We start from the raw sequence: 60,948 nt of genomic DNA, 5'->3' as shown, positions 1-60,948 counted from the left end.
ACTCGTAACATAATCAATATATTTTTTCTTTCTATAACGACAACGGTTAAAGAAAAGTGCGGTGAACAAAAATAGATTATGTGTTCGTTTGCGACATAAGCATAAGCATGTGATATTATTACTTCTAGTTTTAATTTTAGCATCTATATTTATAGTATTCTTATGTTTAGTCTCCGATAAATCCTGTCTACTCCAGTATTAATGTCATTTTCTTTAATTTTTTGATTTTTATTTAACAGAAAGGGGTTTGCAATAAGAATGCAGACAAGTTTTGCTATTCTTATTTTTTATTACTTGAACTTTTATGATCCTGATAAATCTTTCAGTCACCTTATTTATTATCGCCGTTACAAGTCTCATAACCCGAATTCGTTATACTTCCCTCACTTCGATCGGTTCATTAACTTCTGCGCAGTTATTATTTGAGTGACAAGTCACATGATACATTTACCTGTAAAAGTTGTTTACCTTCCTGTTTACATTCTTGTTGGACGGAGTATTAACAAAACAGATATAAACTCATTTTATTCTTTTGACTGAGGAATTTAAAAGTAGGTATGCTGTTTATTGATGAGTATAATTTTCAAATGAAAATGATCAAATATCATTATTATATTACTGATCCGTTATGCTAAAACAAGTCGTTTCAAGTTCTTAATCAGGGGAGATAATATCAACACAGAAAATTGAGGTACAAATGTCGACAGTTCCACAGACTTTTATTTCACATGGATACGTCTATCACTCATCTCATTTGTTAATTACTTTTGAATCAGTTAAAGGTGAAAATGTTTACTTCCTATTGAACGTCTCCCCAGTCAACAGACTAACAGTGGGCCAACGTTGGCAAATGGTCGGCCCGTTGGTCGACCGTTGGTGTTGGCTTCACAACATTGGCCCAACGTTGGCAAATTGTCGGTCCGTTGGCCGCAAGTTTATGTTGGCTGCACAACATTGGCCCAACGTTGGCAACTTGTCGGTACATTGGTCGCACGTTGGTGTTGGCTGCACAACATTGGCCCAACGTTGGTCTTTTGTTGTAAATTCATATTATTATCTCATGTTGGTTATTAATTATCGGGCAACTGTTGGCATTATGTTAGTAGCAACATAGGGCCGATATGAAATTTTGTTAATAGAATTGATTATATAATATTTTACGCTTTATTTCTCTTGGGAGGCGGATAATTTCGATTGCAGCAGTTAATGATATACCGAAAGTGTTTATCAACTGAAATTACATTTACAACTCTATGTTGGGCCAATGCTGGGCCAACGCTGATCATATATTATACTCTATATATAAGTCAGGTAAAATTTATACTGGAATATCATTACTGTAATAAAAAAATGTATATCGTAAACATAGATTACCTGGTTAAACATTAAAATTTATTGCAATTATTATTTATAATAACTTTATTCATTAAACTTTGTGAAACATAATAATAGCAATTATATATATGCAGAGTGATATTTGATACAGCCAGTCTGTTAATCAAGCCCATTCTGATAAGGTTGACCATATGTTCGACAAATTTCAAAGATAGTTGCTATGGTAATTAAGTTTATAGGAAATCTGAATGTAATGGGATGGTCACTTTTGTGATTATTTCCTGTTGTGTATTTGTAAGAAAGCAGTGATACGAAGAAAAGAAAAAGAGAAAATAATGTCATCTGAGATTCAAAGAGAAAGAAAGTAACATGTAAGTTGTAACTTTAAAAAATCTTATATGTATATACGATTCAGAATGACAAATACAATTATGATTTTTTAATCTGAAGGATGTTGTTTAAAATCAAAATATATATTAATTTCTATCATGTTATAATGCTGATCTTAATGTTTATACGTTTCGGGCGAAATATTTTGTAGATTTTAAATCATTTCAATCCTGTTAATTATCATGAAATATTTGCCACTGAGCATTAGTATCTTCAAACAAATTGTAAATTACCAATATTTTAATATTTTTTTCTAAAATCTATAACGACAAAATGTATGATCAATGTATGAAGTTAATGGAATAAAATTGTCTTGAGATGTACCTTATTCAGTATTGTTTCAAAAATGTCGTACATGCATAATGATTTCTACTTCATTAAAATATAAATGAATTTGTTAGTTTTATTGTTTTATTGTGAAACCTGATCATATACACACTTGCATGTGTAACAGTGTTTTATATATCAAAATATATAACTGCTCATTAATACACATCTAAATTATTCTTTATATATCATATATATTACGAATATATAAAGTATGATACCGAATTCTGAAATAATAACAATAAGGGTTTGATATACCCACAAATCCTTCTATTACTAATGAATTACTGACCATTAGACAAATAACCAATATTAAAAAAAAAAAAATGGTTATTTAAGATTTTATTTTTTATTAAATAGTGTTTAAAATATTTAGAATATACATTAATTTATATAACATATCTAGAAGGGAGATTACGCACGCATGCATTAGGCAAATACACAATTCAAGTTTACTTATAACTTTATTACAGAGTCGGTCAGAAAATAAACATAGCTGTAAACAGTCTTCGGATAAGGAGATAGATGATGCAGCTAAAGATTGGCTGCGCTTAAGCCTTGACAGAGAAGGTGGCAAGAAACAAAGAAGGGAAAACAGAATAACATATATAAATAATAATGACACTGTTGAAGTTCAAATTGAGGAGGACACTCCTCGTGGTGACGACCAATAATATCAAATTTAAAATAAATAAAGCTTCATCTTCTGAATTATTTAATTTTCATTCTGGATCTGGAACCAATACAACTAAAATTACATCTCCGAAAAAACTATTTGTATGATCGCATAACCATAAGCCATACGTCATTTGTTCTGTTAAAGGTAATAAATGAAATTGATATGAAAAAAGAAGATGTGGTATGATTGCTAATGAGACAACTCTTTACAAGACACCAAATGACACAGAGTTTATCTGGTCGATCCATCAAACATTGCCAAAGAAATATCTCAGAGTCACACAATAAATAAAATTAAAGAGGCAAAGTTCAAGAAAAAGACAAGGACAGTAACAACAATGGGTAATACCAAAATACAGAATTGCTACCTTAAACTTTGGCAGTTGGGAACACAAAAAAAAATCAAATGTGCTCCGGAGTATTTATCATATCCAGCTCCTCATGCAGCATCCATTGTAACTTGGTTGATACAATAGACCAACGTATTGCCAACACAAAAATGAGAAATATCTACCTTGGACCAACATAGTGCCAACATAAGAAAAGATATTTCTACGTTGGTCCAACGTTGTGCCAACATGGATTTCGTTTTTCATACAATGGGCCAACGTTGGCCCTATGTGTTGTATATAACCGTACAACGTTAGGCCAACATGAAGCCATCATGTTGGGCCAACGTAGGCCCACTTTGCACTTATACGTTGGGCCAACGTTAAAATACAACGATGGGCCAATGCAATGATATACGTTGTGCCAATGTTGGGCCAACATACTCGTGTTGTCTGGGTCGCTTGGTTTATCTCATGTTTGTACATATTAATAAAACGAGTGTATGATGAGCTCGTGAACATAATGTGTTTTTTTCTTTTCAAAAACACATAGCCTTAAGTCCTTCAGTTTGTATACGGCCGCAAATGTATGATGGTGTTGTCTGCATCTGGGTCTAAAAATACGATTAAATTTTACGATTTACTACATAATTTCATTTTTGATCTTATATTGTGTAGACCTACATCTGAATGTGCAATCTCCGTCGCGCAAGTCTTTGTCGGTAAGTTTAAACTGAATGCTAACTCAAAAACTGTTAAAAGCAAACCAACGTGAATGTAATCAGTGTATACTTGATGGTACGAATATCAGGCTTAATCAATTTTAATGAAAACACCTCACATTATTTTCGGAGAAAACAAGACAAAATGAAAGAATCATCGGTTTCAGACATATTTAATTCTACGAGATCAAGAAGTTATTTTATCTTTCAATTTGAAGTGAGTACAAACGCCATAGTTGAAACCGTGTATTTTATTATCAACAGTCACACTTCGACAAGAATCTTCACAGACAAGCCTTATTAAACCAAAGGCCAAACTTCAATTTATCGTATTATATGAACGTAAATGTATGACTTGGATGGAATGTAGTCACATTGACACTCATACCACATTGTCTTATATGGATGCGTAGGGTAATAACTATTGATAAAGCCTTGAAACATTAACTTAAAGTACCGGTTAACCGGTTAATCGGTCGAACGATTATACGAGTAACCGGTTAGACAAAAGTGTACGATTTGACAACACTAGTTCACATATAATACCACATGTTCTTATATCAATATAATTAATATTTTTTATTGTTAGGCACAGTTTTCAAGTTGGTGGGAGTTGGGGTCCAAAATAAAACGTAGTTTTATATTAACACAAATATAATTCATGGAGTTCTCTGATATGCTGAATTCAAGTTTGTATTTAGATTATGAATTCGAGGTCCTGTTATCAATTTGGGTCACTTTGGATTGATATGCTGAATGTAATTATAACTTTAAGATTTTTTTGGGGAAATTAGGTTATGATACGGAACAGTTTAATGTAAATTTATAGTTTTTGACCTCATTCAATTCATATTTAATCACAATCCAAATCCAGAGCTGTATCAAGCTTGATGAAGTGTACATACTTGAACCGACTATTCAGGGTCAACCTCTGCAGTCGTATTAAGCTGCGACAAGCGAATGATTTTTATTTATCATGCTACTGTCATAAAAAATCATCGAGTGACTAAATGTATTTTGAAATACATTTGGAAATGAGCATTTATATGAAAAACATATCCAAACACGTTGTAAATAGCTTTTATAAACATTATATAAATAGGTTTTTAAAACTAACTTACAATGTTGTTAAACACACATTTCGACTAAGCTACATGTCCTCAGATAGTTTATTATACCACATCAATCTGGTGACTAGTATATACTGGCATGGACATGTATCTTAATCCATCTCTTGGAATTGTAAGTTGGGTGTGGGGGTAAAGATCCTTACCGTTTAGGAATAGGAGAAACAAAGGGGGACAGAACTCAATATTTTTCTAATAAACAGTCTGAATTGCGTATTTGTTGACCAATTTCAATGGGGTTTAATCAAAAGTGTCTTGAATTCGTGGATATGCAGCATCTAATCGCATTTTGATATTTTTAGTTTTGAGCCCCGTTTTTAGTAAGGTGCTTTACATCGAGGTTCCAAGGGTCTAAAATTAAATATGCTTGATTTCAACAAAAATGGATTCTTAGGGTTCTTCACAAAGGATGTTTAACCCCGCCGCTTTCTTTGCGCCTGTCTTGAGTCAGGAGCTTCTGGCCTCTGTTATTCTTGTAATTTTATTTTAATTTAAGTTTATTTATATGTTTCCATTCTCAACTTCATTTGTACACTGAACTGGATAATCATACCTGATGCGATGATTAACATGCTACTTATCTCCCTATCGTTGGGTTTAAATAGCATCTGTATGCGTCAAAATATAACGTCCGTGTAAGTTAAATAACAAGTACATTTGAAATGAAAACAATGTGGATGTAAATAGAGTCCAATAATGTCCATGTTAGTATATGTTACATATAAAAAAAAAGTCCATGTAAATTAAACAGAAATAAGCTATACAAACAAGTCCATTTTATTTAAATGAAAATAACGTCAATACAAAGAAAATAAAAATGTATGTTAAGGTGGTATGAGTGTATTTCGCCATCTTGGATTATAAAAAAAAACAGAGAATCTGAGGTCCGGATTTCCAATAAAGTTAGTAGAATTTGATGTGGAAATACAAAAATCTAATGTGAATTTACGTTCAAAACAACAAATTTATAAAAATATAACGTCCGTGTGAGTAAGATAACAATAAGTACATTTTTGGGAAATGAAAATAATGATGATGTAAATAGATTCCAATAATTACCATGCAAGTAACATCAATATCATTATCATGTTAGTTACATAAACAACGTCCATGGAAATTAAACAAAAAAACAAACTTCCATGTAAGCTATACAAAGGAGTCAGTGTAATTGAAATGAAAATAAACGCCAATATAAAGAAAATAAAACCTATGTTCATGTAAGTTAAATAAGTTACATATGAAAAAAAAACGTCCATGTAAATTAAACAGAAATGAGCTATACAAACCAGTCCATTTTATTTAAATGAAAATAACGTCCATATAAAAAAATGAAACACTCGTTCATGTAAATTAAGGTGGTTTGAGTGTCTTTCGTCATATTGGATTATAAAAAACAGAGAATCTAAGGTCCAGATTTCCAATCAAATTTGATGTGGAAATACAAATAACTAATGTGAACTTGCGTTCAAAAGAACAAATTAATAAGAATATAACTTATAATTATTTATATTTTTACAAGTGTTGATTATTAATGCTTGATTTTAAATATTTTTTAATTGGCATTTTAAGGGGAAGTAACTCTGAATTAGTGCATTTTCTGAAGGAATCTACATGAAATTTTGATATTTTGTATTTTAGCCGAAAAAACGCACGGTGACCCTATCTTTTCTTTTGATTTTATCAAAGAACTTTTTAAAAGCTATCTTCGCGTATTTTATTTTACAATTCTATCTATTAGTTTAGCTTCTTATCACATTATGATGATTTTCCTTGTATAACCCATACAAAAGGTGTCCTTTTGTCACAACCCGTAGGTTGAAAAAATGCCCGATAACTTATCATTTTTATTATATTTTTGAACATGTATATATAGATACTACGTGGCAAAGTGTGAACAAATTCTATCATATTTAATTTAGACTCATATACCACCTAAATAAGTAGTTGAATAGAAATGACGTTTAAACAAAAATTTAGGAACTGTATAACATGTTACACGGATATAAACGGACATAATTTAATGATAGTACTAGGGTTTCCAACAGGAATCATCAGGACTTGTTGATTTTGTATTTTAATATCATTTTAAATAATGAGATACAGTATGTGCATGTTTTGAAAGTGTTATAGAGCGTGATTTTTTACGATACATATTTGTCAAAGAGAGTTTTTCTTTACTACAATCATTCATCCAAGATCATAAGAGACTTTAGCAAAATAATGTATTAGATTGTGAAGTAACTTTTAAAGTACCTTTAATTTAATTTGTCTTTCTTTTCCAAGTAATACCTGCCATGGCAACTTCAATACCTTCTTGCGGTCCATGTGATATGCAGCATGTCACCAAAACATCCATAGTCTGGTGCACAGAATGTGAAGAAGGATTATGCCCACAATGCCTAAAACATCATACTGCTTCTAAAGCATCGCGAAACCATAACACTATGCCGATAACCGAATTTAAGGAATTACCGAGTGAGGTTCAACAAATCACCGAAACCTGTGATAAACATAATGAGAGGTACACAATTTACTGTAAAAAGCATGAATGTATCTGCTGTGGAAGTTGTGTCGTAATAGATCACATTGATTGCCGAGAATTTTCCAGATTAACAGACATCATCGACAAAACCAAAACATCAGAGGCTTTAGATGAGATCGACGAGTCCCTAGCCGAACTAGCAGAAAATATCCAAAGACTTCATCAGAATCGAATAAAAAACATCAAGACGTTATCCGAGAAAAAACGTCATATCGAACAAGAAATCAAGAAAACCCGGTCTCAAATCAACAACCATTTGGACAAAATACAAGATATTATAATGACAAAACTAATTACAACTGAAGAAAAAGAAAGAGGTCACATAAACCAGTCGCTAATTTCATTAGATGAAAAGGCAACGGAGATATCTGACTTCCAGAGAAAAATAGTCAAAATCAAACGACATGCAACAGATCTCCAGATATTTTTATTTTTGAAGCAATTAGAAAACGAAATTTCCTGCAAATATAAGTTCATGCAATCGTTGATAGACACAGACAGTTTAAAAAAAATTGAATTGTCGTATCATGTCCATGATTTCATGCACTCATTCTGTATGGATATCAAGACATTTGGAGACATCACGATTGAGAAGAAACCATGTGATTTTATCCTTTCACGGAGAAAAGAAAAACAAGCCCAGATGTTGGTACCGCACGTCTCAAATAGGGCAGTGGAAAGTATTAGTTTAAAGCTGCATAAAACTGTTAATACCAGGGGAGGAACTACCTTTGGTTGTTGTATATTGACGGATGGAAGAACGGTGTTTACAAACTATCGTTCGAAAATTCTCAAAGTATTTAACGCTGACGGCTCAATAGATTTTGAAGTGACAACACCAACATGGGCATTTGACGTAGTGTATAACAGTGCCGACAATACACTAGCTGTAACATCAGGAAGTTCATTACGTTGCTGTATCACAATCATCGACATGCAAAAGAAACAAATCAAGAAAACAATACCAGTTAATTCTATTTATTACGGCATAGCAGTGACAGACAACAAATTCATTTGTTCTGCAGAGGGAAAAGGCATACAATTGCTTAATCCATACGACAATTCAACAAGCGATATAGTCCGTGATATATTACCTAGTTCGTGTCATGTTGCACTATTTTGTGACAAAATATACCATACAAATAACACTTCCAACTCCGTCACATGTTATGATCTACAGGGTTCAATTCAATGGACATTTAAGAATGAGAGCGTCCTGAAATTTCCACGTGGTATAGCTGTCGACAATGATGGTATGGTGTACGTGTTAGGGAATGCATCTAACAACGTAGTTGTTATATCTGCTAATGGACAGCATTATAAGGAAGTACTAACAGCCAGGGATGGTCTTTGGTTCCCATTAACTCTTTGTTATGAGAGAAGAACCAATCAGTTACTAGTGGAAAATAATTCTCAAGATGCAATGGTTTTTAGGTTGATTTGAATAAAGGAAAAGTCATTTAAAATAAAGCAAAGACTACTATACCCAAACATATTTTGTCATTTATCCCACTGCAATTGATAAATGGAAGCATACCAGAAGAAGAGTATTTACATATATTGACTTGCTTCTTTGAGAAATTAACAAATAAAGAATAAGATTTAGTATTATAAACAAAAGGAGAACTGTTCAGTAAAGAAAGATTGTGTGCTGTATGCTTCATGTTCATTGTCTTGATGAAACTGTGTCAATTATTACAAAACGAGGTAAATTGAACTTCTATATGTACCATTTATTAATAAGTGAAATAAATATTATTGTTCTTTGTGTTAAGACTATTATCACAAACTTCCAAAAATATTATTAGCTTTAGAGAATAAAAACTGATGTAGACAGGCTATAAACACTATATAACAAATTATGATATTACACACAATAGGCTAAAATATTAACATACAATTTACAATTTACAGACAAGCAAAAATCCCGTTCAATTAATAGTTGTTTCAAAGGGCTTATATAATTATAGAACAATGAATTGTTATGCTTGAAGACTAATAAATGAAATATTGGATTAACCCATTCCTCGACGTATTTGACTTTAAAGTTCTTGATTTTTGAATTATCATAAGCAATGTAACAAATTTATACTTATTCTTATCAAGTAATTAATAGTTTCATGTTAGAGTATTATGTTAGTTTAAAGAAGTCAACTGTATGAAGTTCGATTTTTTATTCTATGAGCTTAACCACAATTATATATTGTTGACACCCGTGGTCAGCAGACTGGTTAGAGTATGTACTTAAAAATAAACATAAAATGTACGGCAAACGGAAATTTTTAATCGATGTGGTTCTCAAACGAACGCAGTATTTTTTTAAAACTTTTTATGAAATGGGTAATAATAAAACAAAAATCCCATTAGGTCTCTGTCAAGTAAACGCATGCAATACAATTAACAAAATTGTTCAATATTTAGATGCACCTAATAAGCATAATGTTTACATACACACAAACAGAATATACAATTGTAAACATGATATACCGTGATGAAGTTCAAAAGAAGTGTAATAAAAGGTATACCGTGATGAAGTTCAAAAGAAGTGTAATAAAAGGTAACAAATAAGGCTATGTTTTAGTGACACTTTTGGTTGTTGTTGAAACAAAAACTAGATAACTTAATAAACGGGTGTAGAGATTGGAACAAGGTTTACGAGAAAAACAGACAACACATATGTATCGAGAACATGGACATATATTAAGTTGGAATGTGTGTTATTAAACTAACAGTACTAGCTACTGTTTTTTTGTTTTTTTAATTGAATCTGTATTTCAGTGTTTTTCAGATTTAAGAATATGAATAAACAATAAAAAAACGAGGCTTTAATTTACTCTATCAATAAGTTGTGTTGTTGAATAAACATAGAATTTTTCAATATGATCACTGTCTTAAATTGCTTTTGGTTAGATACGGATTTTTCATACATTATGAGTTTTACGTTTGGGAAGGAAACAATCTCTGTAAATACAGATAAATATAAACAATTCTAGTAGAATTAAAGATAAGTCTTTATAACATTTATATATATTAATATGAAATATGGTGAAACCTTGTACTCTACGTTCCCTCATAGTTATTTATGTTCGTGCGTTCTTCAAATTGTTGGATTTCTGACTCGAGATCACTAAAATCATTGAGGTTACTAATAATGCGATTTTGGCTGTTAGCATTCACTCTGATAAAGATCCGACCGTCTGTGGTCCTGCAGGCATTGATTTTGTTGTTGTACTTTAGCGTTGTTAACTGTTTGACGAGATTTTTCCTAAAATGTGTTACGTTTTCTATAATAAACGTACCATTACCTTTCAGAGCTTTTTTGTTCGAGTATACCAGTTGTCTAGTTCTGTATGAAATAAATCGGACAATTAATTGAGACCTTCCTTGTTTGAGCTTACCGATGACATGGGATCGTCCAATGTCTCGAGTCCGAGTTTGTTATTGCAGATATCTAGGATGATAGTGTCAGTATCGACTGAATGGACGATTTTTGCTCCTTCAATTCTGTCTGCGGGAATAGGAACATTATTGAAACATGTGAAACGCATGCTTGTCCTTCTAGAGTGCTGTTCCTGAACTTACAGCCTGTTTTCAAGTAGAACGACCTTATCATAGAGAAAGTTGATTTCTTTTTCACGTTCATTGTTTGATGTGATTTGGTCTTGGGTGGTGCGTTGTAATGACGAAAGTTGAAGGAATTGCTTAATTAATTGTTGCTTTTGTGTTTCAGCTATACTAGACTGACAGGCTAATATCTGTTATAGTGGTTGAATTTCTTCGGCAACACATTTTTAAACTTCAGCTTCTATTATTGGTTTTAATGTATCGCTAATTTGTTTAGACAACATGGGTATAATAGTATTTAATACCTCTGGACTGATGAGGGCTTCAATGACTGTCAGCTACAGAATTTCGTATTGAAGCAGCCTTTTTGGATTGTCTATCTCAATAAGATCACTCATCGAGTTACCTCTCCTCCTTAGTTGTCTTGTTTGCTGTTTAAGTCTCGCTGGGAGGTTATCTGGGCTATCTGGTGTGATCGCTTGTTGCCAATAGATTGCTGTGAAGTAATTGTGGAAGCTGGTTGAGGCAAGTAACTAAAGTGTCATTTGGGCGTTAACCTTGAGATTCATTGTTTACTTTTATGGGGGAAGCCATATTGTTTTCACTCATTATGAATCTATACTGAACTAATCTCACCACTTGGATTTCAAAGTCTACAGCAAATGTTGTCCAAATACTTTCATTTCTAATCAAATTAAGTATTAAAGTTTTCAAATTTTATCAATTTCATGATTAAAAAATACGTTATCCATCAATTATATCCAATTTTCTAGGACTGTTTGTTTACCCTAACATATCGTTTGACGCATGTCAATACAAACTAGGGATACACTCAATAACCATCTAGACATAATATAAGATGACATAATGAAAAATTTACATGCAACTGAAGAAGAAAAAATAAAGCAAATTGGCAGATTATTGGCAGAATTAACGGACAAAGAAAAGGAGATGTTTGAATACCACAGAAAGCTCGAAAATATTCAGCAACACGTCCCAGAACTAGAGGCAGTTATTTATATGAACCAGTTAGAAAACGAAGTTTCTAAGAAAAGATATTTCCTTAATGCAATTATCGACTAAGAAAGTTTTAAAGATCGTGAATTGTCATACGATGCTAATACCTTCTTGCAAAACATTGCTACGAATATCAAGAAATTCGGAGAAATATCAATTGAAAGGCACCATGCATTTTTGTCCTGAAAGTGAAGAAAAACAAAACAGCCGACAAAATGGTGCCGCACAGGTTATACAGGTCAGTTGAAAATATTTATCTTAAGCTGCAGACATCTATAAACATTAATGGGGAAAACATCACCTGTTGTTGCATGTTGCCAGATAGCAGAATGTTTTTTCCCTGATTATAATCCTCACACAGTCAGAGTGTTCAACAATGATGGCTCAAATGATTTTGAGAATACCATATTTGGATCATTTGATATAGCGTACATCAATGATGACAACACACTGGCTGTAATATCAGGATATACAAAAAATAGCATTAGAGTAATAGTAATTGGCATACAAAGTAAAAGAGTCGAGAAACAAATACCAGTTGATACTTGTTTATTCGATATAGCAGTGAAGGATACCAAATTGATTTGTTCTAGCAGTGATGGAATTCTATTGATTGATCCGTACAACAACTTGACAAGGTATATAGTCCGGGACACAAGCATACCTAATGGCACTTATGTTGCAACGTGTGGTGAACAATGTTTATCAAACAAATTCTGTTACATGTTATGATTTACAAGGTACAGTTCAATGGACATTTAAAAATGAAAACGTACTCAAATATCCATATAGCTTATCAGTAGACAATGATGGGAAAGTGTTTGTAGTTAGTGCTTTTCATAAGAATGTATTGGTTATATCAGCTGACGGATTACAACACAAGGAAATACTTGAAGCCAGTGATCTTCGTGATCTTCGTGATCTTTTTTTCTCTTATTCATATTATAATAGAAGATCATAGAAGTACAAACCAGTTACTTGTTGGAAATTATGTAAGGGAGCCATGCTTTTCAACATTTTATGAAATTTCAATCACTGGACAACCGGGTTATATACTCCTCAGAAAAATGAAATAGGTCATTTTCAAACTTGCAAGATTTGAAGAGAACATGCCTTTTATCTGTTATTTTTTGCGTTTTGATTAGCGGAAATGGAATGATCTCGCAATAAAATAAATCCTGTTAGCAATGTGGCTATAAGGTTTAATGTTTACAGCCATAAAAAAAATCAAATTGCGTAATACGTTGTTTCACATTTTTTTCTCATGAATTGTTGAATGTTTTACTGTATTCTCATGTATTGTTGAATGTTTTACTGTATTCTCATGTATTGTTGAATGTTTTACTGTATTCTCATGTATTGTTGAATGTTCTACTGTATTCTTATGAATTGTTGAATGTTTTACTGTATTCTCATGTATTGTTGAATGTTTTACTCTTTTCTCATGTATTGTTGAATGTTTTACTCTATTCTCATGTATTGTTGAATGTTTACTCTATTCTCATGTATTGTTGAATGTTTTACTCTTTTCTCATGTATTGTTGAATGTTTTACTCTTTTTTCGTTAATTATTGAATGTTTTCAATTTTTCTGATGTATTGTTGAATATTTTACCCTTTTCTCTCATGTATTGTGGAAAGTTTAACATTTTTTTCTCATGTATTGTTAAATGTTTTTTATTCTTTTTATCAAGTTTTTTTCAATTTTCCTCATGTTCCTATTATAGGCTGTTTGTACTGCTTTTTGTGCAATGGTGGACATGTTTTCCATTTTTCATATATATATATATTTGGATGTTTTTACTGTTTCTATCATGTACTGTGGGATAGAGTTGCTCTTTGTCTCGTGTGTTGTTGGATGTTTTTTTTCTCTTTTTCTCATAGATTTTGGATGATTTTATTGTTATTCAAATGTATTGTTGGATTTTTTTTTATCTTTTTCTGATGTGTTGTTAGATATTTTTACTTCTTTTGTTTATTTTCGGATAGTTTTACCCTTTTTCTCATGTATTATTGGATGGTTTATTCTTTTTCTCATGTATTGTGGTACCTTTTACTCTTTTTTTTCTAATGTAATGTTAAATCGTTTCACTCTTTTTCTCGTTTGTTGTTGGATGGTTGTACTTTTTTTATTATGTTTGTTGGATTTTACTCCCTTTATATATGTTATGTGTATTTTTTCTATTTTCCTCATGTGTGAATTGATTTTTTTTTGTACTGTTAGATAGTTACTTTTTTCTCATGTATTGTGGGATGGCATTACTCTTTTTCTCGTTTGTTGTTGGAAGGTTTTACTTTTTTTCTCATGTATTGTTAGGTGGTTTTACTCTATTTCTCATGTATTGTGGAAGGATTTTACTCCTTTTTATGTTTTGCTGGGTGGTGTTTTTTTTTTTTCTTTTTTTTTTGGGGAGAGGGGGGGTATTTTCATCAAATATTGATGCATGGTTTTACTCTGTTTCTCATGATTAGTGTGATTTTCATTCTTTCTTCGTGTATTTTGGATGTTGAGTCTTTTCTCAGCAGTTATGCATTATTGGATTTAATTATCTTAAATTTTTCTCAAATATTGTGTTGTGGTTTTTTTCTTCATTTTCCTCGTGTTCTATTTTACTCTTCATTATGTAGTTTGAGAAGCAAAACGGTATGCCAGCTTTTGTCATAAATTCTAAATGATATTTTGAAATTTTTAAGAAAAATATATAATTTTATCTTACCACCTATACATTTCAAGGATTGTGATTGGTTAAAAGCAACCGCGTGGACACTATGTATAATCCATATAAGGTTAGTAGACTTGGCTTATTTCAATACACGGTTCGTAGTGGTGTTACGTCCCTTTATTAAAAAAACACGGTCTTAAATGGTTTCAACAGACGATGTAATTGATGATGAACGATTAAAATAAATTCATTAAACACATTTAGATCTAACAAGTTGATACTGCTGGCATCTTTTTCTATAGACAAATGGAAGTAGGTTCATTATGCATTTGTACTTAGTATTTAAGACTTAATCCCCTTGATAGGCAAAGTCGTACTACTACTTGTTAAGATAGTCGGTAAGATAAATTCATAACACGGTGTGCTAGTGACCTAATACGATACGATATATATATGTTGATCACATGGAATTTACTGAACCCATATATATCGTATTAGGTCACTGACATACCATGCTATTAATATTATCTTACCTCCTATAGATTTATAGAGATATGATTGGTTAAAGGACTTCAGGTGGTGACTATGTATATTTGATATAGGGTTTCCTAAAAATATAGGGTCTGTTACCATACTTGTAGTTACTATATGGGGTAAGTGAGGAGTTACTTCCATTTCAAAACAAAAAAAGATGCCAAAACCCTTTATAGAAACAACACGGTATTTAGGGAAAATCTGAAAGGATTCAACAGATGCAGAAATTAATGCGGAAAGGCTAAACAAGTTCATTAAACATAATTAAAGGTTACTAGTTGTTATTGTTGGCATAACGGAGTTACTTCCATTTCAAAGCAAAAAAAAAAAAAAAAAGAAGTCTGAAAGGATTAAATAACATTAACGGTACCAATTGCGCATTTTGACAATACATGTCTCATCAGTGATGCTCGTGGCCAAAATATTTGAAATCCAAAGCTTAAATAAAAGTTGAAGAGCTATAATCCAAAAGGTCCAAAAAGTATAGCCAAATCCATGATAGAAATCAGAGCTTTGCATGAGGGAGATATATTCCTTAATTTACAATAATTTCTAACATTTTGTAACACAAAATTTTAATAACACAAAAAAATCCATATTTTCATGCCATGCCAGTACATAAGTATTGGCTACTAGGCTGGTAATACCCTCGTGGACTGAAAGTCCACCACGAAGAAATTGATACGCATAATGAACGATTGAAATAAATTCATAAACAAAATTTATAGCTCAAAAGATATTATTGTTGGCATTTGTTTTCTGTATAGAAAATGAAAGTAGGATCTCTATACTTAGTATTGAAGACTTGATTACTTTAATAGACCGCTAGTCAAAATACCACATATGAAGATAGTCGATAAAATAAATTCGTTACACGGTGTGTTAGTGACCGAATACGATATATATGTGGTCAGTAAATTTTATATGGGGAATCCAGCTAAGCTCTCACCCCATATGAAATTTACTGACCCCATACATGTATATATCGTATTAGATCACTGACACACCATGTAACTAATAATATTGGCAGGACAAGTCTTATATAATTATAGATTCATTTTGATCTTCACAACCTTATTTCTACAAACAAAAAAGAGATGTCAACTTTAGTTATACCGGTCTTCAACTTAGTATTTGTTTGGCTATATAAATATTTTGATATGAGCGTCACTGGTAAGTCTTATGTGGACAAAACGCGCGTCTGGCGTACTAAATTATAATCCTGGTACCTTTGATAACTATTTACTCAACATTACAAGTATAGCTTTTAAAGTGAATTATGAATCGACTTTCTATGTTAGAAAGTTGAAGAATGAAACTTGTAATAATTTATGAATGACAATTATTCACTTATGTTTGATTAATCTATATTCTAGACCACCACCATGTAATTGTAATGCAAGAGAGAGCCCAGGCATTTTTGTAAATAAAAAAGGAGATGTAGTATGATCGCCAAAGAGACAACTCTCCACGAAGCCTAACTGAAGTGGATGCAACTTAACGGCTTTCAACAATAGGAAAACCCATACCATTTATATTAAAAAGAAGATGTGGTATGATTGCCAATGAGACAACTATCCACGAAAGACCAAAATGACACAGACATTAACAACTATAGATCACCGTACGGCCTTCAACAATAAGCAAAGCCAATACCGCATAGTCAGCTATAAAAGGCCCCGATTAGACAATGTAAAACAATTCAAACGAGAAAACTAGCGGCCTCATTTATGTAAAAAAAAAGAAAAAAATGAACGGAAAACAAATATATAACACATAAACAAACGACAACCACTGAATTACAGGCTCCTGGCTTGAGACAGACACACACATAAATAATGTGGCGGGGTTAAACATGTTAGCGGGATCCCAACCCTCCACCTAACCTGGGTCAGTGGTATAACAGTACAACATAAGAACGAACTATAAAAATCAGTTGAAAAAGGCTTAACTCATCAGATGGACAAAAATACAAGTGGACGTGGCCCGGTACTTATACATCCCGACACAAAAAGACACAACGAACAGATCTGAGAGTACTCGCAGTTATCTGACAGCTAGTTCAAAGCCACAAACAACTAATAAAAAAAACATGCATCTGTGACTAAACTATCAATCTGTACACATCCAACATCCAATGGATTTAGTGTAAAGACGTCATAAACAGCAAGAGAAAACATGACCTTGTGCAATGCCAAGTTACAGGTATCGACAGATTGTAGATCCATGAATATGTATATGCATATAACATACTAGTAATATTTAGTTAGCTTTTAATTAACTGATAACAAAATCAATATTTATACCAATAAACACAATATTCAATGATCTTATTACAGTGTTGAATAGGTAACCTTTTACAATAAGTTTATTTAAAGGAGCGAGTAGTTTACATGGATCATTTCTAAATTTCCGGGCACGGTTAACAACATTTCCGTAAAAATGAGGATGTGCTATCCCGTTTGAAATAAGTTTTCTACAGGAACAACCAAACTTCAAAACCAAATCTTTATATCTATGGAAAAATTTAGTAAAGGTTTTAAGTAATTTATGGTAACGATATCCCTGGTTTAATAATTTACCAGTAATACATAGGTTGCGTTCGTTTAAATCAAAAACGTCACAACAGACACGGGCATAGCGAACAAGTTGTGAAATATAAACACCGTAAGATGGTGCAAAGGAACATCACCATCTAAAAATGGAAAATTAACAATAGAGAACGAAAAATCGTCTCTTTTGTCGTAAATTTTAGTGTGGAGCTTCCCGTTTAAAACCGAAATATCTAAATCCAGGAAACGACAGTTATTACCGAATAAATTTGATTTATTTAAAGTAAATTCCTTGGGGTAAATTTCAGCAGTATGTTATGTATATTGAGAAAATTCTTGATTATTTAACGAAAAAATATCATCAACATAACGGTAAGTGTTGTTGAATTTATCAGTTAAATGCAATTTCGACGGGACTTTACTGAGTTTAGTTATGAACTGTGATTCCTAACAGTACAAAAACAAGTCTGCTATTAAAGGGGCACAATTAGTGCCCATTGGGCTACCTACAACCTGTATTTAACCTTTGTTGCCGAATCGTTCATAAATATTATCAAGGAGAAAATTTACAGCTTCAATAATCTCATCACACCTCCAGTAAGTATATCTAGCATATTTATCTTTCTCATTAGAGAAGAAGGCTTTAAATGAGTTGCAGCAAATATATCTTTATTCAGCTTTAACAAACGACTATTAAATTAAATAGGAAAACTTTTGTTTAATAAGATAGTGTGGAAAATCAAAACTATTAACAGAATCAAAAAGACCATCAAAAGCACGTAATTTATCTAAATCATCCAAAGAATTGTTTACACTCCAAAAATGGTTTATACCACTATGTTCATATATTTTATTACAATAGTAGTCGGCTTTAAAAGCCCTGACATCAATAACAGGAAACTATCCATTACAGACAACTAGGAAGGACCCTTATTGATATTGATATTTGATTTAATAAAGAAAATTTCCTGTGGATAAATTTCGGCAGCATATCTAGAGAATTTATGATTATAAAATGAAAACATATCATGAAGGTAACAATAAGTGTTATTGCATTGATCAATTAAAGGGAATTTAGACGATTATTTACTGAGTTTGACCATTCATTGTGATGCATAACAGTACAAGAACAAGTCTGCTATTAAAGGGGCACAATTGGTACCAATTAGAATACCTACAACCTGTTGATCAACTTTTTTGCCTAAACGTGAAGATGTCAATGACACAAGTTATGACTTTAAACGTCTTATTTCACTTCAAATAAGTGTTTCTAGCATATCTATTATTCTTGTTTAAGACAAAGGTTTTAATGAGATTTTTCGAACGATTATTTCATTAAATAGGGGGAACAAATTTGATAAGATTGAGTCGAAGTGTATTGTAATGAGTGGAAAAATCAAAACTGTCAACTGAATCAAAAGGACCATCAAAAGCACGTAATTTATCTAAAACGTCTATAGAGTTTTGTACACTTCAAAAATTGTAAATTCGCTTATTTTCATAAATAAATTACCTGTTTTTTGTTATAGAAGCCGAGATGAAATGATATATTACAGGGTAGTTGTATTATTGAGATAACTGATACAAAGTGGGGACCTTCAATTGTTCAGAAAAGGTCTTAAGCTGAGTTTTGGTTGTGCCATAATTAATGCCATTTTTATATGAAGGAGCATTATGTTCTATACTGACATCTGAATTAACTGGCGTATACTTAAATATTGAACTTCTACTAGGTTTTTATACGAATAAGAAATTATATGAGGCTTTATGTAAAATATTCAGGTATAAAGTTTTGAACGGTAGAGTTATGATAAATACTAGACACATTAGTAAAATCAAAACCTCTATTAATTTAAGATATTTTGAACATGCTTTGTCCTTAAAAACAATTCTGATATAATGTAATGGGTGTTGAAGGCTACTTGTTTTTCGAGTTTCGTTAGATGTTGCGATCTTTACTAACTAGTGTTGATTTATTCCAATGTTTGTATTTTTGTTTTCCTTATTGTAAATCAAAATATCAATTGACCTGATATACTGTAAATCTAGAAGGTTTATTACTCACTAAAACCGATTGCTTGAACAAAAATGTCATTAAAACTGCTCCCGTTAGATAATCATTGCAAGTATATCCGTACGAAAAGTTTATTTATCATACCATACCTTATTACATCTGTAAGACTGTGTCTTGGTCTTTTCCTCTATTAGCGCACCCCGTTCATACATTCACAACAAAGAACTGTCACTTTTACCTTAACCAGAACAAAGATTAGAATAGATCAGGCGAATACTACACTTAGGCATTTTATCAACTGTTTTATGTTTTCAAAAATACTTTGATGCTTTGGCTTTTCTACAAAGACGGCACTGGTCACCGTTCCGTTGATTGTTGTTTATGGTAGATTTCAACACTTTATCGATTAAATTTCAAATAAAGTCTCTGATTGATAGATATAAAACAAGAGTATGTGTCCATAAAACACGTGCTCAGTTCTCACTATCATTGTTACATATATACTAAGCTGTAAAACCAGCTTGGTCAACATTATCTACGCTGCATTTTTTAAAAAATTTCCAAATGTGTCTTATTAAGATAGAAATAAAGCTCGAGATTATATACATACCAAGACAACGTGCAATTCTGCAACAGTTTTATTCGTTGTAGGAGTTATTCAGCCTATCGACGCACATTGCAATAGTCTTTTTTGGGTTCGTACGACTCCATTAATGTTTAGTTGTTTCTTTGTTTGTATTCTTTAACATGTATAACTGGAATGTTTCTATTTTTTTTAGTTTAAACCATGCAAATCCTGAAATCGACTCAAATATCGGATGCACAGTTATCTTCAGATCCCTTTTGACAACGTGACCAATAGAAGTGTAATTAAGTGGAAACTGGAAATTTTCCTTAAAATGCATAGCTCTGTAAAAGTAACATTTTCGACACGTCTAGTTAATAAACAAAATTTGAAAAAAATGGACACACCCTTTTTTCCTCAAATGTTTACGTGCACTGAATTATGCTAAAAAGGCACCAGGTACAAAAGTATTTTACGTTTTAATTCAGACGGTTATTAATAAACTTTGTTTGTGTATCATACACGAGTACAGGTGTAAAATGGGTTAAGAGTATTTCCAATGTCAAAGATAAGGGTCAAGTACAAATCAGTACAGTTGAGTATGGTTAAGACTGGGGTCGAGTAATGTCGAGTTAAATTCAGACCAATTCAGACTGGTCGAGTACAAATCAGTACAGGCGAGTACATATATAGGCCGTTTCAAACTTTTACTTGTTTGTAGTATTATTTAAAAAAACGTATTTGTGCTATTAAAAAAAATACTGGTATGTATTATTGATATCACTACCACATGATTAGTCACGGGCAAATATCTATCTATATATTCAGATATTAAACTATGGAATACGTAGATCTATGAACTTGCGGTCTTACTTTTGTAGGTGCAGATGTTCAGTTGATAGTTGAAAATTTAATATCATTGACCGTATCTAACAATGCAGTTTACACGAATAATCGTAATAGCTGTATTAGATTTAATTTGTCATTTATTTCATGCCGATACTATTCTTTTCGTTGCCAAAAAGCAATCGTATTTACAAGACTGGTTCATACATGAAAATACAACAAGGTTGAAAAATCAAAATTTAGTTCAATGTATTTCACAGTGTGGGGTTCTGGATGAATGTATGTCTATTTCTCACCGAGGGACAGCCAATGAGTGTATAGGGTTTAACAACGCTTACATTGCCCAACCTCAAACATTAGGATATAGCAGTGCTGGATGGAGTTATTATTTTGTTCTTAATGGTGAGTGTTTATTTTTATAACTTTTTGGTATACATGTATATCTTTTCATTATCTTAACACAATTTTTGGATCTTCATGTTTTGTTTTTGCATTTTTGTCCATGATAGATTGACTAAACCCTGCCGGAGCACCTGAGACCACCCCTTGTTTATGGTGGGGTTCGTATTGCTTATTCTTTAGTTTTCCTTGTTGTGTCATGTGTACTATTGTTTGTCTGTTTGTCTTTTTTCATTATTAGCCTTGGCGTTGTCAGTTCATTTTGTCTTAAAACAATTTTTGGATCTTCATATACTTTGTTTTTGCATTTTTGTCCATGATAAATTGACTAATTGACAAATGGCTGAAAAATTACGATCATGTATGGAAAATAAAGAATATCTTTGAATTGAATATGAAAATAATAATAGGATGAGGGTAAAGTTAGTTGACCAAATACATGATGCCAATTTATCCAATTTGTACATATTGTCAATGCTAGTGTTGTTTTTCTACAGATAGTATTAATACAACCGGCGAAGGGACATAATGAATTTTGTTCTATAGAAAATGTGCAGTGCTGGATTGTATTTTACAATCAAATGTTGTTTGAATGTCATGCACAATGATTTTGCAATACATAAATACCAAACTTCCATTCTACCGCGGTCAACGAGTTTTTTACACCAAGATGTTACAATAGCACTCTTTTCCTATAGCGTTTTTTTTTTACCGTTCTTTCTATTAACATTAATCGCAGGTTGAACACACACTGTTTTTATAATTTTATTCTGGTATTTTGAAAGAAAACAAAATCTGTAATGGGAAATATTTTTGAAACAGTGATCTAAGTAATTTTGATTTAAGACAGTCCTTGTTTTAATGTTCTGTGCTGTTTGCAGCTTCTTGACTTTGGAATGCTTATGCTGGAACATTCCTGATAAAACTAAATCTTGCAAAGCTTCTTGGATGCACGAAACTAATAAAGAACTATTTTTATTTAGATTCAATTTCTTTATTCTGACCTACATTTTAGACATAAAAATACCTTGTTGCAAAGGACACACAATATCTTCATTTTTTCATATATAGTAATGAACTACGTTGCAGCTAGAAAACAGATAACGGAAACTACTCATCATTCATCAATACAAGCATCTGTTACCCAGTGTTTAGAGAACATTTTTATGGTACAATCGATGAAAGTGATATTGTAAACAACCTATTTTGATATAATAACATTAACGGTACCAATTTTCCCTGCATCAGATGCGCATTTCGACAATACATGTCTCTTCAGTGATGCCCGTGGCCAAAATATTTGAAATCTGAAGCTTATATAAAAATGAAGATATAAAAGATTTTGATATAAATGTTCAGTACAACGGACGAATTAGCATTAGATATAACGGATTGCAATTTAGAAAAAGTCTGAAGGGATGATTTGTCTGGACAAACAAGTCATTAATTCTGAAAAAGTTTGGGTAGATATATTTTATAGTTATTGTGACTCTGGAAATCTAAGAAATTTATATTTCCCTTTCTCTGTATCGCATACACATGCATTTCATCATGTCAAATTCAATTATACATATTATTTAACCTTTATCAGTTTAAGTTTGGCTGTAATTAGTTTGGAAATATTCAAAGTGCTGTGATATTTGTAACCTTGTGTTCATGCATTTTTATGTCATTTTTAGTCTCATGGTGTTTCCGTTGAGGAAGTTCGCTCCTCTGTTTCAAAATACCAAGCTTTATAAAAAAACCTGTTATAAATTGATAGTATATAAATGACAGAACTTTAAAAGCAGAAAAAAAGTATAGCCATTCAAGATCGCTAAAAACTTCCATTTGTTGTGGCAGAAAAAATGTGTCCTTGTTTTTGAGACAAAGACATATTTGGCGGGAAATGATTCTCTCTGTCTTTTACACATCTAACATTGGCCCCTTTTTCTTTCAAAATTTATGAAAATATAACAAGGAATTTATCAGATTTAAAAAAAAGGCTTTTTAAACCATACGTCATAAAATTAGAATAACAATATTAGGTTTTGGTTTGCAAATTGTTAACAGCACGACAAGGAGAACACTAGAGGATTCTGAAAACCTGACAACAAGTAAAGAAAAAGAGTAGCGAACATCCCTAACTTGTGATTTTTATTTGCTAATTTGGTATTTTCTCCCTCTTATGAAAATTGCTGATTTTTTTCACGTTGTAATATTATGAACTTTATTGAAGGAAATTATTCTCCAAGTTTTACTTATTCAATGTTATATTTTCATGTATATATTTTAGTTAACGTGTTGTTTAATTGCTAAGTGAGTTTTCTAACGTGTAATAAGGCATTATAGATCTGTAATGGACATCCTATTTATATTAAATTGAAGACAATTAGCTACATTTTTGACGTTATGCTATTACAGATGCAAAATTGTGGGTTTTAAACAGAAACTTTCACTGACTGTGATGCTAGCGAACAAGGGGGATGACGTCTCCTTTTAATTTATAGATGAACAGAATAATAAATATGCCCAAAAGTCACTTTCAGTGTCTGTTAAGAAAGAAAATCAAGTTAATTTGTAAATAAGAAATAAGTTTCAAATTTTAGCAATATTAGTAGGACAAGGTTATTTGATTTTTTTTGTGTATTTATTTATGACTCGTTATACTGACATCTCAGTTGTCATTCATCAATATATTATGGACTTGTAGTCATATAAATATTAAGCACCTTAAAACTAAATGCAATTAATATTTAGCTTTTATATTTAAATCAACTGGTATAACTAGCTCGTATTATGATAAAAGTATACGAAATGAAATAATGTAAACATATCGAATATGATATGGATGCATATTAATGACCAAAGAAACAAATATTTACAATTCAAACATTTCTCCATGTCGAATAGTTTTCGCTTGTTAATGTATTATAGTACTAGAAAGTTTCAAAAGTATAGTTAACTTTCAAATGCATACCGTTTTACATTTTATAACAATATCGGATCTCGTCGATTCAAATCTGGAATTAAGTATAAACAGAAGATAAAAAAAAATATGGGTCGATTGTTGGTGATATTGCAGACTATCAAAATAGAAACCTTTAGTATGTGATATCAAGTTAGAAAACATTAACTTCCAATAAATGATTTTATCAGTTAAACAGTCTTATACAAACATATCTTTTAAGAGAAGAACATCGAGAAAAAGTCTATAATTTTTTCTTAGATACATATATTTATTATGCTACAAAATATTTTTTCTAAAGAGGCTGTCACAAAGCCAATATGTTTGATTGATTTATTGTAGGCTTGTTGAGAACAAACCACTTGTTTATCATCTAATGTTAACATTTAAAAAACAAACAAAAAAAGCGGGAGGAATGGCAAATCTAGTTTAAGTGTCTATCAAAAAAGTTAAAGAGGGTTAAGCATTGTATGATTTTCAAAAAGAATGATAATAGATACTTAAACAAATGCCGAACACTCGTAAACGCGCTAAGACAAAAAATCCCGTCTTCATTAGAGATGCAAAACATATTTCACACATAGAAATTCCTCATTTGTGTGATGGGATTATTAATGTCGATCCTAGATTGGTCGTAAAATGACTCATTCGGCAATCTTCTGTAGAATCCGCTACTCTACTTCTATCCGGAATCGGCCGAGTTGAGACGAATGAAAATGACTAGATCTTTAATCGGATTTCTTGCCGTAATAGTGTGTATCTCCTGCTTTCAAATCGTATGACCAATACACAATAGATTTTGAAGCAACTTGCCAAATGTAATTTCAACCGTTTAAAAGAACTGAATTAGATTAAAATTAATTTGTTCTAGTTGTCTGCCCATAGACCGTTATTTGTATTTCCCGCGCTTCATGGAATATAACCATTCAGCACGACAGGGCCGACTCGATAAGACGTGTTTCCCATTTTTTTTTAACATGCTTATGTGAATTTATTTAATGTTAAATATTTAATGCTTTGATTTTTATTAGTCTAACATTTGTATGTGTATAGCGTTGGGTAGTCTATGGGCGTTAGTAAATGTAGAAGAAACACACATATAGTTTTAAAATAACTTTACTAAAGGTAATTCAAAACAAAATTCGTTTCAAATACATCTTGTCAAAAATTAAACTTAAAATTTGTTGTAGTGTAAGTAATAGTAAAAGTTCAATGATAAGTTATTATTGATATTAAAAGACCTCCGAACAAAAAGGGGTGTTACTGACTTACAAACCGTCAAAAATATAAAAAAAGTACATAAAAAGGACTTGCAGACACCTAATTCCCCTGAATTGGACGAGTTTAAATATGTTTAACTTAAATGATAGTTGAACAGTACTCAGACTGAAATATACAATTAACAGTTAACAAAAAAACGGACCGATTTAATGGAATTACATCATATAAATATTTATTTGTCATAATTTTTTAGCATTAAAATAACACCAAATGATAGTTTTACCAAAGTAGGGGGTAAATTTATATTTTTCTTATTTAATAAATGAGGCAATTAAAAACCCATACAGACCTCATTTATAACTGACCAATGAATATTCTGGCCAACAACTTCTTGATATATACTTGATAATTTTTATCTGTCAGTAATCATGAAATAGATTCGTTAAAGTCAGACCTTATAAAACATTAAGTAAACTCTTCCAACATTATTCCTCCGGTAAATGTTCATTTTATTTCTGATTCGGTAATTTTCCTACATTAAGTTACATGCGAATGCAAAATAATTAGTTTTGTCTATTCAGTCCAATTAATTATAAGATGTTGCTTAATTTATTTTCTTTGAATAAAAACTATGCATGCAAACTTCAATGAATAAAACCGTATTAAACTACGTTTCACTGGCCCGATCAAGACGTGTTAGGTAAGATATATTCGCAAGTTCAATGTATTATATGTAAACAAACTCTTTAATTTAGTCGTCCGTTATTCCATTTTCATGTCTAAATGAAGCAAAATCACCTGAAAAGTCAATCATCGATATTTACGTGAAGATTACAATATTATTTCACGCATTCAATTTAGGTTAGATACCTTTAGCTCGCTTTAGTAACTGTGAAAATTCTGTGAAACTGTATTGTGTATTGTGTTTTGGTATGATATTCTGTACTACCGATCAAAAATGTTCTCCTGGTTGGTCTCGTGAGGGGATGTTCGTTTCGAGAGCGGGGGTCATTTGTTCGAATCTCGAACGGGTCAAACAAAGACGTTAATTTAATGTGTATTATATTTCAACGCTAAACACGTGGCATCATAGAGTAAGAGCACAGACAGGCCAGCTCAGAGTCGGAAATGTGTCCGGGTCGGGTGACTTTTCTTCTTGCGAACTAATACCTTGTGAACTTACACAATACAAACCGACTCAGCGTGTCAGTGTAGTAAAAAACGGGGTTAATACTCTTATTATATTTACATGTTATCGTCCTGAATATTAATTTTATTTGTCGCTGGTCGTCATCAATTATCATCATTTATTTTACCGTTATATTATACAGTGACGGGTTTTTCTTTTACTGGTTTACATTACAACTTCTTAAATTTTCAACGATCAAAATTAAAATAGGGCAGGTGAAATTTTTCAACCAAACACTTGTGTTGGGATATCTTTGACGGTAAATAATATTAAATCAAATGTGCCTTTTCGGATATATAAAATTTAACGTTAAATGTTATTGAATTAACTCCGTATTACTATTATTTAGTCATGGGACGGTTTTGAGCTTATTGTTCTGTAAAAGCATCTTTCTATAAAAAAAAGACTGAATGTTGACTCTAAATATTTCAATTTATCTGTTTCTTTGGGTTGCTGTCGCATGAATGTATACCTTTATCTCCTTTTATTCAAAAGCAAATGATTCACTTTGGTATAGAAATATTGACTCTCTGGACCTATCCCGTCCCACAGTATACCCTTGCTAAATGGGTGCGTTCGTTTGGCTTATCGGATATATAAATACGCAGCTTTGTCCGATCGAAATATAATAGGAATGTATATCCAATGCCTGGTGTAGTGAGAATTTCACGTTATCTATACCTGTTAAAACATTAGAAGGAAAGACGATCTACGCAAGAGTTGAATGATTGAAATGTGTAAACAACAAGAAAGGTCATCCAAAACTTTTCAAATAAGTCGCATGGTTTATAACAACATTTGTTATGACTTTTGCTAGGACAATAGTAGATGAAAACAAAATATAACAAAACCGATCAGCAAGACAATATAAAAAAAATTGAAACGCCCAAAATAATTGAATCATTTTATAAATTGTTGTCAACATTTTTTATCTTTTTTTTTGCTTTTATGACAACTATTATACCAGTCTGAGATATAAATAAACTTGAAACAGCAAATGTTGTCACATAGACGAGACAGCCGTCATTGTACGCTTCAATATATGAGTTATTGCCTCTCAATGAAAATGTATTTGTTCTGTTCTTATCCCCTCCCCCTATATTAGTTTTGCTGGAAAGTAACCTCTGCTGTGTACTACGACAACGTGTTTTTAATATTAAAAAAAAAAATTAAATGCAAAGAGAAAAATGATGGAAGAAATGCTAAGATTTACGTTTATAAATTCAAATGTAAATAAAAATGAATTATATAAAAATTGGAAAACTGTTTGAGATAATAATCAACTGAGGACAAATGATTATACATCACTAAATGAAGCTGATTATATCATTGCTCCTTTGTGTCCAGTGGCAAATATGCCATGCAAATTCACGACATGATGCGAAGTGGATCAATCTAAAGCAAATGCTTACAAATTTAGAGTGGCACTTTTTACAATAAAGCAGAGCGTTCGCTAGAGGTAAAACGTTTGCCGTAATAGAATAAATTTGAACCATGATGATCGAACTCGTAAGAAAAGCCATTAGCCCTCCTTCCCTCTTTTTTCTTCACGATAGACGCATGCCATAAACAAAACGTCACGAATTTACAATCAATAACTGCCACTATAAGTAAATGAGATATGGACTTTTTTGTATAAAATAAATTCCTATTGCAGCCAACATCTCCCGGTTCGGGACAGGTTATTATTTCCACAAAATACCGTTTGATTAATGATCGGAGATATTTAAGCAACCAAAAGCACTTTAAATAAAAAAAATATGGTATTTTTCTGGATGTTTTTTCCCGATCCTATTTCGGACCCCCTGATTTTAAGAGGGCGTATCTAATTAGTCCTGCCCGATTACCTTTAAGTATATTGAACCTCAACTTAAAGACCTACACCGGGTAAATAAGTTCGAGGTACAATAAGTAGACAATAGAAATCCTTTGTGAAATAAGATCGTCAAAGGTATCTTATATAATTATTTTGCGTTGAATAACAATGAAAAATGCACGAGGAGGTTTGTAAGCTTTTCTAATGAATCGATGATCTTCTTCATTATTCACCATTCCGATATTTCAATGTTACACCTTTTAACAAAGCTTTTCTTAAAACGCAGTAACAAGTCGTAAAGTTTCACTGCTAATCTAATATTGAATTTACATTTTTATACATTAGTACATGTGCAGGGATTGTCATTTGACACAATATGCAAAAAACTACAATAAAAATATTACACTTAAGAAATATATTGTTCTCACTACCATATTTTTAAGGGATTTTGAAATACAATGTTACTATTTTTGTTTCACCAACAACAATTCAACGCCAGGTTCGTGGTGTTATTTTGCTTTTGGTTGATTTTTGTTTTTATTTTTCAGCAAGATGCCCGGATCTAGCTGGTTATGTATTCAGTAAAGCGTTTAACAGTTGCTATAAAGTCCATTCATATGACAATACCTTGTTATACGACAATTACAGCCAAATATGTGAATCAGAAGGTGGAGAACTCATGAAAATTGATTCAGACGAAAAACAACAACACATTGTCACATTTCTAGGTTTGTATATGTTGTATATATGATCAAATATGTACATGATGTATGTTTTAAATATCTTCTGTTTGGGATTAAAAGGTTGAAGTTGAACCATAAAGAAATTAATTTTACTCCGACACAAATAACTGTCTATAGTTAGGAATCTGTCAATCATTATCTAAGGTCGAAACCTAGTTGAAATGAAGAATTGGAACTCTTTGTTAGAGAAGGTAAACCAGCAAAATCGGTTTATTTGAATTGTTTACATCGGTTTCTATGGGCTTTACAAGTTTAATAAAGATGCATAATTTATTATTTTATGCATCTAATATAAGTGTTTTACTTGAATCATAGTATTGAGCTTCGAGATATTTGATACGTTTTAAATTATAGACAAATTTTCAGAAAACAGTCGATTGTGGTAGGTTCAAATCGAAGTCGATCTTTTTTGTGCATTAACATAAATTCTGTCGAAAAGCATTCCACAGAAAGATAAAATATTGTTCTTTTTAAGTAAATAATTTACATCTCTGCAGATCCACAAAATAGGCAAAATTGCACCGAAAAGAGAAAGTCGAGTGCACCTTTTCGTTTTCGAGTGTGTTTGAGTATAATATTCTTTCTTGAAAACGTATTAAGCCAAATATTTGATGCATCATCTCGCTTTATATTCTATTTATTTTAAATATTTAGCCTACGGGTTGATTTCATAACAGCAATAAGAAATAAAACATATTTTATTAGTATTACTGTCAACATCACGAAATGATTGACCGATACGATGTGTCGATGTCTTGACACACTAACGACATGATTTCGTGGTCAGGTATTTATATACCAATAGAGTCTTCTGATACATGTATATAGTTTGAACGATTGTGTTCCGTTCCTGATTGTGACAATTGGCCTGAGTGTGAATTTGCTTTAGGTAGTAGGTATGCAAAGCATGAGACGCTTCCGGAGCACCTGAGATCACCCCAAGTTTTTGGTGGGGTTAGTCTTTAGTTTTCTATGTTGTGTCTTCTGTACTATTATTTGTCTGTTTGTCTTTTTTTATTTTTAACCATGGCGTTGTCAGTTTATTTTCTATCTATGAGTTTGACTCTCCCTCTGGTATCTTTTGTCCCTATTTTACACTGTGATCGAATAGTATCTATTTGTTACTTGGAGTTTTTTCTTTCTTTGAACATCGAAAAATTACTGCGGAATAATTGAGAACACCTGAAAAATATATAAAAAAGAAAATTATCATTTTTTTTATATTAGGATCAGAGGGGAAAAGGTGGTTTTATATTCATTCGTTGTATGGTGTCTTTAAATCGTATTGCCTTATTCATATTCGAACCGTTGTGGGTTCATTCGATTTTCTATGGTATTGTTGTTGCGTTTTTTTTCTGCAAACTGCTTTACGAATATTTAACAACAGCCGCCTCTCGTTCGTTGCAGAAAAGCCAAAAAAATATCAGTGCTAGTCATTTATGAAGTGCTGATAAATTAAGAAATAAGTTGTGTATTATGATGCAGAATTCATTTAGATAATAGCAACTTGATACATTTTTATCTTAATAAATGGTCATGCTTTTCTGTTTAAGGTCAGTTTGAGATTTCTAACTGGATAGTCTTCCAAGGAACTCATCTCATCTCAGAGACACCTTGGCGGTATAACGATGGTTCTGTTATATCTTACTTCAATTGGCATCCTACACAACCAGATGCATCAGTTTTTGGACTATTAGAATATCTGTGCATGAAAAAATCCGAACTATACCAATGGAATGACTGTTGGGAAACAATGGAAGGCGCTTTCCTATGTGAAAAGGAAATTGAATAGAATCATGCTGTGACAAAATATAAAAATTAGAACTTAACTACATAAACTTTATCTTTTTTTTTAATTTGTGACCTAATGTTACCTGTTTAGTAGACGTTAATCATATATTGTATATTAGTTGACTAGTGCAACAATTATTTTCTTAACTTATATTATTGAAAAACTAACCGAAGAATTAAAATAAAGGAATTCAACAAATGACCGAACAATACAATAATTCATGATTGCGACTAACGCATGAGTTAATTATCAGTGTTGTTTGGTCGCGGGTTTAATTTGAATTCTTTGATTAGTTATTCCTTTTCTTACACTGATAATTGGCTTTTTGGTGGAATTAAAGAAGAACTTATAAGAAACTTTATATTTTATGACGTCAGAGTTTATTTCACATGTAAAATTGTTGGTTTGTATTTCACTGGGAAATCACGGTAATTCATTGCAAGCAACGAAGAATTATCGAAGGAAAATCACAAAAATACTGAACTTAGAGGAAAATCAATTCGGAAAGTCCATAATCACATGGCAAAATCAAATAACAAAACGCATCAAAAACGAATGGACAAGAACTGTCATTTTCCTGACTTGGTACAGGCATTTTCAAATGTAGAAAATGGTGGATTAAACCTGGTTTAATAGCGCTAACCCTCTCACTTTGACGACAGTCTCATCAAATTCCGTTATATTTACATTGATGCGTTAAATAAACAGACACAATAAATAAAATAGTCAAAATATGGGTACATCAGTCATCATCGTATAACAATTTTAAAAGGAAAAATTTAACAGAACACAAAAACGTCTATCTACAAACACATTCATTGATTTGTGTGTCTGACGTCAGATAATTTTATACGTCACATAGATTTGTCGTTCAATGTGCATACAAACAATTTTAAAATTTACATAGGCAATATTAGCATATAGGGTTAAAAAATCAAAAGTATGTAAGAATAAATATCAGAAATAGACCGAGATTGAAAATAGTCCAAAAGTTATATATAGTATTTCTTAGAATCCACAAATAGTTAATTCCACTACGCGATTGAATGATTTTGACGTTTATGGTTCAAGGTATTTTGTAATTAATGCATAATAGAAATATATCGTAATAACATAAAATAGAACAATATCATACTGACGGGATCTTTTAAAGTACAGAGTCACGTTATCAGAACCAAAGAAATACAAAAAGTCGCATATACAAAACACGCCACCAAAAACGAAAGACAATACAAACACATTGACGAGATGTATAAGTACAGAGCCGCGTCAAACGGATATCACATAAAACCATTCAACAGTAAAAGTAATATTAATAATAGAACACAGACAAATAAAAAAACTATAAAACACGTTGTTAAGATGATAAACAACATCAGTACGCATAATCTATACATCAAAACCATCGTGTATTATTTGTGAAGTTGATACGGAATATTTATCAACAAGGTCTTGGTACCTTCCGATGAACTTTTTTAGAAAAAGGACGAGACGTTCTTTGACATACCCCTGGTTCATCAACTTTCTACTCAGACACTGATGACGTTTTACAAAGTCTGAGTAGGAGCTGCAAGCTCTTGAATATCGAATAAGTTGGGAAATATATATCCCATATGCAGGTGAAGTTGGTATATTGCTACTAAGGTGGGGGAAATTTATTCAAAATTAAAATCGTCTCGTTTGTCATAGATTTTGGTACTGAGATGACCGTGTAAGTCAAATTCGAGATATAAGTCTAAAAATGAGGAGGAGGAAGCCGTGTCTGTTGTTTCTTTAATCTCTAGTTCTGGGGGATATATATGTGGAACCCAATCAGAAAAATTCGGATTGTTTATGGAAAGAATATCAGCAATATATCTGAAAGTGAAATTAAATAATCTGGGTTCTTTGATCCTCTTGTTTTTGACAAGTGTCTGGAGGAACTCCGATTCATAAGAAAATAAGAAGAGGTCGGCAAGAAGAGGCGCACAGTTTGTTCCCATAGGAATGCCGACAATTTGTTGGAAAAGTCTACCTCCAAATTCAACAAATATGTTGTCGATAAGAAACTCCATCATACTGACCACTTAATCTTCTGTGTAGCATATTTTACCTTTTTTTTGTCACTATTAACGAAATATGCCTTATGAATCCCAAAGTAATAAATTTATAGCGTATGCTACCATTTTTATGTTGAAAAGAATTGTGGATTATTTTTTAAGGCGATTTTTCAATTTCACATGGGGAATGGTGGTATACAGGGTTGAAAAATCAAAAGTTTTGATAGAACTAATTTCAGAAAAAGACCGAGATTTAAAATTGTCTAGACGTTCTTTAGAATTTAAAGAATCCACAAATGGTTTATACCACTACGCGAGTAAACAGTTTCACAGTATTTCTGAAGACCCTCCTTCACTGCGGACAGAATTTTAGTCAATCTAATGGACAATTCTTTAGTGGAACATGAAGATGAGCCAGCAATATACCGTTGTTTGTACGGAATTTTATGAAGCTTTGGTATCCAATACAAACAAGGTAAGTCCTCCGATTTAGTGTTCAATGTCATGTTTATTGAAGCCATGAAGGACTTATGATTTGCTAAAATCTCATCCTTGTCAAATGATATGTCTTTGTATGTGGGATTACCGGATTGCTCCTTTATACCCAATTCTTTTACAAGACATTCGTAGTAATACGATTTACATACCAAGACAATATTATTTGAAGCTTTGTCCGCAGGAACAACAACATCCTTATCATGAAGATATGATAGACATTTCATGGCCTCTTTGTCTCTGAAAACAGACTTTGGTCGATCGTTCTCACAGTTTTTCAACTTGTGAATGCGACGTTTTACCAGAGACCTAATACGCATGGATAAATGAATGTGTTGGTTAAGCGTCAATAAGCCAGCAAACACAACAATATAAAAAAGTCATATGGAGGATAAGTCACCGTTTGAAAGACAGATGTCTCTCCAATATGCCAAAACCTAAATCTCCCCGTCTCTTTAAATGCTTAAAATAATTAAAACAGAAACAAACAATCTTATATGTGCATATATATCAAAATGGCACAATAACGAAAAACGTTAAGATATGAATACGACAATAACTGGCAAGTTTCCTAGACTCTACTAGTCTTATGTAAGATGACATAATGTTACGAAATTCATATTTCTTTCTATGTTGCACAGCTTGAGTGATCATTGTACTTAAAAACTAAACGAATATTGTAAGTTCAAAGAAAAAACGATTGAGATCCATACTAATTTTAAATAAAAACTACATACGTATATTGTTGTGGTAAATCAACATACAGCCGAAACTAGTTTTGTTTTACATGTTTAAGTCGAATGTACCGGACAAAAGAATTTGACTTATCCGAGGTTCGACTCATTTGAGGTCGAAAGTGTCGTCTTCAATTTTGAATGCACGAAATACGGTATTGGATTTGTGTTAACTACATTTTCGAACAATGTACACAAGTATAGATACAAAAATGACAAATAAAACCAATACACAATCACAAATATTTACAAAGGTCAATATAAATTTTGAAATCACTCGCGGATCGAAAAAACTCTGAAAAATCTCTGATATAGTCATCTGCTTTGCATTTAGTTGTTATGAATGTCTCGTAAATATCTTTATCCATTTATTTATGGTAATTATTGCATTTTCATTCTCACGATAAGTGCAATATCGCACTTTGGTCATTTAAACTCGTTTCGTTTTATGTCAGGCAAAAAATAATTTAAACATTCAAGTACCGCTTTGACGATTAAAAAGATGTTAATTATGGGTCACCATTAATATGTCATTTTAATTGTTTAACAAGCAAGTATGTTTACACAGCTTTAATCTCTTTGGGAAATAATTAGGTGACATAAGAATTGCATCCGATTTGAATTTTTATCGATACGTCTGCTACTTTCGAACTTCGATACATCGGGATCAATTTAAATTTTACATCGACGGGATTTAACAATTTACTCGGTATAACGAAGTATTCGAGTCAATCGGATTCACGTCATCATAGACAAATATGCATTGATCAAACGGAATTTTTACCGGGACCGGGAAATTACCTTTACTCATCTGAGTTTTCGACACAACCGAGCTCGACACAAATTCAGATTTTACTTCGTTTCCGCTTTCATTTTCAATAAATAAATAATATTGATTGTGTTGTATTATAAAGGCAACAGTAGTATACCGCTGTTAAAAATTCATAATTCAGAAAAAACAAACCCGGGTTGCAAACTAAAACTGAAGGAATCGCATCAAATATAAGAGAACTACGACGCAACAGAAACACAACATTAAAATGTAACACACACAAACACGAACTATAATATAACAATGGCCATTTCCCTGACTTGGTACAAGGAATTTTAAATAAAAATTGTGGGTTGGACATGGTTTTGTGGCATGCCAAACCTCCCGCTTTAATGACAATATTAATTATAACATTAAAATGACAACATTACATGACAGGACTACAATACAAATAAATGATACAAAATATAGGACAGAGAAACACATAAATAATAAAAAACAAATGTACCAGTTAAAAATTTTAATACGCCTGACGTGCGCCATGTTCACACGAGACTAATCAGTGACACTAAGTTTGGAAGCCAAAACAAGTACAAAGTTGTAAAGCACTGAGGACCAAAAGTCCTAAAAACAAAATGTAACCAATACATGGAACAATAAAACATTATTATTTTCTAAAATTTAGAATAATTCATACTTTTGTGAACAGTAAATTTTATAAAATTACTATAACAGATCTACATGATCAAACTAAAGTGGTGACTAGCTATAGAATAAAACCGGAAACATTTCAAAAATCAAAGCCGTGTTAGCTAAAACCAAGTGTAATGCTCAAAACGACGTCACATTTGAATTTGTAAAACAAGTTCCCAAGAAATTGTATGGGATTCAAGATTAGATTTGTATGACTATCTAACATTTTATTAAAAGTGAAAATTACAATTATACTAATTATTATAGAATTGTAGTATTAATTAGATAATTAATAGTATTATCTAGCTATGTTAGTGTTTCTCCTGATGTAAACTGTAAACTAATTAATAGATAAATATATCGTGTAAACTTCGTAGATCCAAACTAAAATTTAATACATAAACTGGATGATCAATTATCTTTACCATATCACACGAATACAACAGATTTGTTTTTATTTAAAACTACAAATGTTAAGACATTTGACAAAATATAACATCAAAACTAAATAAATGAATTTGGGATGGAAAAGTACCGTGACACGTCTTATAGCAATGCGAATTTACACTCACCAAAACAGTCACAATCGGTAATAAAATGATCAGATGTAATGACAAACCGAAATCTTAAATTTATTGATTGGTTGGTTGATTGTTGGTATTTAATGCTATTCTCCTCCAAGGGTGACTGGGGTATAGAAATATGGTCACTTGGTCTTCTCCCGACCGGCAGTAAAACGCTTGCCGAAGTGGGGCGTCCGTTTGGCTGTGCGGGATGTATCAAGTTCACAGTCACGTCCAGTCAGAAGGGGGACGTTAAATCCGATGCCTCGTGTAAAGAGAGTGCCACGCCCTTTGCACGTTAAGAACCCTTGCAACAACTCTTTTTAGGGGTCCGTAGGTGGCCTGTTGCAAGGCGAAATTTCTGTCCCTATCCAAGATATCCTGATTTTTCAGTGGCAGTCCAAATTTCCCCGACCATCATCCCAGATGGCCTCTATCGTATCAACCTACCTATTGTATTTATTGTGAACTTGTCCTCGTCCTGAATATGCATGAAATATTTGCCACTGGACGTTAAGCAACCAACAATCAATCAATCAATGTAATGCTATTCTCAGCACTACATGGTATGTAATATGAATGGATTCAAACGCATTGCCAACTTCCATTTTTTTAATTTTTTTTTAGATGGTAATTTACCTAACAAACTTAATATCGATCTTTGTACCATTTTGATGAGTTAAGCTCTTTCCAACTGATTTATAGAGTTTTTTCTTATGTTGTGCTAATAGATTTGTACACCAGTGTTTCAGGTTAGGGGTTTGAGCGCTCAAACACATGTTGAACCCCGCCACATTCGTTATGTGCCTGTTCCAAGTCAGGAGGCTATAGTTCAGTGTTTGTCGTTGGTTCATGATTGTCATATTTGTTTTTCTTAAATTGTTTTGTTATAAACTAGAATATTTGTTTTCTGATTTGAATAGTTTCCTATTTGTGGAGTCCTTTTATAGCCTACCATACGGTGTGTATTTTGCTCATTGTTGAAGGCCGTACAGTGATGGTAATTGCTTACATCCTTTTTATTTGACCTTTTGAGGGTAGTTATCTCATTGGCAATCATACCACTTTTCCTTTATATCAATATGAAAATAAAAGATTTCAACTGTTCGTTACTTGTCACAAAATAGTTACCGCACTTTTGACGTTCTAGGATCATATGCACAACACATTTATCGTTGTTTTAAGATGGAAAACGATTTTGTACTTAATATTGAAACCTTCAATGTAGGTCGCCTTTCGCAAATAGACTACACTGTCAACACTGATTGAGCTCTCCATACAGTTAATTGCTTGTTCTGTGCGAATATATATACGAATAAGTATACACGAATGATCTTACACTTAATACTGGATGTATTTGAGCTTGTATTATAAACATTGTCGTATTTATGGAATTCATTTCAAACTGACAACTTTAAAGTGTTTAACAAATAACAAGACACTTTCATCATGTTCATGGTATATCATTGTTTAGTGGTATTTTAAACTATAGGTTATGATGGTTATCAGCGAACTGTTTGACCGACGTCGTGTTTTATAATTCATTTTCTTGACTAGATTATTGATATTCTTAAATTATTGTACTCTTGTGTACATATCGGTGCAGTATAACTAGTTAACAAGATAACCAGTCATTGGGACTGGTCAAAGTTAACCTATGACAGGATTTAGGACTGCTCTGACCAGTTCTGGAACCACAATCTAGTTAACTTGAAAAGCGGACTTGGTCACGAGACCGTTTTATATCTGTTAACTCGGAACAGGTCCACTACTGATATAACTTAATTTCGAAACAAGTCCTGTCATAAGTTGACATAAGTTCGAACCAAAACTGAGCATCAAGTTATCTTTTGGCTGCTGCTCAACACTAAGTCAACTTGTAACCAGGACCGATTTCAAACAAAAAATATATGTCTTTGTTTCTTGGTATAAACATACAAATAAACTCATCATAGATACCAGGACTAAGACAAAAAGAAGACTACTGGATTAGACAATTGGGAACTGCAACACCGTATGGCTGCAATGACAAAATTGATGGTATAGGTATTCTATCTAGTCCTTCGTGTAACTCGGTGAATGTGATGAATATTTTCAACTCGACTCCTCGACGTAGACGCAGTCATGGTCATCGTCATTATACATCACCTTCTCTGCATGATGTCTCTATTAATGACTTGCTGTCATTCATACAAAACCCGTTAGGTATTCATCACATTCGCTCGAAACTTTATTCATTACCACTTTCAAAACTTCATTCTCTGTTCAATTTATGTTTGGAATCCACTGTTACAAACCCACATTCAAACCAATACAAACTTCAAGCTATAATTTCGGATATTGCAAGTCACAGACTTTTCAAGCCAGTTCGCATTGGAAAAGATGAAAAAGAGAAAAGATCTTTTCTAAATCTTTCCATTGCCAACAAAGGTTTCGATGGCGTCAACCTAGGCAATATCCTTCATCATACATGAGTTCAATCGAAAATACCTCCTTATTTCAAAGACCAGTCTGTACCAATAAATTCTTATACCTATACCAAACCTATTGCAACTAAAATTTTCAATTACAAACGCGTTTTGCAGAATCTCGATATTGACGACTTCAAGTCTAATCCTCCTGATTGCACTTGTGCTAGTTCCCAATTCATATATAATCCTGCTGGCCACGTTATTACCGGTGACATTAACATTGTTAATAACACTTCTCTACTAAATGTGTTATCGAAAGGTCCGAAATATCGTGAGCCTAAATCCATCAATTGGAAATACAACTTTTGATGGACTCAGTCGAGGATTATGCCAGCAATGGGCTAAACGTGAAAAGGAAGACGTAGACACTCTATCCGAATGGATTAAGGCAGTGAGGTCGTTAATACAAATCAGAATCAAGAAACTGAATGGGTCCATCAATGCCCATGCTACGTCAATCTTTAAAGACCCAAATGTTGCTAAACACTTATCCGACCTCCATGATAAATATGTTGTTGTCCCCGCAGACAAAGCCCCAAATAACATCGTTTTTGTCTGTAAAAGTCACTACATTAATTGCTTGATAAACGAATTAGGTATAGACAATTCACTTGGAAACTCAACATATACCCTCACGACACTTACCAAAGAGGAAATCCTGGATAATCATAGGTCTGTTCTTTGTTCCTTTGGTATTTCAACTAAAGATGAAGAACTGGATCTTCCATCACTGTATTGGATACCTAAACTACATAAGTGTCCTTACAAACAACGGTATATTGCTGGGTCTTCCAAGTGCTCCACGAAACCTCTTTCTAAATTATTAACATCTATTTTATCAGCAATCAAAGACGGGCTTCAAAGTTATTGTGAAACTGCCTATTCTAGAGGTGGCGTGAATCAGATGTGGATACTTAAAAATTCCAAAGATCTTTTAGAGTACATACAATCTAACTCTCTTTCATCTTGTAACAGTATTAAAACATTTGACTTTTCTACTCTTTACACAAGTATTCCACATTCCAAACTAAAAGACAAATTGAAAGAGTTGGTATTACTTTGCTTCATAAAAAAGAATGGCCAACGTAGATACAAGTATCTTGTCTTAGGGAGGGATAAATCATACTTTGTAAAGAATCACTCTGATTCAAACCAAAAATTCTCTGAAACCGATATTATCAAGATGCTTGATTTCTTGATCGACAACATATTTGTAACGTTCGGAGGACGTGTTTTTCAACAGACTGTCGGCATCCCAATGGGAACACACTGTGCCCCTCTACTTGCCGACTTGTTTCTTTATTATTATGAGGCTGACTTCATGCAGGAACTTATTAGGAAGAAAGATAAGAAGTTAGCAATATCCTTTAACTCTACTTTCCGCTATATAGATGACGTTCTTTCACTAAACAATTCAAAATTTGGTGACTATGTGGAACGCATCTATCCCATCGAATTGGAGATAAAGGATACTACAGATACAGTTAAGTCAGCTTTATATCTTGACCTACATCTAGAAATTGACAATGAGGGTCGGTTGAAAACAAAATTTTACGACAAAAGAGATGATTTCAGCTTTCCAATTGTGAACTTTCCATTTCTAAGTAGCAACATTCCAGCAGCACCTGCATACGGGGTATATATCTCCAAATTGATACGATATTCCCGTGCTTGCATTTCCTATCATGATTTTCTTGATAGAGGGTTACTGCTCACAAGGAAGCTATTAAACCAAGAGTCCAAATGGTGAAGTTGAAATCATCCCTTCGTAAATTTTATGGACGCCATCACGAGTTGGTTGACCGTTATGGAATAACCGTTTCACAAATGATATTCGATATGTTCCTTACGTCGTAACTACAATCCCCGTCCCTTTCATGCATGTGACCTACCGAATTAGACTATTTACCGGATTTGTAATCACATAAGCAACACGACGGGTGCTACATGTGGAGCAGGATCTGCTTACCCTTCCGGAGCACCTGAGATCACCCCTAGTTTTTGGTGGGGTTCGTGTTGTTTATTCTTTAGTTTTCTATGGTGTGTCATGTGTACTATTGTTTTTCTGTTTGTCTTTTTCATTTTTAGCCATGGCGTTGTCAGTTTGTTTTAGATTTATGAGTTTGACTGTCCCTTTGGTATCTTTCGTCCCTCTTTTAGTATATACGCCAGACGCGCGTTTCGTCTACAAAAGACTCATCAGTGACGCTTGAATCCAAAAAAGTTAAAAAGGCCAAATAAAATACGAAGTTGAAGAGCATTGAGGATTAAAATTCCTAAAAGTTTTGCCAAATACAGCTAAGGTAATCTATGCCTGAGGTTGAGAAGCCTGAGTATTTCAAAAATTTCAAAAAATTGTAAACAGTAAATTTATAAATATAACCATATCAATGACAAGTCATGTCAGCACAAAAATTGGGCTTGTGATACCCTCGGGGAAATATATCTCCACCAGCAGTGGCATCGACAAATGTATAGAACAAAAGTCAATATACTTTTCCGTGATAATAACAATACAGATTAAATACAGGTATTTGTAAATAAAGTACGCATACAACTTTGCTTATTATACATATTGAAAGCTTGCAGTGAGAGAAATTACTTTATATATCAAAACTTTCGATAAAATTTATTAATTTTGTTCGTCGTACCATTCACATTTATGTTTAAAGTGACTTATAGACCCAAAGGGGTGAGTGTTCTAATTATTGTTTTTTATATCTCACTGTATTATATTATATTATGTGAAAAAACCCATGTCACTATAATAAATAATTTACTTACTCACTCACTTACTTTATACAAATTGATCCGTGATCTGCCTTTCTTTAAATTAAAAACGATATTGGTTACTACATCTTTATAGGCTGCACCAGTACCGATAAACTTGGTTAATGGTTTTTTTCTTTTTAACATTTAACAATTTAATCGTCAGTCACACTTAAAAAGTAGTTTCTCATGCGAGTATAGCCATCTGTTGCCAGGGTTCAATTAAGCCCACTATTGATTCACAATTTCATTATATATATGTAAATTTTTATCTATTTTATTATAAACATTTGATTTGCATGTTTCATTTACGGTTACCAAAGGATCCTTAGTTCATAGATCGGTAAGCGCCAGAATCCTTGATCGTACCTCTCCAATAAATCTATACTATATCTTAACATGTGATATCTCTGTTTACAAATCGTCATCCAGTGTGACATGCATTTACCTGATAGAATAGAATAATGGAACTTTGTATTCACATGGTAATTTACTTAATGCTTGGGGAAAATGATCTGAAGTCTGTTACGTACCTTAATTTTTACCTTTGATTGGTTTCTATTTGGACGATTTCTTTCGTTAAAACCTACGTTTTCGTATGAAATTGACATCAACAGTTATTTCCCGTACACCAATGATTTAACTATCAAACTTATGATAGTGCTGACCAAATTGGTTAAAGTTACTGTTTTGCTGTCAAGGGTAGAATGTTTAAGAAATATCCGAGTTCCGAAAAAAAACCCATATTCAATACTATCTGCTATTATCTAATAAGGTCTTTCCACTTTTCTTTGCGTAGCGGGTTATTTAACAGTGTGCAACACATTTTTTATGTTAATTCGAAAAGACAGAAAAAAAAATTACAGTCATTTCTTATAATTTAATTCGAAATTCCATTTTAAACCGTAAAAAACCATCATGAAAAAACGTTGATGGCGTCACGGTCACATGACTAAATTATGTCTATGGGCTGATAACAAAATAACGTCAGCCAATCTGAAGACGTGTTACATCCAAAATTAAATTATTCGCTTTTAGCAGCGAAAATTGTTCAGTTTTGTCAAATTAAGGTAATAAAAATTGATAATGAATTATTCGACCTCATTAAATCCATATTCATGTGAAATCCAATTTAACCCCGTAGAAAGAGATAGAATAACGTATGAATTGTCCGTGTACGGTTATTTAAAGATAAAGAATGTCAAAATTGAAAGTGAAACAAAGGTAAATAATTTGATTGACTGATTCGATCCACAAAAATCATTCTTATAAAGCAAATAACGATGATAAACACAAAGTTTTAATCTATAATACAAAATTTAACAGACCAAAAAAAATCAAATTGCACGATTAGCTTAATCTGTTTATATCTATGCTTATGTTTACATCGCTTATATGGTCATAGAAGGTCACCTCAAAAGTTAATTATATGGCGTCTAGGCTAAATTTTACACAAAAGTAAGCTAAATCTTATTGAGACCATGGCCTGTAAATTGTTTATTTCATACTTTTGATAGTTTGGAAAAATGTTTAACATTAATATGAATAAAATATGACAGTTCTAGTCAAATTGGTGAACATGAATTTATAAAACCAAAAAGGATCAAAAGTCAAGCAACATCCAAAAATTTATAACATCAAATTTAGATAAAACAATATTTTCATTTTTATCGGGTATGGAAATACTGGCTAATGGGCAGTTGATACCCTCAGGGATTTATCGTCAACATGCAGTACTAACAATATAATAAACATAATGCACATTGTTTTTTAGCGTAACACTCACTAAGAATTTAGATTAAATGCAGAAGGATTGAAGGTAGAAATACAATGTTTATGGTTTTTTTTTAAGTTAAATCTTCAGAATAAATGATACAACTGATACAGTTAAGTCTGCCTCACATCTAGAAATTGACAATAAGGTTTGTTGAGATCAAACTTTATGAAAAAGGAAAAATTTCAGCTTCTTATTGTGAACTTTCCATTTCTATGCATCAACCTTCCAGCAGAGCTTGTTTAAGGGGTATTTATCTCACATTCGATACAATATAACAAATATATATGTTCCAAGTATCGTCACCAAAATTGTGTCCTCTTTTCCTCGAATGTGACATTACCGTATGTGCACAGATGTGGAACAGCTTCTGTTCACCCTTGCGAATCACCTGAGATCTCTCCCAGTTTTTAGCTGGGGTCGCGTTGCTCAGTCATTTGTTTGCCATGTTGTAGACTGTTGTTTGTCTATAGGTTGTTTTTTCGTGTTCTGCCATGACATTGTCAGTTTGTCTTTGACTTATGAGTTTCAGTATCTCGTCGGTATCTTCCACCTCTGTTTTGGATGTGTGTTTCCAGAAAAATAAAAAGGATGAAAATACAAAAATGGGTACGTGTATATCTGATATATCGAAAGATTTTTATTAACATTAGTATACATAGCATTGTGAAAGAATGTTTATATACTAGTTTTATAGTTAATTAAACAAATCAAAGAAATCTTGGTCGTAAATCAAATCTATAAAACGTGGATAACGCGAGTAAATAACGAAAATAAGCGATGTTACAAAGTTTGCCATTATTTCAAAGTACTCAACAAATACTTCATCAGATGTTTCAATACGGTAAATAATATACTTACAAAATGCTACAAAACCCGCGTAATATTCGGATAAAATTACATAGTACAAAATAACAAATACATTAAAGATTTAAGTATCATTGCGCACAGTGGAAAATGACGTTTACGACATTCCTGGCATACACTTTTGGTACTTTTTATATGTGTCCATGTGATATAAAAATAAGAAGATGTGGTATGATTATTGCTTACGAGGTAACTCTTCACCAGAGACCAAATGAGAGAATTTACATCTATAGGTGATCGTACGACCTTAAACAATGAGCAAAACCCATACTGCATAGTCAGCTATCAAAGGCACCGAAATGACAAATGCAAAATAAACTAAACGAGAAATTTAATGGCTGATTAATGTATAAACAATGTCGAACGAAAAACATAATTATATGATATGCAGCAACAAACGACAACCATTGAATTACAGGTTTCTGACTTGCGACAGGCAATACAACCTCCTGACTTAGGACTGGCTCACAAACAATTTGGCAGAATTAAACATGTTTGTGACTGCTCAACCCTCCCCTAACACTGGACAGTGGTTTTATAGCACAACATAAGAACAAACTTTACAAACCAGTCGCTAATGGCTAAACTCAATAGATCGGTACGAAGCACAAACACCAACTTACATAAAAACAACTGACACAAAGCACCGATGTAAGAGCAGTTACTAAAAGCTAGTTCAACGTTACTTACGACAGTTAAATCGTATTCGCCCAACAGATTTAATTTAGAGACGTCACAATCAGTCTGAAAAACGCATTTATAAACTTGTGCACCTTCTTATTTATCCATTCAAAAAGGCCACCGGTGATTGAAACAGTCATTAAAAGAATATGTTATCTTTAACAAACAACATTTTTTTTTGTCGAGCCTGCGACTTCTGTCGCAGAAAGCTCGACATAGAGATAGTGATCCGGCGGCGGCGTTAGTTCACTTCTTAAAAGCTTTATATTTAAGAAGGCGGAAGACCTGAATGCTTCATAGTTAGAATATAGATACCCTATGTTACGAAGTGTCCGTATGTCACATGTCCATTGTCCTTGACCTCATTTTCATAGTACAGAGACTACTTGAAAAAAAGGCGAGATATTTTGTAATGTTAATTTCTTTCTTATTATAAGTAATATGATAACTATATTTGGTATGTGCGTACATTGGAAGGTCCTCGTGCCCGTCATACCTTTTTCACTTAACCTCGACCTCATTTCATGGATCAGTGAACAAGGTATCTCAGATACTATAAGCAATAGGTCTAGTATATTTTGGAAGGATTGTAAGGTGTACATGTCCAACTGGCAGGTGACATCTGACCTTGATCTCATTTTCATGGTTCAGTGGTCAAAGTTAAGTTGGTTTTTTTTTCTGATTCTTTATGCAATAAGTCAACTACATTTGGTTTATGGAAATACTTTATGATGTGCATGTCAGTATCGCAGGTTTTATTTGACCTTGACCTCATTTTCACGGTTCACTGCTCAGTGTTAAGTTTTGTGTTTTGGTCTGTTTTTCTTTAATTACAAGCAATAGGTCAACTATATTTGTTGTATGGGAGGATTGTAAGTTGTACATGTCTGGCTTGCTTGGTTCATCTGACCTTGACCTCATTTTCATGGTTCATTGGTTAATATTTAGTTTTCCTGATTAAGTCTGTTTCTTAGAAACTATACGCAATAGGTCAACTATATTTAGTGTATTGAATAATTGTAAGGTGTACATGTATTTATCCTTTGGTTTATATGACCTCATTTACTTGGATCATGTAAAGTTTACATATGTATGCGATAGTTGTAGTAAAGCTTTATGTTTAGGACTATCAACATACTATCAATTGCTAGTAAGGAAGGCGAGACGTTTCAGCGTGTGCACTCTTGTATGACTGGGAAAATAAAACCATGTACGCTTTATTCTCTGATTTGTTTTCTCTCAAAAATTTATTTTGCTATTGTTCTCTAATGGAATCTATTTTAGAGGATTTTTAAAGATAAACTATGAATTTTGCCATAACCAAGGATGTATTTATACGAAATGAAAAAAGGAGTATATGTTCTTGTTGCACATGACTTCTGTTTTAGGTAAAATTATCGAAATATTTTATTCAGATAGTTTATTAAGCTGAGGACAACCCATGCTTTGCAAACTTTAGTGGGGGGGGGGGGGGGGCGAACGTCAGCCACGTACCCGCATGTATCCGCCCCTGCTTGCAGAGTAAGGTTATTGATAAGATACAAATTTTATTTAATTATTAATAACTCTGTCTTTCTTTTGTCAGCAATTCTACCATGGCAACAGCTAAACCTTCCTGCGGTGCATGCAATATCCAGCATATTACTAGTATATCCATAGTTTGGTGCACAGAATGTGATGAAGGACTTTGTCCGGAATGCAAAAAATAGTATATTTTAAAGGTATCTCGATACCATACAACTGTGCCGATAACTGTGTATCAGGAAAGCGATGTTTAGGAAATCAATCAAATATGTGACGTACATAATGAGAAGTATACAGTTTACTGTAAAAAAAAACACAAATGCTTCTGCTGTAGTAGTTGTATTGTAGAAACTCACATCGAATGCCAAAAGATCGCAAAACTGGCTGATATCCTCCAAAACACCAAATGTTCAAATACTTTCTATGAGATAGAGCATTTGTTAGCTGAACTCACCGAAAATATTCGACGAATACGAGAGAGCCGACAGAACAACCTTAGGAGATTATCTGAAAAGAAGAATCAGATTGAAAAAGAAATTAAACAAACCAGGATTACAATCAATAACCATCTAGACATAATACAAGATGACATGATAAAAAAGTTACAAGCAGCTGAAGAAGAAGAAAGCAAGCAAATTGGCAGGTTGTTGACATTATTAACGGAGAAAGACAATGAGATGATCGAATACCATAGAAAACTGGAAGAATTTCAGCAATTTGCCCCAGAACTTGAGGCATTTATTTCTATGAAGCAGCTAGAAAAAAAAGTCTTGGAAAAAGGAGAATTTCTTGTTTCAATTATCAACACAGAAAGTTTTAGAGATCGTGAGTTGTCGTACCATGGTCACGCCTTCATACAAATACTCGTCACCGATGTCAGGAAGTATGGAGAAATAATAATTAATAAAAAAGCATGTGATGTTTCCCTGAAAAGGAGGAAAAACAATCAAACCGAAATTATCGTGCCGCACAACTTATGCAGGTCAGTCGAAAATACTTTTCTTCAGCTGCATCAAACAATAAATATATTGAGAAATACCACCTCTGGTTGTTGCATGATGCCAGATGGTAGAATGGTGTTTTCTGATTGGATTGATAACACTGTCAGCGTATTCAACACTGATGGATCAAAGAATTTTGAAATTTCAATAAAACAGCCATTTGATATAGCGTACTTCAGCGAAGACAATACACTGGCTGTAACATCATATGAATTTCCCAAATGTTGCATTTCAATGATTGATATACACAGCAAAAGCATCGAGAAACAAATACCACTGGATATTTATTACAGTTGTTTATACGGTATAGCAGTGAAAGATACCAAACTAATTTGTTCTACAATTGGAGGAATACAATTGATCGATCCGTACAACAACTCAAGAAGTTATATAGTCCAAGACCGTAATATACATGATTGTTGTTATGTTGCAATGTTCGGTGATAAAATTTACAGTTCAAATCGCAAATCGAACTCCGTGACATGTTATAATCTACAAGGTACTGTACAATGGACGTTTAAAAATGAAAGCGTCCTGGAGACACCACGCGGTATCTCGGTAGACAATGATGGTAAAGTGTACGTTATAGGGCAACTGTCTAACAACGTACTAGTTATATCTGCTGATGGACAACAACACAAGGAAATACTTACAGCCAGTGATGGTCTTTCCGGCCCTCAATATTTGTATTATAATAGAGGTACACACCAGTTACTTGTGGCAAAAAACCAACAAAATGCCATGCTTTTAACTGTTATTTGAAATATTATATATTGAACATTTTAAACACTAGACACACATTTTATTTTATTCTAATGGAAGTGAAATAGCTTAGGAATACAATAGTATATTTGAATAGTTACACGATTCGTATCTCTTATATTGTGGTGGTATCAAACGAGAATGAAATATACTCGCTATAAAATAAATAATCCTTTTAGCAATGGAATGATCATTATATAAAAATAAGGAGATGTGGTATGATTGTCAATGATACAACTCTCCACTAGAGACCAAATGACACAGAAATAAGCATCTATAGGTCACCATATGACCTTCAACAATTAGCAAAGCCCATACCGCAGTCAAATATAAAAGACCTCAATATCACAAATGTAAAACAATTCAAACGAGAAAACTAACGGCCAATTAATGTACAAGACAACGAACGAACAAAAATAATACGTAACACAGCAACAAACGACAACCACTGAATTACAGGCTCCTGAATAGTTTAGGAATACACATTTACAATATCATATTTGAATAGTGACACGATTTTTTATCTGTTATATTTGGCAGTATCAAACGAAAATGAAATTTACTAGCTATAAAATAAATTATCCTTTTATCAATGTGGCTTTAATTTTTATACGACCGCAAAAATTTTAATTTTTTGGTCGTATATTGCTATCACGTTGGCGTCGTCGTCGTCGTCGTCGTCGTCGTCCGAATACTTTTAGTTTTCGCACTCTAACTTTAGTAAAAGTGAATAGAAATCAATGAAATTTTAACACAAGTTTTATGACCACAAAAGGAAGGTTGGGATTGATTTTGGGAGTTTTGGTCTCAACATTTTAGGAATTAGGGGCCAAAAAGGGCCCAAATAAGCATTTTCTTGGTTTTCGCACTATAACTTTAGTTTAAGTGAATAGAAATCTATGAAATTTTGACACAAGGTTTATGACCACAAAAGGACGATTGGAATTGATTTTGGGAGTTTTGGTTCTAACAGTTTAGGAGTTAAGGGCCAAAAAAGGGCCCACATAAGCATTATTCTTGGTTTTCGCACAATAACTTTAGTATAAGAAAATAGAAATCAATGAAATTTAAACACAAGGTTTATGACCACAAAAGGAAGGTTGGGATTGATTTTTGGAGTTGAGGTCCCAACAGTTTATGAATTAGGGGCCAGAAAGGGGCCCTAATAAGCATTATTTTTTGTTTTTGCACCATAACTTTAGTATAAGTAAATAGAAATCTATGAAATTTAAACACAAGGTTTATGACCATAGAAGGAAGGTAGGGTTTGATTTTGGGAGTTTTGGTCCCAACAGTTTAGGAATAAGGGGCCCAAAGGGTCCAAAATTGAACTTTGTTTGATTTCATCATAAATTGAATAATTGGGGTTCTTTGATTTGCCGAATCTAACTATGTATGTAGATTCTTAATTTTTGGTCCCATTTTCAAATTGGTCTACATTAAGGTCCAAAGGGTCCAAAATTAAACTTAGTTTGATTTTAACAAAAATTGAATCCTTGGGGTTCTTTGATATGCTGAATTTAAAAATGTACTTAGATTTTTAATTATTGGCCTAGTTTTCAAGTTGGACCAAATGGGTTCCAAAATTAAACTTTGTTTGATTTCATCAAAAATTGAATAAATGGGTTCTTTGATATGCCAAATCTAACTGTGTATGTAGATTCTTAATTTTTGGTCCAGTTTTCAAATTGGTCTACATTAAGGTCCAAAGGGTCCAAAATTAAACTAAGTTTGATTTTAACAAAAATTAAATTATTGGGCTTATTTGATATACTTTATCGAAACATGTACTTTGATTTTTGATTATGGGCCCAGTTTTCAAGTTGGTCCAAATCAGGATTCCATATCAAGTATTGTGCAATAGCAAGAAATTTTCAATTGCACAGTATTGCACAATAGCAAGAAATATCTAATTGCACACTATTGTGCAATAGCAATTAATTTTCAATTGGAGTTATCTTTCTTTGTATAGAATAGTAGTTGATAATATATGTTGGAAATTTGCCAGACATGACTATGATGTCATTTTCTATTTTTATTTGCCAATTACTTTATGTAATTAACTTCATTGGAAATTTGCCAATATAAAATGTTGCTGATGAAGCTTTTTTTCCTTATCTTATCTAAAATGTTTTTAGATAATGTATGTTGGACATTTGCCAGACATGACTATGATGTCATTTTCTATTTTTATTTGCCAATAACTTTATGTAAATAACTTCATTGGAAATTTGCCAATATAAAATGTTGCTGATAAAGTTTTTTTTTCCTTATCTTATCTAAAATATTTTTAGCTTAAAAGTTGTGTCCATACTTGTTCTCATTTCAGATTTCATAAATAAAAAGAAAATTTCTTCAAACATTTTTTTGACAGGATTAATATTCAACAGCATAGTGAATTGCTCAAAGGCAAAAAAAATTTTAAGTTCATTAGACCACATTCATTCTGTGTCAGAAACCTATGCTGTGTCAACTATTTAATTTTAGATTTAAATAAGTTTGAAGAAGAAATCTTTAATTGATTTGTAAAATCTTGACATTTGTTTTGTGTAAAAAACCCATATAATGTCAAAATTTGATCACAATCCAAATTCAGAGCTGTATCACGCTTAAATGTTTTGTCCATACCTGCCCCAACTGTTCAGGGATCGACCTCTGCGGTCGTATAAAGCTTCGCCCTGCGGAGCACCTGGTTAAGTTTTAAAGCTATGACTAGATAAGATAAGGTAAGATAAGATAATTTTATTAACCAATCATGGTGCCCAAAATTTGAGCTATACAATCAAATGAATTACAAAATAAAGCACAGAAAATGATTAGAATGATTAAAGTACAATTAAACAAAAAACCACATGAATACACATTTACACTAATTAACCTGATATAAACCAAGTTATTGACAAAACATAGTTGTTATGGGTGCCACTGTGACCTGGAGAAATTACATAAATCTTTAGGATAGTTCTAGGTCTATGGGAGACAACTCCTGATCAATTTTAATTTATATATATATATATCTCATATATATTTTTTCTTCTATTTTTTATTTTTTTTTTTTAAACAACAATATTTTCTATAATTTTCTTTCGTTCTTCAAAAAGGGAGTGCAATAAATTAGATAAGTTTGAAGTAACAAACAAATCTTCAGATGAAAGAATCCAAACAAATTTCATTTCATCAGATAATCTTGAAAAATTTTTGAATTTAGAATTTAAATTAGATAGATGTTGAGATCTAGTATCTTTTAGAACAGGACATTTTAAAAGAAAATGTAGTTCGTCTTCAACTGCGTTCTTACATAGCTTACACTTTCTGTCTTCAGCTTTAATTCCAATATACCTCCCTCTTTCTATTTCAAGATCATGACAGCTAGTTCTAAATCTTGTGATTATTTGCCTGTCTTTTTTTGAATTCATTTTTAAATATGGTTCAAACATAAAAATATTTTTAAATTTTTTGTAAGTTCTTAATTTATTGCCAGATTGTAAATTAGTACACTTCCCAGAATTGCTTTCTAAACTCGCTAACCAGCTTTCTTTAAATTTAATAGTTAAAGATGTTTTTACTTTTTTTAGAATATGGTTTTGTTTAAAGTTTGACTGGTTAACAAATAGATATTCTAAGTCTAGAAATTTAAATATATGTTTAATGCTTCCTATCCAAGATTCCTGGTTATGTTTGTCCATAGAATGAGATAGATTTATGGCTTCCCTTAGAATAATATTTGAAGGTTCAATATCTTTCATAAGATGGATCCAATATTTTACCATATTCATTATTACATAATACAGTGTAGGGAGTGAACCTAGTTCTCCTCTACATGCCATATTTGATGTTTTTATATTAACTCCAAGTGAAAATTTACAAAGCTTAGTATGAATTTTCTCTAGTACAAGATAATCAGTTTCTTTTGATATAAAGTTATCCAAATGTATTTGTTTCTTATGTGGTATATAACCCCAAATTTCAGATCCATACAACAAGATTGGTCGGATTGTATGGTTATAGATGTGTAATAAAGTACTAGGTTTTGGGCTTTCCACTGAAAAGGTCTTCCTTAATTTGAAATATGCTTTCATTCCTTTGTTATAAAGTTCTTTCTTTGCTATTTGGAAACTCCCAGACGATGAAAAATTTATACCTAAGTATGTGTAGTTCTGTACACATTCTAAAGTCTGGTTTCCTAATGATATTTTAATATTTTTAAGTCTTCCTGATTTGTTAAATACAAGAACCTTGGTCTTTTTTATGTTAACTGTCATTTTATAATCAACTGTAAATTTATTTAATTTGTTAACACAATTTTGAAGTCCTTGCTCTGATGATGATAAAAGAACTACATCATCAGCATACATTAAAATATTTAAAGGATGTGTATTTAATGGGATTGGGTCACATGTTTGGTCAAAATAGGTTGGCAAATCATTTAAATATATATTAAAGAGACAGGGACTGAGATTATCCCCTTGTCTTACTCCTATATTTGATTTAAAAAGGTTTGTCCTGTGTTGGTCTATTTTCACACAAGTTTCTGTGTTTTCATACATACATTTTATAATGTCATAAAATTTTGTTCCAACACCTATACATTTAAGTTTGTAAAAAAGGTGGAGATGTGAAACTGAATCAAATGCACGCTTAAAATCTACAAAGCATGCATACAGAGGCTTCGAATTATTTTTCACAAATTTTTGAATGATTGTATTTAACACATACATATGGTCTGTTGTGCGACATCCTTTAGTAAAACCAATTTGCTCACTTCTAATTATATTTCTAGTTTTTAAAAATTTTGTCAACCTGTTATTTAGAATTGAATTAAATAACTTGCCTATGTTATCTGCAATAGTAATGCCCCTGTAGTTTGATGGATCATGTTTAGATCCAGACTTGTGAAGGGGGGTGATAAAGCCTTGGCCCCATAATTTTGGATAAATACTACTGGAAAATACTAAATTAAAGAGTTTTTGTATTAGAGGGATACAAACGGTTTGGCTATATTTTATCATTTCATTCGAGATCATGCTGAATCCACTCGATTTAGAATTCTTAAGACTTTTTATTGCTTTTTCTATTTCCTCAGGTGTTATTAAGTAGTCAAGTTTATTAAAAACATTTTCATTATGGAATGATTCAAGTTTCTTCTTAATCAAATCATCACTATATTGTTCATTCTTATTTAATTTTTGAAAGTATTCTTGCCATTCAGATGGGTCGATAGTATTCTCAGATTTGTTTTGACTATTATTTGAGATATTTTTAATTTTATCTAGTAGTTGCCAATAGGCTTTGGGATTTTGATCATATAAATTATCGAGTTTATTCATGATGTCTTGTTTGAATTTTCTTATTTTTGCTCTTCTTTGTTTTCGATATGATTTCAGGCATTTAAAAAAGGACCCTCGTATATAAGGATCTGTGTTGTGATTTTGCATTAATTTGTATTTTCGATATAAGTTTTGTTTTAAATTTTTGACTATGAAAACAATGAAATAAACATAATGCATTGTTTGAACTCTTGTTCGCATGTATTGGTATGGGTTTTAATTCTTTTTCTCATGTTATGTTGGATGTTTTTACTATTTTTCGCATGTAATTTTAGAAGTTTTTACTTTTTTTTCGTGTATTGTCGGATGCTTTTACTCTTTTTTGGCATGCATTGTCGGGTCTTTACTCTTAATATCGTCCATTGTCGATTGTTTTAACTCTATTAGTCATTTGTTGTTGTATGTTTTTACTCTTTTTCTCATGTATTGTCGGATGTTTTTACTCTTTTTCTCGAGTTTAAATGGATTTTTTACTCTTTTTCTCACGTATTGTTGGATGTTTTTACTCTTTTTCTCATGTGTTGTTTGAATTTATTTACTCTTTTTCTCATGTATTGTTTGAAGCAATATTGTATGACAAATTGTGTTATAAATTTTTGTTTTGATCTTTGGTGTTTTATGTTGTTTTGTGTACTGTTGTTTGTTTGTCTCTTTATTAGATATGGCGTTGTAAGTTTAGTTTTGATTTATGTGTTTGAATGTCCCTGTGGTATCCTTAACCTCTCTTTTACTTGGGTTAGTACATTTTATGATCATTATGTTGAGTTGACTTCAATAATTTTAAACATTTCATTTTTATCTTCACACTTTTCTTTTAGCACAGAAAACAGATATATGTTAACTAGCTGAGTTAAACTTAACTCGATAATATAAGCATGGATTTTTGAACTGTACAATTGGTATTCTACTTTGGGTGTTAGACAGTTACAGAATAAAATTTTGAATAATTGCCGTAGAAACAAATATCTACATTAGTTTGATTGATTGGCTAATTGCTCCAAAACGTCCATTATAAAATATTACTGGTATATTCAAGATAATAACATGTTATGCAATATATTTTTTGTTTTGTACTTCCAGAGAATTACCTTCACTTGCTCAGATATAATGAACACTTTTAATAGATATGTTTTAACACAGAAAAGTCATTCTTTGTTTTTCTTTATTTCAGTATAAATGTATTTACCAGTATATAAAATATTTTCATGATTCAAACAACAATTATTTGTCTTTTTCTAAATTCTATGTATTAAAAGAAATGTGGGGGTTACGTACATGACGGAGTGAAATATGCAAAGAGGATTATATAAGCGGTAATGGTAATAACGCTACATAGGGTCTTAAGCAGGTGAAAAGGAAATACTTATATTGGTATGAAAATAAGGAGATATTGTATGACTGCCAATGAGACAACTATCCACAAGAGGCCAACGGACAAAATATGAAGGGTTACCGTATGGCCTTCCACAATAAGCAAAACTCGTACCGTATAGTAGGCTATCAAATGCACCGACATGAGCAAAAGTGAAACTAAAGATAAAACCAACGGCTTGGTAGAAGCTTTAAAAAAGCAAAACGAATAACAAATATGGCATACAACAATCACTTCGTTTTAGGCTCTTGACTTGGAACAGGCACATACAGCAGGTGGCGGGGTTAATCATGTCTGAGCAATGAATCCTTCCCTTAACCTGGGACAGTATTGTTACAGCACAGCATAAGAACAAACCGTACACACCAATTGAAAGACCCAGCCACATAAGATCGGCACGAAGCCCCAAAAAAAATTCCAACTAAAAAAGAAACCATGCTTGACTAAATAGCAATCAGTACACGTTCAACAGATTCAGTGTAAAGACACCATACACAATATGAGAAAAGCAACACCTTGTGCAATGCCAAAATATAAATATCGACAGCATGAAGTACCATAAGTGTTCATAATTGTGTAACAAAACATATTCAGTTATGTTTTGACTTAGTACCGACAAAACACTATTCAAATATCTTACTTCAAAGAAATGTTAAATGGATAACTTTTAAAAATGAGTTTAATCAAAATTTTGCATGGATCGTATCTAAATGTACGAACTTCATTTACAGCATCGCCGTAAACCTTTGGATGTGACCATGGTGACATACCGTTTTGATAGGTTTCTACAGCTGCAGGCAAATTTCGAAAGCTAATCTTAATTCTCATATATATGAAAAATTTAAGTAAATGTTTTCAGTAATTTGTGATTACTAAATCCCTGACTTAAATATTTTGTCGGTTGTAATTAGATTACTTCCTTTAAAATCTAGAACATTCACTACAAAGGAACAAACAAAAATTAGCAATTAGGCGCACAATCGTCTCTGATGTCGTTAATGTTTGTCTGCAGTCAAATGCGAGCTGAAGTTTTAAAAGAGTACTTGTGTTATAACTAGACCAATTGTAATGTCGTATGATTTACTAATTAGCAGACAAATCTGCAAATATATCCTGGCAATTTACTGCTCACATAATGATCTCATTATTTATTCTATCTCAATCAAAATTTGTCTTTTGGCTACACTTTAGAAAATATAAAAGAAAGAAAAAAGCTGGCTGTCTTATCAGGCCAGCAAAGCAGTCAACATTACATGACTACAGTCATTTTACATTTGATTAAGAAAAACACAAAATTTTAATTTTGATTGCTTCTTACTTAAAATAACGGAGGAGAAAACAATAACGTATTGCAACCTTTTTAAAGACTGATGGGCATTTCTTAAAATCTTTATTATGTATAAATCAATATTTGAAACAAAGATGGTGAGTATGCAAATAGACAACATTAAAATATTGATAAAAATATCTAGAAGACAAAATGGAGTATACGTCACTGAGACAACAAATTAAGATACAGACACTTGTAAACCAGTTTTGAACTGAACAGCTCATAATAAAATGTACAATGAATTATGAAGTCATGTTCAGTCTTTCAATTAATCTGCAGACTCCTCTTTTGAAGTCGATCCAATACTGTTCAGTAGCATTTTCGCCAATCTGTTGAAATAACAACTTCTGCACAGTCTCAACATAAACTGAACACATCGTAATTGACTGCAAGCGAATTGTCTGATGAGAACTACATTCACCGCATTAGATAGGTCTGAAATTTGTTTGAAAAACTTAAAATGACTTTATTATTATTTGTTCACTTTTATGAGCTGTTCAGATCGATATGAACGTTTCAGACTTACTTTTTGATTACGAGTGAGACGATCAAAACACTTCTAGAGGTCAGCATACAACGCTTTTACCTACGATCACTTCAGCTCTCGATGGCTCCGAGTTTAGAAATGTTGTGAATGAAATGTTATGAATGAATTTAAAACGCTACCATTTGTAGTTTCTATGAGGGTTTTGAATAATTCTTGATTGATTGATTGGTGTTTAACGCCATTGTCAGTACTATTGTGCTTATTCGTGGCGATCAGTTTCATTGGTGAAGGAAGATGGAGTGCCTGGGTAGAACCATCGACCTAGTGATACATTAGTTCGACTTCGACTACTTAGACCACTCAGTCACATTCAGAATATTTACAATATAACTATGAAACAATTTCTGACAAGGTTCTTTGTGATATCCATATGTTGTTGGGTAAACTAGTTTATATTTCTCAATTCGTTCCTGTGACGATGTTGATCAGAAATAAAATAAAATTGTAAAAAAAAAAAAGTACGATAGAAATAAGTTCTCCATATCGATATGAAAGGCAACAACAAAAGATGAACAAGCAAAACAATACACCACGAGATTCCAAGCTTTAAAAACTTTCCAGATTCAAAACAAATAGTAATAGGTGTTCTCTCATGTTTAAAACCTCCAGCATATCTACAAAATATACCATGTTTAAAAATACAGCCAACTGTTTATTATTTTAAATAACAAATTATCGACATGATCAGATACAAACTCACTACATTGTACAATTTATGTATTGTTCAGAGGGTAAGATAATAGACGATACTCATTCTGTACGCAAGAGATGCAAAAAGCCCTTTAATCTTAATGTAGACATGAGCTTAAGGCAACGATTAAATTTGAAGGTGTTTGACTTTTTGAAGACCCACAATAACACGAATAAGATTTATTTTAGACATTTGGAACATGTTTTGTTCTTTGAAAATACTTTCCATGAGAATGGGCATTGGTAATGGATAGGAAAGGCTATTTGTTAGGTGAAAGTCTTTTTGATGTAGCGATCCTAACCAATAGAGTATGTTAAATCATTCCAATGATTTATATTTTTGTACTCCTTATCTTAAATCAATTATCAATAGACCCATTTTTTATGTAAACGAGTCAGTTAATTACTCACACAATCCGATTCTAAAAAGATAAATGTCATTAAGACTATCTCCGTTAGATAGTAACATTGCCTTGATATTCCTATTAAAAAATGGAGTATCCACCCTTATTACATCTGCAAGACTCAGTCTTGGTTTCCCTCCATCATCGTTCTATTAGTCGCACATTGAAAACAAAAACAAAACAGGAGCTTTAACGTTTACAGTAACCCGAACAAAGGTTGCCCTAGCTTCTATGCGAGTCCTACACTCTCTTAGGACTTCTATCATATGTTGTGTTTTTGTCGACCGTTTTCCATAACACTTAACTTCATTGGCTCTGCACCAGACGCATCCCTGGTAACTTTTCCGTTGATTGTTGTTTATAATGTATTGCAACACTTAAGGATTAAACATGCAATTCACCGTTTCGGAATCTATAGGACTATGGGTAATCTCATTGTTCGTACACCAAAATGAAAATAACGTTACGTCATTGGTTGAATTTCTATTGTTTATCACGTATTTCACCAATCAGAACGTACGCTTTTGGAAATATTACCCAGAATGCATTAGATTCTGAAACGGCTAATTACGTCCTTGAGTGACAGATATGAAACAAGAGTATGTCTTTTTAAAACACCTGCCAGCTGGCCCTATCATTTCAACATATTTAGTGAGCCGTGAAACAAGCTTGGTAAAAATTATCTTTGCTTCTTTTTTTTCTAAATTTGTCCTATTAGAATTGAATTAAAGCTCGAAATTGAATCCAAACATAACGGCCACGATTCTGTTACCCCACCCTTTTCATATAATTTAGATATTAAAATGTATAACTTTTTATATATTGCTTAGGTAGAAATATAACATTTTCCCTTATTGGTTGGGTTTTGTGTGTGAGTTGGGAAAAGTGGAATAACTTAAATGTCAAAAGAGGAAAAATATGTGGATAAAACGCAGTCGCTTTCAACAGGAAAGATGACAGACGAAGAAGAATTAACAATTAAGACATAAAAATAAAAATTACATACATGTTACGCAATGTTTACTGCCAAAATTTATAAAAGTAAAACACCCAATTTTCCTCAAATGTTTACGAGCACTGCCTTATGCTAAACACCCCAATAACGAAAGTTTGTATGTAGTAATCACTTGATTGTGTATCAACTCCCCAATAATGCCAGTTGATTATAGCTGATTTTTAACCTCTGTTTTAATAGGTATCTTTTATGAGAAGGAAGACAGGACAACACATTAGTAAATAAGTTACTACCGAAGTTTGTTTTGAATAATACGATAAAGAAAGAATTAAAAAAAATATCTTCTTTAATGATAACAATGATTCGTCATCACTATTGCAAACACATTAAATGACAGAAGCAAGAATATTTTGTTTATTAATGAATCGAATATTTGGCTGTAGATACAAAATAATTTAGTACAAAAGTTCTTTTTTATTAATCGTTTTACCTACCAACTCCTCATTTACGTCAGGTAATTATAGCTGATTTCATACCCCTCTTCATATGTGCTTTTTAAGAAAGAAGACAGGACAACCAATGTTGAAAAAAGGTTACTACCGACATTTGAATTGAACAATACGAACTATTAAACTATTAAAACATTTGAATACATATTTTTTTTAAAGACACAATGATTAGTCATCACTACTGTGAACAAATTCATTGAGAGGTGAGGGATGCTTTTGTATCAACGAATCAGGAATTTTTACTAAGCATACACACACAGGAACGTATTGGGCACTTTTCGATATAAATTACGTGATGGAGATAATTACACTCAAGTAAAAGGAAGAACTTAAAACAATGTGATATTATCGCAGAGACCAAGATTACGTATTAATTCACACGGTTATAAATAAACTTTTTTTGTGTATCATATATAAAAAACAAATTTGTGCTATTAAAAATAATACTAGTATGTATTATTGATATAACTGCCACATGATTAGTCACGTGCAAATATCTATCTTATATATTAAGATGTATAAAACCTTAAATTATCAATTATATCTCATAATTCCTGTGTATTCCGATTGAATACTTAGTTCTATAAATTTGCGGTTTTACTTTTGCAGGTGCAGATGTTCAGTTATAAGACGAAAACTGAATATCAGTCAATGTATCCAACAATGCAATTTACACGAAAAATCGTAATAGCTTTATTAGATTTAATTTGTCATTTAATTTATGCCGATACTACTTTTTTCGTTGCCAAAAAGCAATCGTACTTGCAAAATTGGTTCATACATGAAAATACAACAAGGTTAACAAATCAAAGTTTAGTTCAATGTATTTCACAGTGTGGAGTTCTGGATAAATGTATGTCTATTTCTCACCGAGGGTCAACCAATGAGTGTATAGGGTTTGACAACGCTTATATTGTCCAACCTCCAACATTAGGATATAGCAGTGCTGGATGGAGTTATTATTTGGTGCTAAATGGTGAGTGTTTATTTTTATAACTGTTTGTTATACATGTATATCTTTTCATTGTCTTAACACAATTTTTGGGTCTTATTCTTTATTTTTCTATGTTGTGTCATGTGTACTATTGTTTGTCTGTTTGTCTTTTTCATTATTAGCCATGGCGTTGTCAGTTTATTTTCGATTTATAAGTTTGACTGTCCGTCTGGTATCTTTCGTCCCTCTTTTTTACTAATTGACAAATAGCTGGAAAATCACGATCATCATGATCATGTAAAGAAAATAAAGAATATCTTATTTATTTGCATTGAATATGAAAGTAATAATAAGATGAGGGTAAAATAAGTGGATCAAATACATGATGCCTTTTTATTCCATTTGTACACATTGTCAATGCCAG

At 32.2% G+C, this 60,948-nt stretch overlaps 2 protein-coding genes across 2 annotated transcripts; both read left to right on the top strand.

Annotated features, from left to right (window-relative positions):
• The first annotated feature begins 445 nt into the window (after positions 1-445).
• LOC139482193 (uncharacterized) lies at positions 446-8,992 on the top strand. Its single transcript, XM_071265893.1, has 2 exons — positions 446-551; positions 7,192-8,992. Exon 2 carries the CDS (start codon positions 7,203-7,205, stop codon positions 8,892-8,894), a length of 1,692 nt encoding a protein of 563 aa, XP_071121994.1. The 5' UTR covers positions 446-551; positions 7,192-7,202; the 3' UTR covers positions 8,895-8,992.
• Positions 7,202-48,556, top strand: LOC139482194 (uncharacterized). The gene is made up of 3 exons (XM_071265894.1): positions 7,202-7,687; positions 11,839-12,269; positions 46,755-48,556. Exon 3 carries the CDS (start codon positions 47,284-47,286, stop codon positions 48,454-48,456), a length of 1,173 nt encoding a protein of 390 aa, XP_071121995.1. The 5' UTR covers positions 7,202-7,687; positions 11,839-12,269; positions 46,755-47,283; the 3' UTR covers positions 48,457-48,556.
• Positions 48,557-60,948: the final 12,392 nt, after the last annotated feature.

The sequence above is a fragment of the Mytilus edulis genome, chromosome 7, assembly GCF_963676685.1.
Source record: "Mytilus edulis chromosome 7, xbMytEdul2.2, whole genome shotgun sequence".
NCBI lineage: Eukaryota > Metazoa > Mollusca > Bivalvia > Mytilida > Mytilidae > Mytilus > Mytilus edulis.
The sequence above is the reverse complement of the archived record's forward strand: the minus strand, read 5'-3'. Positions and strand labels throughout refer to the sequence as shown.

Bases quoted from the DNA above. Each gene is read 5' to 3' on its own strand.
- LOC139482193 (XM_071265893.1), top strand. From the start codon at position 7,203: ATGGCAACTTCAATACCTTCTTGCGGTCCATGTGATATGCAGCATGTC.
- LOC139482194 (XM_071265894.1), top strand. From the start codon at position 47,284: ATGATAAAAAAGTTACAAGCAGCTGAAGAAGAAGAAAGCAAGCAAATT.